Here is a 71576-nt window from a genome sequence, read left to right as displayed (position 1 = left end):
AAGTGGACAGGGGAAAAGGAACACCTCCCTGCACTGGCCTTCCATTAAAATGCCCAGTCATTGGTTTAGAGAAAAGGCACATAAGAGGCGGAACATGGAACTAAAACTTATGGACAGCCAATGAAGCTGATTGCAGGAAGCTTCAGAACAGATCAAAGAAAGGACTTCTTAACACGGCGCATCGTTAAACTATGGAGCTCCTCCAGGAGGCAGTGATGACCACCAATTTGAATGGCTTTAGAAGAGTGTCATGGTTGAAACGGCTATTGATGGGTACTAGCCATGATGGCTATGCTCTACCTCCACAGTTGGAGACAGCAATGGTTCTCAATGCCAGCTGCTGGAAACAAGGGGAGGGGAGTGCTCTTGTGCTCAGGTCCTGCTTGCCTGTTTCCCTTTGGGGCATATGGTTGTTCACCATGAGGACAGGATGCTGGATTAGATGAGCCAGAATTTTATTTTTACATTCTTATGTCCTTATGCAAGTAGTGTCAGTGTAAACCACTTGCAGGTGAACTTCAAGCTGGTGGCAACCATGCCTTTAATTTCCTTGCATCTGAATTCAAGTGGTATTGGAGTAGGGCAGGTGGGTACGATTTCGGGGCTCTTACCCTTTTCATCCCCCTCTAAACCTCCCTTAAATGAGGGACCCAGGGAAATGTTGTTGCTGGCAGAGTCCCTGATTAGTGGGCTGTGGCAGTGTTTCTAGAGACCCTGGTGCCATGACAGTCATCTTCACGCCATCTATTGATTTTCTCTACTGCGTGTATCCCCCTGAGTAGCAATGCATCCCCACACCCTTGCCAGCATCATTCAAGGCCTTTCAAAGGAGGGAAGTAGGAAGACAAGTATGTTTCTGAAAAAACGGTCCAGCAACATTTAATAGGGTACCTTTTTTGTTTTAAAAAAGGTTGATGCAGTAGTTGACTCTTGGCCAAGTCGACAGCTACAGAAGCAGTTAGACCAATGTCCCAGATCACTTCTCTGACAGTACGATACTATGCATGTTTACTCAAAAATTTGTCCCACTGTGCTGATTGGGGCTTGCTCTCCAATATGCACACTGCCTCCTAGAGCGGTTTGGCGCCATGTTTCCCTCTTGCTGGAGCTCAGTAGCAGCTCCCAGAGGGAATGCAGATCAAGAGGCCTCAGAGAGCAGTGACCACATGAAAGAGCCCCCTGTCCTGCCCTTCCTCCTCCAGAGGCTTTTGTGGGATTAGCAACTCACCAGAAGGATTAGGGAGAGCAGGGAAAATACTCCAGAAGCAACATCTTCCCTCCAGCTTTGGAGGTCTGATTCCAGACCAGGCAGGAGCTGCACTGGGGGGGGGGGGAGCGACACCAGGAAGGCTCTGTGAAGATGATCTCTACAAAGGCAGCTGAGCAAGCAGAGAGGAACCAATGAAGTCTCAGGCAAGGAGCTGAAAGCTGGAGTTTGGCTGGTGCAATGAGAGAGATGCAGCTGCAGTGAGGCCATGGGGCCTCCCCACACCCAGCCCTCTGCACAGTGCAGTGTGATAAGCATGTGAGCAGCTGGTGGCCCTTTGGGGTCCCCAGGATCCCCATATGTCTCCCTCTTTCTGTTTTTGTGAGACAGAGCTTCCGTGAGACTCTGTCTTCCATCTGGGCTCAGATCAGCTGCATCCTGCCTGCTGAGTCCCAGGGCTAGAACAGCAGCAGTTTTGCAGGTTTGGGCTGTGGGCCAGGCATGGAGTCACCTCCTCTTCTCATGCAAGCCCACCTAGTACAGCAGGTACTCTTCTCACCAGCCAAGCTTTTGAGGATCCCTCATCTAGAGAACCAGTCTTGCCCACAGCCACTCCCCATGGCAGTTTTGAAAGATTAGATAAATTGATGTGTTTGAAAGTGTTAGCAGTGATGGCTCAATGGAGCCTTCATGTTCAGAGGCAGTCTGAATGCAGGTGCTGGGGCAGGTGCTGGGGATACACAATGGCAGATAGTTCTCTATCCCCCAGCTGTCTGCATTGGTTTGCGAGCGTTCTAGAGGCATCTGGGAACTCTGTAGTTCAGTAGTAGTCCACCTCCTTTCCACACAGAAGGTTCCAGGTTCAGGAGGGCTAAGAAAGACTGCTCCCTGAGTCCCAGGAGAGTCAGTGGGGAGGTAGTTCTGAGCTATAAGGGCCAACAGTTGCACTCAGGAACATAGGAAGCTGCCTGGTGCTTCCTGTCCAGTCACTGTTGGTTGAACTAAAAGGATCCACCTTGGTCTCATCTAACATGTCGCTATGGATATTCCTATTTCCTTCCACTCCTCCCTGGCTTCCTGGTATCACTAACAGTGAGGCTCTAGACACACTGCCACCTACTCTGGCTCTGGTGCACTCCCACTGGTGGTGTTGGAAGGTGTGCACATGTGACATTAACCACAATCTGTATCCACCCTGCAGTTCCTTGAGAAATACTTCTATTCAATGTCTTTCCCCTCAAACCAGCTTCCATTCCACTTGGAAAAGTAGGCTGTGGTTAAGCTGAAGTACATACAGTTCAAATAGCCATCATGCTAGTGCAGAGAACAGCTACATGAATAGGAGTTGGTGGGCTCAGGGGCAGGGAAACTAAACAAGTCATGTGATTCAAGTGAAGACATCTCCTTCCCCACCCCTGTCTCTGGTGTGTACACCCCATGTGCAAATGTGACTTGAAACATAGTGGGAGGAGAAGAGCTCACTGTGTTTTCAGCAGCTAATGGGTCCATAGCCTCAGTGCCAGAGGGTGACCAAGATGACCAAGGGTCTGTAAACTAAGCCTTATGAGGAACGGTTGAGGGAGTTGGCTATGTTTAGCTTGGAGAGGAGGAGACTGAGAGGTTATAGGATAGCCATCTTCAAATAGCTGAATGGCTGTCCCATGTTTTCTGCTGCTCATGAGAGTAGGACCCAAACCAACAGAGTCAAATGATAAGAAAGGAGATTCCTACTAAACATTAGGAAGAACTTTCTGATGGTAAGAGCTGTTTGACAGTGGAATGGACTCCCTCGGAAGGTGGTGCATTCTATTTCATTGTAGGTATTTAAGCAGAGGTCCAATTTCCATCTGTCAGAGATTCCTTAGCTGTGATTCCTGCATTGCTGGTGGTTGGAGTAGATGACCCTTGGGACCCCTTACAGTTATACAATTTTGTGATTCAATGGAAAGAAGAGGGTGGGGAGTGAGAGGCCTGTCAAAAGCAGGAGACCCTGCCCAAGCTCTTACAGCCTTGTACCGAAACCAGGGTTGGGAGATGGCTTTGCCAATTGACCTCCTTCACTCCTGGACTCTGTCTTGGTCCCCCAGGGGCCCTGCTCCAGAGCACCCAGCTCAAGTATCTTGCAAGGACTGTGATGAAAGGTATATTTATTGTACTTCATTGAGGCAAGTTGTTTCAGATGTTTCCAATTCATTGGCTGGTTCAGACATCTGTTCTTGGTTGGATCAAAAAAAAAGAAAAGAAAAGAAAAGAAAAAGGGCTTAACTTGCAAGAAAAAATGTGTTTATCTTGGAGACTTATGACATTCTCTCTAATCCCAGTAAGTTGTCTATTATTGCTAATGGACAGGTGAGCTACAGCGAGGGCCAGGCATCTTACATCCAGGGTTAGTTCAAAGGAGCCATGGAGAGGCCAAGCAGGTCAGCACCAAGCAGCCCTCCCTTCCAGCTGAAAGGTTGGCCGGTCATATGCTTCCCTCCCATAGCACCAGAATTTCAACTGGGCTTGTACTCCCATTGTGCTCAGAGGGACCCAGAAATAGACTCTAGCACCTAGAAGCAGGGATGCTTTTGGACTTGAGTATTTGGGATATTTGCCTCAAGTATGCTTAATGGGAGCTTATGAAGAAGGGCAATGGCTTAGTGGTGGAGCATCCGCTTGGCCTGCAGAAGGCCCTGGGTTCAGTCTCAGATTGCATCTCCAGGTAGGGGTGGGGAAGACTCGTTGCCTGAAACCCTGGAGAGCTATTGCTACCAGTTTGTGTTGACAATACTGAGCTAGATGGACCAATAAGGACATGAGAAGAGGGTGCTGGATCAGACCAATGGCCCATCTGGTCCAGCACCCTCTTCTCACAGTGGCCAACCAGATGCCTGTGGGAAACCCATGAGACGAACTGAACCTTCTCCCCTCCTGTGGTTTCCCACAACTGGTATTAAGAAGCATTCCTGCCTCTAACTGTGGAGGCAGAGAATGACTAGTAGCCATCAATAGCCCTCTCCTCCACAAATTTTCTGATTCCCCCCCCCCTTTGTAAAGCAGTTTCCTACCCCCATAGGATTAGCCAGAGGGTGGGATCTGCCACTTCAGGTTGAAGGAGGGAACTTAGTCCATGGGTTTTCTCATCCAGTTGCAGAACCATCTCAAAGTAAAAATGGGGTGCAGAGAAGAGAATCCCAGGTGGGACTCATGGCAGGAACATGAGGGAGTCCAAAGGCCAACACTAGTGTTGGGCTTGCAGTGCAGAAATGGCTGGGCTCTCCTGATACACTCAGCCAGAATTCCCCCAGCTAAAGGACTTGACATCCTTTGTGGGCTCAGCCCCACCATTCTCCCCGCGTTGCACCTGCAGGTGGAGAGGGCACCGCTTGGACACCGTCATCCTCACGGCATCTTTGCGGTTGCCCTTCCTGCCCCCCTCCTGAGCCAGCCCAGCACTTGTTGCAGCTGCTGCTTTGCTTCCAATTAGCTCACATCTGTTACAGCTCCAGTGCCGCCCCCAGCACCCCTCCAGCAGAGCGCTGAGCCTCCTGCAAGTGATTTCATGTGGCAATAACGGGAATCACGAAACCTGAAAAGAATCTAAACAAGAGAAGCCACTCCAATTAACCTTAACCCTTGAGAGGCTGGGCGACTGAAGGGGGCTTCATGGTGTCCTTCAGAGATCCGATATTAGCTGTGACTTAGGGGACCTGAGGAACTTCAGGGACACAGGCGTCTCTATGTGTGTCTATGTGTTTAAGACAATGTTTGGAGTCAGGTTGCTGAAAGGGTCTGGCTCAAGGAGGCTGCTCAAACCCTCACCCCTTAAAACCAGAGAAGGCTCGGAAGAAACCAAAATGGTTGCAACACCAACATGTTTAAATGCATTGAGCACAAACGGCCTCATGCTGCTTCTCCCAACCCCACATTCCAGATGTGCCTCCGGTTGCCAGAACCAGACCAGATCCTTGAAGGATGTTGTGACACTCTGGTTTGTGTTAGGCGATGAAATAGTGACCTTTTAAGTTTCCCAAAATTCCTTGGGTGTTTTTTTTTTGGGGGGGTTTGAACTGCTAATCACATCTCTCATGAAAGTAATACCAAAAAGACCGCAAAAGTGTTGTTGCTTTTAAAAAAAATTAAAATCAATTCAGAACTTTCCTTAAAAATGTTAAGCAGAACCAGAAATTTCCGTTTAATGTTTTGAATCTGCAGAACTGCTAATTTCAGAAATAGTAAGTTTCAATTCTGCTCCAAGCCTATCCAGATGTCAAAGAGCATTTGCTGCTGCTTGCCAGGGCTCCCCCCCCCCCGAACAGTTCCCCGCTCAGCCTGGATAGCAGCTGAACCTGAGATGTGCCTCCATGTCAGGGAGCTCAGCAGGGGCCTGTGTACCTTTGCAGGCTCATGTGCCTGGATGGTGCTCTCATGAAGCACATGCCTGCTGTTAGTGCTGCCTTTGGCATTTGAGCTGAGACCCACCTGGGCTCTCCAGCAGTCAGGGAAGAGGAAGCCACCCTCTTGCATCGTCTGGATAATTGGAGGCAAAGAACCAGAATTGGGATCCACCATGATCCAACTGGGGGAAATGTTTGTGGGTTCTCATGAAGTGGCCCCATTAGCCATAGATGATGACTGATGCTTGCAGTTGCCACACCCCTCCATCTTTGTTGGGAAAGCAGGGAGGCCACGTGGAGCAGGCCATGCAAAACTGCCTCCATTGCTACCCAGTTGCTGCAGAGTACACTTTACAGAGGGCAGAACATGTGTTTGGATTAGTTATTTCTTTTATGGCATTTCTATTCCACCTTCCTTTCATCCTGAAACTTAAGGTGGCCTACACGTTCTCTGGAGGCCCTTCCCCATCCAGGTCCAGAGGCACTTACTGTATTTTTCCATGTATAAGACGATGCTTTTTGCTAAAAAGAAAATAGGCAAAAATTGGGTGTCATCTTATACACGGATAGTGAATGCTGAGGGGGGACGTGTGATTAATGGCAGCAGCAAGCAGGAGATTGGCAGCGGCAATTGGGTGGGTGATTGGTGGCTGCAACAAGGCCTGCTGGTGATTGGTTGTGGCTGCGGCAATTGGGCAGGTGATTGACGGCGATCGGCTGTTGGCAAGAGATCTGCAGTGGTGAGCTGGTGGGTGAGCGATTGGCAAAAGTGACCTCCCCCACCCCCAAAAGCTAAACAACTTAATTTCTTAATTTTGGTTTTAAAAAATAGGGGTCGTCTAATGCATGGGGGTGTCTTATACACAGACAAATACGGTAGCTTCAGCAAGGTGGTGGCCTCAGGCACCTGCATCATCCAGAGAAGGAGCTCAGGGGGCAGAACTGGGTCTTCTTGAGAACTCCCAATGCCAGCAAGGGCAGGCAGGGTTGGGCCAGGGAGTTCCACTGTCTCTTGCACCTTATTGGATTGTGTTTGGCAATGGGTGGATGTGTGACAGTAGGTCTTCCAAATTTCCAAACACTTCTTTGTTTTTAGTGTTCTAGTTATAGCTAATGCTGCATTATTCATGTGCTTTCGCCTCTTGTAGAAGCAGCACAGTAATGCCACAAGCCACTCAGTGATACTGAGGTGTCCTCTGACAGGTGGCCTTCCAGCCTAGCCACCTTCTCAGGCTGTCTTAGGGTCTGCCCTGGCTGACCATCCTCTTTGAAAACTGATACCAAAGAAACTAAATTAGCCCCTCAAGGTGCTGTGGTCAATTTTCCAGTTATTTTTCCAAGGGACACATATGCAAATATTTGGTTTTGTAGTTCCAGTTTTGTACTTCCCTTTTCCTGTCGTTAATTAAAAATAGCATTTGGGTTTGGGTTGATCCCATGATATGACAATAAAAAAGGCTAATTGAATGGTGTAGGGAGTGATGGGGGGGGGTTGTGTGCAGAGAGCCCCAGAAAGCCACATATGGTGTAATAAAAACAAATGAAGAGACTCAAATGTGTTTTGTGTCAGGCACGAGACTCATCAACATTAAATATCACTAACGTGGAGAATGCATATTAACTTGTAACATATCACAAGACCTTGTTGGCTGATGAATTCAAAGGAGAACATCTTGGCTTTGCAATGGAGTCTTCTGAATGGAACGTGACCTCATAAGTGAAGTTGATTCCTGGGGGGGGGGGAATTGTGGCCCCCGCAGATTCCCGAGGCAAGGGTGCATTCGCCCTTTGAACTTCCAGACTGTTACCGTGGAATGTTTTACAACCATTCCTCGGTCTTCCATTCACCACTTTAAAGCCTTCAAAGTGTCTGTGTCTTCTTGTTCTCTTGGAATTTGCTGCATATGGCTGAGGACTATCCAGAGTATTTGAGCAATTGCAAGAAGTCAGGCCACGGGGTTGGCTTATTTACTGGGAAAGGTCTGTGCTCAAGACAGCTAGCAGTACAGCTACCAGAACAAAGCGATTCTAAACCCCAGATATGTTGGTTTGGAGGGGCTGGACTGGCAGATCAACATCCACCTGTGGATGGAGACTGCTGCAGATTGAAGCCCAGCCGAGTGGAAGCAGCAGGGGCAGAAAGGGACAGTATGGGTGTGTCAAGGGCAGGGTGAGAGCCATGGTTCTGCAGCGTCCAAACCCTTGCCATCCTCTGCGCATGCCCCAAAAAACACAGCCCAGCTTACACGACCGAAAGGGCAAGGCTAAGAAATTGCAAGCCCCTAGGTGGAAATGGACAGGCCCCAAGAGGTCCATATTGGCATCGGATTGCTCAGGATCCAGTACAACCCACCAGCCAATCACCTGGCACCACCAGATATCTTTATCATAGAATCATAGCATTGTAGAGTTGGAAGGTGCATCCCCTGCAATGCAGGAACCATACTTGTGGAAGGCCCCTGAATTGGTATGTATTCTGGATCCAGGTCAGGTTTGCCCCTGGTTAGATCGGGGCTACTCTAAAATAAGGTAAAGGCAAAGGGACCCCTGACCGTTAAGTCCAGTCGAGGATGACTCTGGGGTTACGGCACTCACCTCGCTTTATTGGCCGAGGGAGCCGGCGTACAGCTTCTGGGTATTGTGGCCAGCATAACTAAGCCGCTTCTGGCGAACCAGAGCAGTGCACGGAAAAGCTGTTTATCTTCCCACCTACTTATCTACTTGTGCTGGTGTGCTTTTGAACTGCTAGGTTGGCAGGAGCAGGGACCGAGCAACGGGAGCTCACCACATCGCAGGGATTCGAACCGCCAACCTTCTGATCGGCAAGCCCTAGGCTCTGTGGTTTAGACCAAAATAACCTGAGCCCTAATACAAATACTTGAAGTAAATACTCCTCAATCTGTCAGGCTGTCTTTAAGGTGTATTTGGAAGCTGCAAATGCAGCAGCCGGGTTGCTCACTGGGGCATGTTCTGGTGGTAGGTGGCACCTACTTCCAATTCATAGGGTCCCCCCCCATCTAAGAATCCATTATCTCTTGCCAATCCCAAGCCAAGACTCTGTGGTTGGAATGGGATTCCTTCAAAGCCTCAAGTTGCGCCAAGGATGATGTGCTCAGAAACTCTGTTAACACAAACATTCACAAACACAAACTTGTTTTTTGAGTAACCACCGCAGGGGTTGTGACTTCTGCAGAGAGAGCCACTAAGAGGCTCATTTACACAAGTGACATAATTTCAAACATGTCAGAATATGGATTACAGAGGCTGGGTGGTGAGGAATGCTCTTGGAACAGAACTAGAGCAGAAGGAAACTATTCATGAATGGTGGATTCTTCGTGCCTCTCAGTCAGTAGTTCCCAAATCTTTTGGGGGCCACTGCCCCCTTGTTTTCCTGAACTTATCCCCAGTACCCCCAACCTTACCCTATAAAAAGCATTATTCAGAGCAGGGGTTTGCATGACCCACTAAGGATGATAATAACACAATAGAATTTGAAGCAGTAAGTTAATTGCACATTTATTCAAAATCTAATTAAAACTGTTTGGTTTAATTAAGTCAACAAAACTGGTGAACTTGGTCCAGTGATACCAGCTTTACAAAGTCTGATAACCATTTACACCTCCAGCACTCCCTGCCACTCCCATGTGTTTTGTGTGCCTCCTAGGTTATCCCACTGCCCCCAGGGGGCACCCACTGTGGGAACCCCTGCTCTAAGCCACTGGTCTATAACTGGTGGGTTAGGACCCACTACTGGGACGCAGCCTAAACAGGTGCAACAGGCAAACAGCACAATTCTACCAAACTAAGACCTTGATCACCTAACATGGCATCTGTTCCATTTACTGTATTTTTCAAATACAAGAAGGAAGAGGTGTGGGTGTGTCACTCTGTCTGGATAAGAGGAGGGCCACTTGAGCTGGGATCCTTTAGGCAGAAGAAGCCAAGCCCACCACCCCAATGCCACTTGGCATTTGCTTTACTCATGCTAGCCTTGTTGGAATTGCAGCTTAAAAGAGAGGAGGTAAATGGAGCTGGAGCTGCTAATTGTTCTCTCTGTTTAGAAGCCTCCGGCTGCCGGCCAGGCCTGCAGAATCCAGAGCTTCTCAGCTGTGGAACTTGGCACTGGTTGGGTGAGACGGGGCTTCGGTCTTTGGCCCCCTGCCCTCGGCAAAGCACCTGAAGTCAATTAAGTTGCCATTCTGTTCTTTTTAACTTTGTCAGTCGATGGGGGGACGGCACGCAGAGGGAGGGAGGCCTCAAGCGGTGTAAGCTTTGCCCCGTCACTGTCTCAGCAGGCAATGCGAATATGGAGGGGTGCTTTGCCAGATCAAGAACATCCCATCCAGGACTTGGAGGAAGGCATCAGCACTGCCCTGCTTACCTCTGGACTTTGTTCTGTCTTGAGCTGGGCTTCCAGGCTTATACTGATCCTTCCTGAGTCTCTGAAGTGCGACTTTGATCATGATGGCCAGGAGTTGTGCTGAAAGACCCACAACTTGCAATCAATGGAATGGAGATGCATTTTTTAATAAAAAATGTGGGCAATATTTTGCAGTTTAAGAGCAGCTGTGAGCTTGTACCTGCTCCATCCCACAAAGAGCCTCTTCCAAACAATCATTTTCTCTGTCTTTCTCTCTCTTTCACTGACTACCAAAGCAGACCTGGGGAGTGTTTATGGAATCTGCCTAAGAAAAATCTATCCCTTTGTTCTTAGCCCTGTTCAAAATGTAGAACCGACAATATACATTTAAGCTGCCCCAAATCTTGGGAATAATAAATAAATAAATGCAATCCAAAAATATTTCTTACCCTTGCTATATTTTTCACTTATCCCCATCCCTAGTGATGGGAATCAATACTTTTGAAACCAAACCAAAGGCAGGCCATGAAATACAATATGAAGTATGTAAGATTGCCTCTTCTATAACATCAATGACTCCCTGGCACTGAAGGAAAATCCAGCCCCCATGTTTGCAGGAAGTGCCTAGGTTAGATTCCGGTGGTAAGGCCGTAACAGGAAGGGTTGTATAGGCACCAAAGGACATTTGGGGCCAAGCCAGACCTGCAGAAGAGGGACAGGATCCCTAAGAAGTGAGCGATAGGGAATGCTTCTGATCCCCAAATGGCAGTGGGGTAGAAGAGCGAGGGGATGAAAGTGCACCAGGACCTTATGGTAGATCAAAGAGGGAAAAGGCCCTAACGGAAAAGTTGCTTTCCTAAATGGATTTTGTAAATTGTCTTTCTAGACATTGAATTGGAACAGAAAGGAGGGATGGAGGTGTTTGCCTGAACCCACCAATAGGGTCTGTACCAGCTCCAACCGCCAGGAGCCATCGGCAATGTCTGAGGGATTCCCAGAGGCATGGAGTGCCTGCCCAGTTTGTGGTGTGATCTGGCCCCTTCAGCTGGTCTCTGGGAAGCTGGATTGAGCCAGGAAGCCTGGCTCCAGGGATAAGAACGGAGCATCTCAGGGAAAATGCTTTCCATTTGCTGCCTGCCGCTCAGGATAGCAGCAAGGGACTTGGTGGGTGCAGGAGGCCACTTGACAAGGTCACACTACAGCTCTAATGCCTTTTCCCCCAAGCTTCCTCTCTGTGGCTTTGAAGGAGAAACCAAAAGGACTCACCCTGTCCAGCCCACTTTCCTTACAACTATCTGGGAAAGGCTTTTCAGAACAAGTGGCATGAATTTAGTTGCTGGACTGGCAGGCGGGACGCTTGGTGTCATGGGCTGGATGAGTCCAGCCCTCCCTTGGGTCCTCATCATCCCAACTCATCCAGTCTATGACACTTGGCCTGATTCAGCACACTTCCCACATTCTTCTTAAGCAAGGAGGCATTCTCAGGGTCATCTCACACAGATCACTGACACAGCCGCTCAAGAGATCCTAAATATGCACTCCTGCTGGTATATTTAAATTCCATTCTTGTAAGTAGACCACGCAAGACCACAACAGCCCTTTCTTTTGAACTGACATTTCCTGCAAAGCCCTGAAGTTTATAGTAGCTGATGAGATAGTATTGATTTCATAGGAAGCCTTGGACCATAAGCCTTTGTTTGAAATCACCGGGAACCATGAAATGTAATGTAATAGCAATCAAGACCTGAAAACTAAGTGTTCATATGACCTGACAACAAAAGCATAGCACCTGGCACTTTAAATCCTTGCATCCAAAGTTGAAAAAGAGGTGTTGTCGTACCTGGGCATCCTTTTTAATTATTTAAATTTGTATGCCACCCTTTATCTGAAGATCACTGGGTGGTTCACAACATAAAATTACAAAATGAGAAAACAAAATACGTAATAAAACAAGAACAAAGACAAACCAATAACCCCCATCCCACAATCACATTTAAAAGGCCATAGACTGTGAAGCAGGCAAAGTCCTGGTTATAAAGCTATGTAATAAAGGCACCAGGCGAGCCTCCCAGGGGAGAACACCCCACGAATCATTTATTAGGGATGGAGGGGGTGTTCAGTAATGCAAAAAGTTGTATTAGCTTTTCCCTCTTCTGCAGGTCCTAAATAGATGGTGCTTTGAGGCTTCAGTTGCCTATGAAGATGCTTCAGGTTTTTTCTCAGAGATCCTTTCCTGTAAAGCCCTTCCCCCTGTTGAATGCAGTGATTTTTACTGGGTTCTTCCACCCTGACTACTAAATGCATTTGCAATAATTTTTAAGCTGCTGATAATCCAGCTGTATTCAAAGTTCTTAAACACACCATAATTCTTTAAACACACCATTAGTGCAGTGTTTCCCAACCGGTGTTCCGCGGCACACTAGTGTGCCGCGAGACGTTGCCTGGTGTGCCGTGGGAGGGAGGCGGGCGAGTCGGGCGGCGAGAGGCGGGGCGGCGGCGGCGAGGAGAGGCCACCCAGCTCTCGCCGTCTGCCTGCCTGGCTGCCTGCGTGGCGCTGACGTCACGGGGCTGTAACGTGCCCCACATAGGCACACACGGGGCGGCGAGCGAGCTCCCTCCCACATCCCATCGCCGCTCGCTTCGGCCGGCCTACTGGGCTGTCGCAGGCGGAAGGCCTGCGCATGCGCGAGGTTTTCGCGCCTTCGGGATTCCCTTCACGCCTTCCTCCTCCCGGGTCCTTGAGAGCGCGGGAAGCAGCAGCGCGAGACCGGCGTTGAGCCTGGTAGGTATTGCGCTTGCCAATGCAGTCATTTGGGAAATGAAAACTTGCAAAGCCAGCAACCAGTTCAATCTGAAGTACGTGTATGCTTAATATCCTGTATCTGAAACCTGTTCTGCCCCCTCCCCCACACTTGGTGCCATTTTCATCTACACATGCAGCAGAGTAAGTTGACCCAGAATAGTACCAATTCAGATGGCAGATGGGAGAATGACAGTGCTGAATGCTTTCCCATGTAGAACAGTCCCTGCAAATAAAAACCTAGCATATTTGGAAGAGGGATGCTAGCCTAACCATTACCTTCTATGCTGTTACTATTTATTTATTTATTTTTACATAAGTAAAAAGTGACCTTTCCCCATCTGGCATGGTGGTGTGCCTCGAGATTTTTTTCATGAAACAAGTGTGCCTTTGCCCAAAAAAGGTTGGGAAACACTGCATTAGTGCACCTACCTGTCATATTTTCCCCAAGTAGCCAGAAAGCCCATGGGAGGTGGGGATGAAGGAGGTCTTCAACTGATGCTGGAATATTGACCAACTGGGCACCATCCAGACTTGGGTGGGGAACTTGCCCCACAACTTGGGTTGGTCATGGTTATTGATGACTCATAGATCTCCTGACCTAGCATTGGCCACTACCAGAATGGCCTCCCTAAAAGACCTCAAATTCCAGGTAGGACAATATGGGGAAATATACTCTTTCAGATAGTGAGCTAATGAATTTTAATGAGCTTTACCATATTGGATATAACTCTGGTAGCAATCACATCTACTGAGATAGGATTTTATTGTTTTTGAAAGCCACCTTGAACTGTAGAAGAAAAAGGCAGGCTATAAATCTTTTAAATATATAGGTAAAGGTAAAGGGACCCCTGACCATTAGGTCCAGTCATGACCGACTCTGGGGTTGCAGTGCTCATCTCGCTTTATTGGCCGAGGGAGCTGGCATACAGCTTCCGGGTCATGTGGCCAGCATGACTAAGCTGCTTCTGGCGAACCAGAGCAGCGCAAACGGTGTTTACCTTCCCGCTGGAGCGGTACCTATTTATCTACTTGCACTTTGACATGCTTTCAAACTGCTAGGTTGGCAGGAACTGGCACTGAGCAACGGGAGCTCACCCCGTCGTGGGGATTCAAACTGCCAACCTTCTGATCGGCAAGCCCTAGGCTCTGTGGTTTAACCCAGAGCGCCACCCGCGTCCCTTTTAAATATATGGGTGCAAGTAAATAAGACCTGGAAGTGAATCCCTTTTGAGTCCAGCCAGCTGCTCTATTACTGTGACCCAAGATAGGCAGCTAGGGGGGTCCATGCACAGACACCATGACCTGAACATCTCCCATCTCAGTCTCTCATCACCTGCAGTGCTCTCACACTGACTTGGCCCTTCGCTAGCCCCACCTTTAGACCATCTCCCTCACTCTATCACTGCAGGGGGTTGGACTAGATGACACTTTGGGTCCCTTCCAACTCTCCAAGTCTATGATTCTATTATTCTCTCCCTCTCCCGTGGCTGGTGCCTCTTTGGCCTTCTTGCCCATACAGGCCAGCAGCAGGAGCAGCAGCAGCAGCAGCAGCTGGAAAATGTGGCAGCCACATGTTGGCAGAGGCTGAGTCCTGGGCACATTTTTTCTCCGCGCAGCCTTTAAGCGGTGGGAAGCATTTCAAAGGAAACCATTCCCCCCATAACATGCTTGTGATCTGAAGATGACTATTTAGAAGGCAGCCCGGCATTAATTTAGCAATTCACTACAGAGTTTGGCGTGAGGTTGAAAGCACTAAAATAAATTGTGGTGAAGTCGTTTCCCTCAAACCAGATTGTGTGGTTTACATTATTTGTCAAAGTTAAGTACAACTGGCAGGTTTGTATCATTCATGCGCAGCTCAGCAGGGAGAGGAGCCTGAGGACAGGCACTCTGCGGGGCTTTGGGGTTGTCGATGTTCCCCCTAAGATGCTGTTTGATGGGATACTGCACAAAGCTGGGTCAACTGGAGGCCAGTTCCCTGTGTCTTTAGCACCATGGCGTCATCACCTCTTCTTCTTCCTTTCATGTTCCCTATAAGTTGATTGGTTTATTTCCCCATGATCTCACATGGAGGAGGGCACAAGGGACAAAGCTCTCTCTCATACCTGCTCCCTAGCCACTGGCACAGAGAGGCATGCTCAGTAGCTATGAACCCTTGTGGCTGTATCCTACCTCCACTGTCTGCAGTATTGTACGATGCTTCTGAAAATCAGTTGCTGGAATCCTCAGGAGGGCTTGGCAGCCAGGCAGACTTGGTCCAGGTGATACAGGCTTTACTCTGGCATGGTGCTCAACAATCCTGTGTTAGTTTTTTACCTGGATACTGCTGGGGAATAGGGCTGCTCCTGCTGTTACCCAGGTCTCAAGGTGTGACCATTCTGGGTTTTAACTTCCTTCTCACCAGTCTCCCCAAGGGAGTGAGTAGAAAAGTCAGGATGACTGGGCGGAATCAGAGACAGGGGAGTTGACTTTGTGTCCTATGAGGTTCCACCACAGTCCCAGGAGTGTATGAATCCTCACCTTGCTGCTGTGCATCTAAACCAGGTTTCCTCAAACTCGGCCCTCCAGATGTTTTGAGACCACAATTCCCATCATCCCTGACCCCTGGTTCTGCTAGCTAGGGATCATGGGAGTTGTAGGCCAAAAACATCTGGAGGGCTGAGTTTGAGGAAGCCTGATCTAGACCAAATCCCTCTCCAATTTGTCCTGTTTCATATGCAAAAATAGGATTTTGCCAGTCCTTCCCCTTCACAGTGAATTATATGTTTTTGAACTATTCACCAAGCTTGCATTTAGAAGTCTTCACTACACTTTCATTGCATAAGAAATCATGTATAAGCAGTGCCCACTCTAATCTTAATCAAACAAGGTTCTTATGCTGAGTAGGTAACCTGGCACATTCCCTCTCCCTGACCCTATCCAGCCTTGTGATTTCATACCCTGTTATTGTTTGAGACTTCACCATCAACTTTGTTGGAATGGTCATGTTGTTTGGATGCCTGGTTATTGTCTTCCAAAGCAACTACTATATTCCAAACTTAAAAATGGAAAGCGTAATTCTGGTGATCAACAAAAGAAGTTTAAAGATTCTCTCAAGGCAAATCTAAAAAAAAAATGTAGTATAAACACCGACAATGGGGAAACACTGGTCTGTGAGCACTCCAATTTGAGAACAGCCTTTACCAAAGGTGTCATAGACTTTGAAGATGTTTGGCCTCAGGACAAAAGGGAGAAATGAGCTAAGAGGAAGGCACATTTGGCAAACCCTCACCATGATCAACTCCTGCCCGGAAACCTATGTCCCCACTGTGGAAGGATGTGTGAATCCAGAATTGGCCTCCACAGTCACTTATGGACTCAATGTTAAGATTGTGTTCATGGAAGACAACCTTACTCGACTACGAGTGATGGCCAAAGAAGAAAAAGAATTGTTTGAGTTCTTAAAACGTCCCTATTTTGAAGTTATTGAGTCTTAATCTGAGATACGTGCCGACTTCAAGGCAAAGTGAGGAAATGAGAGCATATTACATTCTCTTCAAAGGCAAATGTGATTTTAAATTTAATTTTATGTAAGACAATATGATGGTGATGTTATAAGTGAGATGAAATGAGCCTTGTTGGGCAGCCTTGTTCCAGGCAACCATCACCCCTCCTCCCAACCATATTGCAGTTTCTTCTTTCAAACTGCTAGAAAGCATCCACCTGCTGAGCCAGAGGTTATGGCCAGCCCCCATGGTTATGCCACCTTAAAGACCCCTCAGAGAGAGGCTGTCGCTTATTGCCCATCTTAAGAGGATATTTCCTGTGAACATTTATTAAACACAATCCCACTTATCGCAAATGCTTTGGGATGAAATAGCTGAGGACTGGGTTTGTTTCCTTCTGCACAGATTACCATTTGTGCTATGGTTGCAGAGCCTGCATTGAGCTTCTAACACCACTAGGAAGGCCACACAATTGCTGTGGGATTAGCATGTCTGGGCAGCAGCCGGATCCCCTATTATATTATTCCAACGATGTGCGGAATCAGCTGACGAGCCTCCTGCAGGGGGGAAGCCAGGATCGGAAGTTCTGTCATGCAGCTTTGGAAGGGAATGTGAGCAGGGAGCATTTGCGGCAGCTGTGAGACACCCTGGGAGCAGCAGGAGAAGGTTGGAAGGACCAGGTGGGGCTGTCTGGTGACAGCAGGGTGCCAGAAGCACCAGCCAGTATCCACAGAAGCCATAGAGGGCTTCTGGCCAAAGGGGCTGGCCAAAGGGGAACACTTCCTTGTGGGCTGATGGGCACTTTTCATTCTCCCATTCTTGAGGCAAGTGCCTTGAAAATGTTGCGTTTGTCCTGCAAAAGACTGCATGACTCTTTCTGGGTAGCATTTATGGTAAGATGCTGGAACAAAGCAGTGAAGTCTCTACCTGATGGAAAGAAGCAGGACTAACTTTGCTGCAGGCAAAACCCTGCCTGTTGATGAGAGCAGGGCTGGATTAACTATTAAGGAAAATAAGCATGTGTTTAGGGCATCAAGGGAAGGAGGGCACCTAGAAACTTTCCATTCCCGGATTTACCATGGACCATATGGTGTAGCTCCTGCCATCCTAGCAGTTCGAAAGCACATCAAAGTGCAAGTAGATAAATAGGTACTGCTCCGGCGGGAAGGTAAATGGTGTTTCCGTGCGCTGCTCTGGTTCGCCAGAAGCGGCTTAGTCATGCTGGCCACATGACCCGGAAGCTGTACGCCGGCTCCCTCGGCCAATAAAGCGAGATGAGCGCCGCAACCCCAGAGTCAGTCATGACTGGACCTAATGGTCATGGGTCCCTTTACCTTTACCTTTTTATATGGTGTAGCTGAACCAGGTTCTGCAAAAAACCCACAATAAATGAAAAAACCCAAAACCACATACATGTATATATACAATAATACAAATAGTAATATTAATGATATATTGTTTTTTGTTTTTTATATTTTAAATTAGATAGATGGGGGGACAGACCAAAATCTTTTAAGTGCTTAGGGCCTCTAAAGGTCTTAATCCGGCCCCAGGTGAGGGCATCAATCTATCCATACATGTACCTTATGGAGTTTCACAGAGGCAATTCTGACAGGGCCCTGCCCACAAAGAGCTTACCATCTAAATCAAGCTGTGCAGAAGCAATTTGAGGGTCTGGGGGGCAGGGAAGTAAGTGAAAGAAAAAAGGGGAAAGGGAGGATGGTGAGCAAATACAAGAGCTACCATTGTGGAGTAATAAGGAAGCCATTTGCTAGAAGCAAGAAACCTATGAGGGAGTGCAAGAATGTAGGAAAGGGGGGGGGGACAAGGGAAATTGCTTAGACTTTTAAACTGGCATAACCAGATTGGAGGGGGGAGGGGAATGAACTAATGGTGCACTTGAGGCCAAGAAGACTGAGAGGTGATATGAGAGCCATCTTCAAAGATCTGAAGGGCTGTCCCATGGAAGATGGAGCAAGCCTGTTCCTGCTGCTCCAGAGGGGAGGACCTGAGCCAGTGAATTCAAATGACGAAAAAAGGGAGATTCTGACTAAACCTTAGGAAGAACTTTCTGACAGAGCTGTTCAACAGTAGAACGGACTCCCTCAGAAGGTGGTGGGCTCTCCTCCATTGGAGGTTTCTAAGCGGATATTGAATGGCCGTGCATCAGGGATTATTCAGCTGTGATTCCTGCCTTGCAGGGGGGTTGGACTAGATAACCCTTGGGGCACTTTCCAACTCTACAACTATATGGTTATATGAAATGTCAGAGCAGCATCAGCTAATAAGGAGCTGTGACATCATAGAATCATAGAATCATAGAGTTGGAAGAGACCACAAGGGCCTTTGACCATTTTGGTTGCCCTCCTCTGGACATGTTCCAGTTTGTCAGTGTCCTTCTTGAACTGTGGTGCCCAGAACTGGACACAGTACTCCAGGTGAGGTCTGACCAGAGCAGAATACAGTGGCACTATTACTTCCCTTGATCTAGATGCTATACTCCTATTGATGCAGCCCAGAATTGCATTGGCTTTTTTAGCTGCTGCGTCACACTGTTGGCTCATGTCAAGTTTGTGGTCAACCAAGACTCCTAGATCCTTTTCACATGTACTGCTCTCAAGCCAGGTGTCACCCATCTTGTATTTGTGCCTCTCATTTTTTTTGCCCAAGTGCAATACTTTACATTTCTCCCTGTTAAAATTCATCTTGTTTGTTTTTGCCAAGTTCAATAATCTGTCGAGGTCGTTTTGAAGTGTGATCCTGTCCTCTGGGGTGTTAGCCACCCCTCCCAGTTTGGTGTCATCTGCAAATTTGATCAGGATGCCCTTGAGTCCAACATCCAAGTCGTTGATAAAGATGTTGAATAAGACCGGGCCCAAGACAGAACCCTGTGGCACCCCACTAGTCACTCTTCTCCAGGATGAAGAGGAACCATTGATGATCACCCTTTGGGTTCGGTCAGTCAGCCAGTTACAAATCCACTGAGTGGTAGCATAGTCAAGACCGCATTTTACCAGCTTCTTTACAAGAATATCATGGGGCACCTTGTCAAATGCCTTGCTGAAATCAAGGTAGGCTACATCCACTGCGTTCCCTTCATCTACCAGGCTTGTAATTCTGTGAAAAAACGAGATCAGGTTAGTTTGACATGACTTATTTTTCGGAAATCCATGCTGACTATTGGTGATCACAGCATTCCTTTCTAGGTGCTCACAGACTGTTTGCTTAATGATCTGCTCCAGAATCTTCCCTGGTATTGATGTCAGACTGACTGGACAGTCAGTCACTTTGTATCCATAGTAAAGCATTGGAAAGGAAGATCCCTTTTGTTTGCCTATCCATCACAATTTAAGGGTTTGGCCTTTGGAAACAGTGTCTGGGCGGAAATCACTGAAGTGTCTGGGAAAATCTGAATTTCCCTAAAAATAGCTCAAAAACATTTTTGGTGGAAAAAGTTCAACAACTTTTATTGTCCCACCTAATTCAGAAGTGTGTGTGTTCAGCTAAGCCTCAGTAGCTAGGGAAACCCAGCCAGATGGGTGGGGTATAAGTAATAAATTATTATTATTATTATTATTATTATTATTATTATTATTAGCAGCAGCAGCAGCAGCAGCAGCAGCAGCAGCACTGAATAGGTGGCCTGGGTGATGCTGGGCCACCAATTCTTTCTACTGCCACAGAAGCTGGGCCGATGAATTCTGTAGCGTTTGTGAAGGTAAGAAGAATGAAGCCACCCTCGCTTTGCCACCCACAGAAAGAGAGGCCCCCTCTCTCCCTGCCCCACCAAGCACCCCTCACTTCTGGTGATGGGAGAGGAAGAGACCACACATTCCGTTCCTTGCCTTTACATTCCCTCCTTCTCCTCCTTAAGTTAACCCCAGGAACCTTCCATATCCATCTCACATTATCTCTCTTTGCAGACGGCAAATATTCGAGGTCTTGCAGACGGCAAATATTCGAGGTCTTTATCAGGGGTCTTGCCCACAAGAATGTTCTTCCCTAAACAAGATAACAAGTGGGGAGGGGGCTACCTGGTCCTGAGTCTAGCAAGGAGTTGGCTTCCAGGACCGTGCAAGGATTTGGGATCACAGGCTGCAGCTAGGCAGGTTGGGAGCTACCAGAGGGGAGCTGAGACCAGAATCTGGACCAGAAATTTCAATAGCTCTTTGCTGACACATAGGCCTAGTCAGGAAGAAGCAGATGTCCTTTTGAAAATATATCTATTAAAAAAATACATACACTTATTTTCTGCTCCAGATTCAGTTGATGCATCTGCGAATCAGGCCCAAATGAAACAAAGGTACCACCACGTAAATAGTAAAATCATAGAATTGTAGAGTTGGGAGGGACCCCAAGAGCCATCTAGTCCAACCTCCTGCAGTGCAGGAACCACAGTTCAAGAACCCCTGACAGATGGCCATCCAACCTCTGTTTAAATACTTCCACTGAAGAAGAGTCCACCACCTTCCGAGGGAGCCCGTTTCACTGCCAAGCAGCTCAGAAAGTTCTTTCTAACGTTTTGTGAGAATCTCCGTCTTTGTCATTTGAATCCATTGGTTCAAGTCCTGCCTTCTGGAGCTGCAGCAAAGAAGGAAGTAGCAGTATTTTAGGCATTTGAAGTTGGCTATCGTATCTGTCCAAAGCCAAGCACAGATAGTTCTTGTTTAGTCAGAGTTTGCAGGGCAGCAGTTAGATCCATCTTTTAGATTTAGGGGAGCTAGTCTCAAACGTTTGTTGGGGGAGATCTAGGTGTTTTTTTGTGTGGGGGAAGTTATTTGTCCTGTCTTCAAGCTTTTTATGATGGAGGACCTCTGTAGCCAACCCCAACGACACGATCTCAAGATGGAAGGGGAGGGAACAGCTGCAGTCGCCTGCGATTCCTGCGCAATGTTTGCCATCTTGCCAAAGGTTGCAGGCAGCTTTACCTGCAGCAATTGCAGTTGATTGCCCTCTTAAAAGACAAAGTCCAGCAACTGGAGGAACGTGTAGCTACGCTCCAAAGAATTAGAGAGCTGGAGCTCTTCTTGGAAGCAACAGAGCACACCGTCTCCACCAAGGAGGAGACAGGGGACTCCCCTGAGAAGGAGTCTAGTTCACCAACACAGGAGCCAGATATATGGAGAAACGTGACTCAAAGAAGTAGGAGGCCCAGGGTTCACTCTGATTGCTTAGAAATACACAATCGCTTTGAGGTCCTCTCCCCTAGCATGGAAGACGAAGAGCAGACTCCATTTGAGGATCTCTCCCTCATTACAGTTGATCAGGTATATGAAGACGAGCAGCAAAGTCAGTCCTCAGGGAATGTGCAGGCGACCTTGGAATGGACAGCTCACGGAAGAACCCCGACCAAACCCAAGAAGAGGCGTGTAGTGGTGATAGGGGATTCCCTACTGAGGGGAACAGAAGCAGTGATCTGTGGGCCTGACAAGATGTCTCGGGAAGTGTGCTGTCTCCCCGGGGCTAAGATCCAAGATGTAACTGAACGACTGCAAGGAATCATAAAACCCACTGACAAATACCCCTTCCTTTTGGTTCATGTGGGAACCAACGACACTGCAAGCAATAGCCTCCAGAAGATCAAAAGAGACTACGAGGCTCTCGGCAGGAAATTGAAGCAACTAAATGCACAAATTGTCATCTCATCTGTTCTCCCAGTTGAATGACGTGGCCCAGGGAGAGAGGGGAAAATAGTGGAAGTGAACAGCTGGCTTCGCAAATGGTGTAAACAGGAACGGTTTGGATTCTTAGATCACGGACTGCAGTTTCTTGAAGATGGACTTCTGGCAAGTGATGGGCTGCATCTCACAACGGTTGGGAGAAATGTTTTTGCAAAAAATCTCAGAAACCTCATCAGGAGGGCTTTAAACTGATTAATGTGGGGGAGGGAGACAGTGCTCCTGAAGGTAGGAGTCTATCAATTAATGAAGATGATCATCCAAATGTCATAGACCAAATGGAGCAAACAGCACGCGGACCTAGTGGTGGGAGGAAAAAATCCTTAAATAAGAGACACGGGGGAATGATTAATGGACTTCAATGTCTGTACACTAATGCGCAAAGCATGGGAAATAAACAAGATGAGCTTGAGCTCTTGGTACAGCAAACTAAATATGACATAATAGGCATCACTGAAACCTGGTGGGATAAGTCCCACGATTGGAATGTAATAATGGGGGGATACAATCTATTTCAGAGAAACAGACCAGACAAGAAAGGAGGAGGAGTGGCGTTATATGTCAGGGATGTGTATACCTGTGAAGAGATCCAAGATTTAGATCCTCAAAGCCAAAGTGAGAGCATTTGGGTCAAAATTAAGGGAGAGAAGAATAACAGAGACCTCATTGTGGGAGTTTACTATAGATCCCCAAGCCAAACGGAGGACATAGATGATGCCTTCCTGGAACAGATGGCCAAGCATGCAAAAGGAAGGGAGATAGTAGTAATGGGAGACTTCAATTACCCAGATATTTGTTGGACGTCAAACTCAGCCAAGAGCATAAGGTCAAACAGATTCCTCACTGGCCTTGCAGACAACTTCATTGTCCAGAAAGTGGGAGAAGCAACAAGAGGAACAGCCATTTTAGATCTGGTCCTAACCAATGTTGATGACCTGGTTAGTGGGGTAGAAGTGGAAGGATCATTAGGCGCGAGTGATCATGCTCTTCTGAAGTTTACTATACAGCGGAAAGGAGTAGCCAAGCATACTAGGACTCAATTTCTTGACTTTAAGAAAGCCGACTTCATAAAACTTAGGGAAGTGCTGGGTGAGATCCCATGGACAACAATACTAAAAGGAAAGGGAGTTCATGATGGCTGGGAGTTTGTTAAGAGGGAGATACTAAAAGCACAACGTCAGGCAATACCAATGAGACGGAAACATGGAAGGTGCCTAAAGAAGCCAGGGTGGCTATCTAAAGAACTTTTAACTGAATTAAGATTAAAAAAGGATGTGTACAAAAAATGGAAAAGGGGGGAAACCACCAAAGAGGAATTCAAACAAATAGCCAGCACGTGTAGACACAAAGCCAGAAAAGCTAAAGCACAGAATGAACTCAGGCTTGCTAGAGAGGTTAAAAGCAACAAAAAAGGCTTTTATGGGTATGTTCGTAGCAAAAGGAAGAACAAAGAAACAATGGGGTCACTCAGAGGAGAAGATGGTGAAATGCAAACAGGGGACACAGAAAGGGCTGAACTACTCAATGCCTTCTTTGCCTCAGTCTTCTCCGATAAAGAAAACAATGCCCGACCTGAAGAATTTGGAGCAAATGATTCAGCAAAGGAAACACAGCCCAGAATAACTAAGGAGATAGTACAAGAATATTTGGCTAGTTTAGATGTATTCAAGTCTCCAGGGCCAGATGAACTGCATCCAAGAGTATTAAAAGAACTGGCAGATGTGATCTCAGAACCACTGGCAGTCATCTTTGAGAATTCCTGGAGAACAGGCGAAGTCCCGGCAGACTGGAGGAGGGCAAATGTTGTCCCTATTTTCAAAAAGGGGAAAAGAGAGGACCCAAATAATTACCGCCCAGTCAGTCTGACATCAATACCAGGGAAGATTCTGGAACAGATCATTAAGCAAACAGTCTGTGAGCACCTAGAAAGGAATGCTGTGATCACCAATAGTCAGCATGGATTTCTGAAAAATAAGTCATGTCAGACTAACCTGATCTCGTTTTTTGACAGAATTACAAGCCTGGTAGATGAAGGGAACGCAGTGGATGTAGCCTACCTTGATTTCAGCAAGGCATTTGACAAGGTGCCCCATGATATTCTTGTAAAGAAGCTGGTAAAATGCGGTCTTGACTATGCTACCACTCAGTGGATTTGTAACTGGCTGGCTGACCGAACCCAAAGGGTGCTCATCAATGGTTCCTCTTCATCCTGGAAAAGAGTGACTAGTGGGGTGCCACAGGGTTCTGTCTTGGGCCCGGTCTTATTCAACATCTTTATCAACGACTTGGATGATGGACTCAAGGGCATCCTGATCAAATTTGCAGATGACACCAAACTGGGAGGGGTGGCTAACACCCCAGAGGACAGGATCACACTTCAAAACGACCTTGACAGATTAGAGAACTGGGCAAAAATAAACAAGATGAATTTTAACAGGGAGAAATGTAAAGTATTGCACTTGGGCAAAAAAAATGAGAGGCACAAATACAAGATGGGTGACACCTGGCTTGAGAGCAGTACATGTGAAAAGGATCTAGGAGTCTTGGTTGACCACAAACTTGACATGAGCCAACAGTGTGACGCAGCAGCTAAAAAAGCCAATGCAATTCTGGGCTGCATCAATAGGAGTATAGCATCTAGATCAAGGGAAGTAATAGTGCCACTGTATTCTGCTCTGGTCAGACCACACCTGGAGTACTGTGTCCAGTTCTGGGCACCACAATTCAAGAAGGACACTGACAAACTGGAACGTGTCCAGAGGAGGGCAACCAAAATAGTCAAAGGCCTGGAAACGATGCCTTATGAGGAACGGCTAAGGGAGCTGGGCATGTTTAGCCTGGAGAAGAGGAGGTTAAGGGGTGATATGATAGCCATGTTCAAATATATAAAAGGATGTCACATAGAGGAGGGAGAAAGGTTGTTTTCTGCTGCTCCGGAGAAGCGGACACGGAGCAATGGATCCAAACTACAAGAAAGAAGATTCCACCTAAACATTAGGAAGAACTTCCTGACAGTAAGAGCTGTTCGACAGTGGAATTTGCTGCCAAGGAGTGTGGTGGAGTCTCCTACTTTGGAGGTCTTTAAGCAGAGGCTTGACAACCATATGTCAGGAGTGCTCTGATGGTGTTTCCTGCTTGGCAGGGGGTTGGACTCGATGGCCCTTGTGGTCTCTTCCAACTCTATGATTCTATGATTCTATGATTCTATGATTCTATGATTCTAGTCGTTAATTCGTGTCCGATTCTTCATGACCCCTTGGACCAGAGCACGCCAGGCACTCCTGTCTTCCACTGCCTCCTGCAGTTTGGTCAGACTCATGCTGGTAGCTTCGAGAACACTGTCCAACCATCTTGTCCTCTGTCGTCCCCTTCTCTTTGTGCCCTCCATCTTTCCCAACATCAGGGTCTTTTCCAGGGAGTCTTCTCTTCTCATGAGGTGGCCAAAGTATTGGAGCCTCAGCTTCACGATCTGTCCTTCCAGTGACCACTCAGGGCTGATTTCCTTAAGAATGGATACATTTGATCTTCTTGCAGTCCATGGGACTCTCAAGAGTCTCCTCCAGCACCATAATTCAAAAGCATCAATTCTTCGGCGATCATCAATTCTTCGGTGATCAGCACAGATAGTAGTGAGGCCCATTGTTCAGCACCAGAGAAAGAGAAAATGTGGCTGCCCCAAGGGACGTAGGAAGGGGGGGTGCAGGGGGTGCTATCTGCCCCAGGTGTCATCCCCGAGGGGGTGGCAAAATGGCACACTGCGTGGGGTGGCACTTACTGTGGGGCGTGGCCTGCAGGGCACCCGAGCCATGCGTCTCTCCTGGGAGTGACGTCGTGGCTTGGGGTCCCACGCTGCCTGAAATGGCAGTGTGGGGCTTGCGGCCGCCAGAGCTGCCTACTCTGTGGGCAGCTCGCTGCGCCACCCCTGTGCACGGATCACCCCACCCCCATGCGTGGATTACTGCCATGCCCCCGTGGTTGGCTCACCCCGTCCCGCCGCTCTGGGTGCCAAAGCAGCTAGCTATGCCCCTGGCTGCCCCCTACCCCACCCCATGAAGGAAAAAGGAGCTTTCTACACAGGGATAACTAACTTCTGATGTCTAACCTCTAGGTTAGATTACTGCAATGTGTTATATGTGGGGCTGTCTCTGAAGATGGTTTGGAAACTTCCGCTGGTACAGACTCTGGCAACCAGGGCAGGACGGTTTGAGCATATAACACCAATCCTAGCCCAACTGCACTGACTGCCAATTAGTTTCTGCACCCAATTCAAAGTACTGGTTTTGTCCTATGAAGACTTAAATGACTCAGGACTGCAATACCTCAAGGACTGCTTCTCTGCATATGAATTGATGCAGACCCTGTGATCAACATCTGAGGCTCTTCTTTGTATGCCCTGCTCACAGCAGGTCCAGAGAGTGGCAACACAAAAACCTGCCTTTTCTGCAGTGTTTCCCCATTTGTGGAATGTTCTCCCCAGGGAGCCTCGCCTGGCACCTACATTATATATTTTTAGGTACCAGGCAAAAACATTTGTCTTCAACCAGGTCTTTGGATGATTAATCTATGACCTTTTAAATGTGTTTGGTTTTTTAAAAAAACGCTTTTGTAGTTTTTGTTACATATTTTGTGGTTTTTATTTTATGTTTTACATTGTAACCCTGCTATGATCTTTGGATGAAGAGCGGTATCTAAATTGAAGAAGAAGAAGAAGAAGAAGAAGAAGAAGAAGAAGAAGAAGAAGAAGGAGAAGAAATCTCCAGATTTTAATAGGGATGATGGCAAAATGAGTAAGGAAAATCGTGAGGAATTAAACTTGATACTTTGCATTCTTGTCAGCTTCCTTTCAAAAAGCATTTCCCTTTGGGATATTTGCATTTCCCATGACTGGGAGAAAACACCTGAGGCATAAGGGGGCCTCCTTCCCACCCACCCACCCAAGCTTTGTCTGAGGCTCACAGTGGCCAGTCAAAGCCAATGAGCTGTCACTGCCAAATTATCCCAGGTCTCCCAACTTCTCACCCTTTCTCACCCCTCTGAGTATTTTCACCGTATGGGGTAAAAGATAAACATGACTGACATTTGGAGTGAGGCAAAACCATCCTTTATCTGCAGCATCTTATTTCCCCCCTGAAATTCATTTCACAACTTGCCTCATGCATGGCTTGAGTTAAGGAACTAGCAGGTAGCTCTTACCGAGAGGGACATTGTGGGGAAAGAAGATGGAGGAGGAGAAGTGATCAGATGATGCCAGGATCTGGCCTGCTCCTCTCCCTAACAGCATGCAAAGGTTCACCTGTGGAGCAGCAGGCTGTGCTCATCATGAAAGTCTCACAACCTGAGACAAGCAAAAATCCTCAAGCAAAAGGGCAGAGAGCTGTATGTGGGTATGTGTTTTCTGTTAAGACTACGACCGCTGTGTCTCCATCTGAAGTTTGAAGGCCACAGGGAGGGCAGCAGTAGAGCCATAATTGAAAACTAGACATCCCCGATGCTGAGAGACGCCCCAAAATGCCTTCATGCCTGTGGTGGCTGTTAGTCAAGCTGATATTCTAACCCCTGGAACACTCAGCCTTTCCCTCACAAACCACCAGCTGACCCAAAGGAGTAAAATATCTAATGTGTGTTCGTCAGGAACAAAAATTGGAAGCTGTCTACAACAAATGAGGTTTGTTTGGTGTAACCTAAGCTCTTCCATGGGGAGTGGAAGACAGAAAGCAGCAATCTTGGGCCCTGGGAAATAAAACCCTTTCCTTCCCAACCTCCGTTCCGTCTTGCCACATTTCACAAATCAAACTTCTCAGGCAATGAAAGCGGGGTTGCTCCTCAAGAAACAGACACAGAAAGGTTTGAAATTTTGTAGTTAAAAATGATGGCTTTGATGTGAAAACTTGAAGCTTTCACATCAAAACCCAACATCCTTGAGGGGGAAACAATCAAGAGAGGAAAAAACCCTCACTTAAAGAACACAGCAAAGTGCTGCAATTTTTGCAGACTCTTTAGGTGGGCAGAACTGTACCTCAGAGTGCAGCAGAGTCCCCTTTCAGGGTTGGCGTGTGTCCTGCCCAACCCTTAAAAGAGATGGGGGAAGGTCTGCCCCATAATTCATTACAAGCTTTTAGGTTTAGCAGGGGGTGGTTCTTCCTCTCTGCTTCACAATCAGAGAGGCCTCAACCCAGGTGGACTTGCCTGCCCTGCAGCATGACAGAATAAGGGGGGAAGAAGTCCAGAGTAAAGGACCATCTTTCTGTCCCACCCCCAGCTCCCCAAAATCAAGTGTATGTCGAGACATCTTCTGTCTTGCTGCCAGAGTGCATACTCAAAAACTGTCTGTTCCTCATTTATCCACTCGTTGTTAGTAATTAATTTTATTCCCACACACTTGGTGATTTCTCTGCTTCCTCCTAATTTTAGATTGTTTATAAACAACTTAAAAAGCACAGGTCCCAATATCGATCCTTGGGGGAATTCCATTTTCTATTTCTCTCCACTTGGAGAACAAGCACTCTCCTCTCATTCCTTGACTGCTCAGCTTAGTGAGGTACTTGTTGAATTTTTTTTGAAAGTCCCAGTACACCATGTCAACCAGATCTCTTCTATCTGTATGTTTGTTGACACTCTTAAAGAACCCAAGCAGGTGGTTGAGATAAGAAGTTTGCCTTGCAGAAGCGATTCTTTTTGTGAACCATTTTGAGGTTTGTTTGTTTGTTTGTTTGTTTGACAATCAAGCAGTATATACATTTTAATAAATGAATAATAAAATGACATAATCAGGAAATATGGCACTGTAGCTGGACTGTAAATAAATTTCTGTAAATCCAAAATACTACTCATGACTATCATGCCAGAGGTACAGTGTAAAATGCAAAACTTTGACTCGCTGCCTTAGAATATTTAGGGGTAATGATTCCCAAGAATTTGGCCCATGCTGAAAAATTCCAGTTTACACAACTTCTTAAAGGTATTAAAAAGACCCTTTATTTATGGAATATGATCAAGCTCCCATGGATGAGAAGGATGGTGACAATAAAGATGGCAATTGTACCCAGGGCCTTCGTTTTTATTTCACATGACACCATTAGCTATTTCATCATGAAGGCTCTTTGTGAAATGGTTTCTGGTAGCTGTGCAGTCTGCTGTAGAGGCCATTTACAAGGTCATCCAAGCCAGCCAGCCCCCCACCCTACATGTCTCAAGCCCCTTTTGAATTAGGTGATGGCCCCTTCAGAACATGAGATCTACATTTGGCATCAAGTCTGATCTTTTTAAAATTCAGTTTTAGTATCCACGTCTTCTTATCTTGCCCTTTTATTTCAAACTATTCTCTACACCAACAAGTCCTGGAAAGAAAATATTTGCTTCCTTGATTCAAGCTGACTGATTTGTGATTTGAAACAGGTGTGGGCAGCCTTCAGGCTCCACTCTTTGTGTTGTGCTAGAACCCCAAGGCCTACTAACCAGAGCCAGCTGGGGAGAGGGGAGCTGGTGGGCAGTGTCATCAATTACTAACTGCACCCCATGAGCCACACTCTGGCGTGGCCTGCAGGGGCAAGGACAATTTTGCTCTGGAGCTACTACAGGCAAGGGATTCAAACAGCTCAATTTAGAAGAGAGGGAGAGAAAAAGGCTTTATTGTTCTCGTTAAAGCACTTTGGAGTCAGGAAACCTTGCCAATGCACTGCAAATCGCCTAGTGATCTATCAGTAGATCCTACCCCTGACGGAGGCAAACACCCCCCCCCCGCCGCCTTCAAAACTGTGTAAGAAACTAGACCTAAGTAGCTAGAATTCAGGTGGCAGAGCTCAAGAGACTGGCAGCTCAGCCTCACCTCTTAGTTCACTGAAGAGTGAGGCAAGAAAAGGCAGAGGAGGATTCAGTCCATGGTGTTAATGCAGGGGAGCCCTGGTTTGTTGGGTGGTCTAATCTGGAAGGGTTCAGAAGGGCTCCGAGATCTGGAACCAATGAGTGCTGCGATTCCTGCATTGCAGGGGTTGGATTAGATGACATTCTGGGTCCCTTCCAGTTCTATGATTCTATGGTCATATGACCATCTCTGGCTCTGGGATGTGGTTGTACCTAGCAGAAGAAAGGAACATACTCAATAAATATAAATATACTTTGCAATACAGAGCTGTGAACAACAAGTCTTCTATTCAACACAATTCAGGGCAGGGTGTGTGTGTGTGTGTGTGTGTGTGTGTAAAGGTGAAGGATATAGAAAGTATACCAGGTAAAACCATTGATCCCTCTAGCCATGGGCGTAGCAAAGGGGGAGCAGGGAGGGGCAGCTGCCCCCCATCAATAAAACTAAAAATGCATAGCAAACTAAGGTTCTGCACCCCCACAAAAGGCCTCCCCCCCAACAAAACCCCTGGCTATGCCCATGCCTCTAGCTCAATATTTTTCACATGGACTGGCAGACACTCTCTAGAATTTCTGACAGAGGACAATCCCACCTCTTACTGGAGATCCCGGGGATTGAATCTGGAACCTTCTACCTGAAAGATAAGTGCTCTACCACTGAATTATGACCTTTCTCCACGAAGCATGTCTCTTTCCAGATCAGTTATCAAAGCAGATTGCAGTAGGAGAGAGGTTAGGAAAGGATTTTCCCATTGTGGCAAACTCCCCACTCACTGCTGATGTCAGTGGGATCAATCTTACCCAAGCAATGTGGGTATTTTGCTCTGCAATCCTTTGTAATGCCAAAACGAAGTATCCTTGCTTGGGGCCTGATGAAGGAGACCCCAAGCCTACTCAGAGAATCAATTGTTGTTAAAAAAGAAAGAAAGGAGGGAACCTGACACCTTAGTTCTTGGAAGGCCCTCAGATGTTGGTCAGCTACTATCAGCCAACATGGCCAATGGCCAGGGATGATGGTGGGTTGTAGGTCAACCATATCAGGTATTGGGATGGGACGAGGCTACAGGTTCCTCATGCCTGCATTCGTGGATCCACATTTGGCTCATTCCAGCCTCAGCACCAAAAACCTTCCGCTGTGCTCCTGAGCCGCAGCCCTCCCCATAAGGAAGCAGCTGGAAACGAGAGAGCTTGACATTTTGACGCAAGTGTGATGACCGAACAGGCCGAGTTGTTTTCAGACAAAGGGTTTTTAAATATTTATAGTCTGGGAAGTTATTTATTTTAGCATTCTAGCCAATGCGTCTCATCACAACCCCTTCATAAATGGTAACAAAATGGTGAGAATGTTTAGCAGACGAGCAACCAACATTCCATCCCCTCTGAGCATTCCGCTCTCGGCAGGGGGGGGGTGTCTATATGACCCACTGATTGGCTGGCACCAAGAAGCAAGCCCACAAAAGCTTCAGAACACAAGAGGGGGCTGCTACATCAGGCCAACGGGCCATCTAGTCCAGCACCCCGTTCTCACAGTGGCCAGCCGGATGCCTGGGGAAAACCCACAAGCAGGATTCAAGCGCAAGAGCACTTTCCCTGCAGGTTTCAGCAACTGGTTTTTGGAAGCACTGCTGCCTCTGACTGTGCAGACAGAACATAGCCAAAAAATTGCTCCAAAGGTTCCAGAATGTTTTTATCCTGCTGCACATGGCATTCTCCTGGCTTTTTTTTTTTTAAAAAAAGATACTACTATGACTTTCATGTTTTTGATTCTGCTTGTGACTTTTCCAGCTTTAGTTTAGTAGCTAAGGCCATTCATCGACAGGGACAGCCTGACCAGTGTAGTTCATTCACTGATGAGCTTAAGGCTGGATTATCACAGGGTTCTCCACATGGGGCTGCCCTTTGGTCTGGTCCCAAGCTCCAGCTGGTGTAGAATGCAGCAGCCAGATTGCTGGTGGGGCGGGGAGGGCATGACCGACAAAATGTGATACCATTGTTAAAATACCTGCACTGGCTGCCCATCTACTGCTGAGCCACACTCAAGGTATTTGAATTAATTCACAAAGCCCTGGATAATTTGTTTCCAGGATACCTTAGGAACCACCCAAAGCCTTATATCCTGGCTCTGTCACTGAGATCCTCTGCAGGCGTGGTGTTGGTTGTCACTTGAATTGGCAAAGCTCATTTGCCATCAACATGAAATACAGCCCTTAGTGTCTTTGGTCCAATCTTGCGGAATGCTCTGCTGATAGAGATTAAGCAGGCACCTTCTGTTTAAGTCTTTAAAAGCCTGCTGAATATGTTTCTATGCTGCCAAGCTTATGCAGGCAATTAAGAATGCATTTATGCCCATTAGTTAGTTGATGTTCTCTGGGTTTTTTAAATTTTTATATATACTGTAGATATTATTGGAAACCACTTCAGTTTTTAAAAATGATACTTATACATATTTTAAGCTAATTAATTTATCAATATTAATAAGAAATAACACCACTGATTAATATACTGGGGGATCCTGCAATTCTATTTCCCTCTAAGGAATTTAGTTCTGCTATTTTCCTAGTTAGTATTCGGTATACCCTGTTGCTCCCAGCCCTTTTATGTCTTAGTTCTAAATTCTAAATTCTTAATTTTTTGTAATAAAAGCTCTTTCTGTTCTTGTCCTGTCTTCTTAATTCAACTCCATTCTTGTATAAAGGTACCTTTCAAAACTGCCCTCAGTGTATGCCATAGCAGATCAGTGGAATAAGCCTCCAGCTGATGAATTACCCAAAAAAAACCTAACCCCTGTTGGGTTTTTGTTGTTGCTGCAAGCCTGCTTTGTAGAAGTGAATAGTTTAATTGCCAGGATTGGGTTTGTTTTGTGTGAAAGGCATATGCTAATTCAGTTTTGACCAGAACATGGTTAGAAATGGTTGTTAAAGCCCATGTCTGTTTCTGGGATATTAAGAGTTTGAGGCAGGGCTTTTATCAGCCAGAGCTCACATAGGAGCTCAGCTCTGGCATCTCTCAGGTGGGCGCCATTGCCATTCTAAGAAAACAAGGGTGAGCTCCAGCCCCTATTTTTCTAGAAAAATAGCACTGGTTTGAAGTTATTATATAGTCGACTTGTATATATGGTGTATTCACTCCTGAGTAATTCTGGTCAGTTTTGCCTAGCTGTGGAGGGAACTCTCAACCATATCAAGAGCAATGACATAGGCATTGACCTTGCCCATATTACAGTATTATTTTGCTATATATTTTTAAGAAATTGCAATGAACAACCCCCCTCCATTCCACATTTAGAGGAAATGCCTGCTGAGAACTTTTCTATTCTGCCAGGCCTATGCTGGCAATTAAGAATGCATCCTTCCCAAATGGTTAATTGATGTCTGCTTTTAACTTTTTTATGGCCTTTATTGTACTGTTTTATCCTTTATTGCTGTAGATCGCTTTGATACATTTTTCATGACAGAACAGTATATTAAAAATTTTTATAAGTAAATAAAAAGGGCCTAGAGAGACACCAACTATTCATCTTTAATATTTGGGTTACCAAGACTTTCATGGCATAAAGTTATGGTATTTTTAAAATATATTTTGCATGATGTACCATGAATGTTGCGTATCTGTCGACTTGATTTGGGGGAAGGGGGAAAACCACACACCTGGTGCAGAAGCACCCTTAGCTGCTGAAGCCAAGGAGCTATTGGCTAACCAAAGCAAACAGTGGTCAAAGGTAATGAAATAAAAACACCAGAAAATCCCTGCTTCTAGTTCGGGATAAAGGGGAGCTGATCTAGTCCAACATTCTGTTCTCACAGTGGCTAACCAGAAGTCCTGCCCACAAGCAAGCACAAGAGCCTTTTCCCCACTTGTGGTTTCCAGCGACTAGTATCTAGAAGCATTTAATGCCTTCAGCTGTGGAGGCAGAGCATACAGTAGCCGTTGTGGCTAGTAGTCGAGAGAGCTATCGAAGACTACTAGCCACAACGGCTACTGTATGCTCTGCCTCCACAGCTGAAGGCAATAAACTCCTTTTTAAAAACATCCTTTTAAAAAACATCCATTGCCAGGGCTTTTTTTCAGCTGGAACTTACCAGAACTCAATTCTGGCACCTCTAAGGTGGGCGCCATTGCCATTATAAGAGCACAAGAGAGACATTCATGGTGAGTTCTGGTACCTCTTTTACTAGAAAAATAGCGCTGTCTATTATTATTATTATTATTATTATTATTATTATTATTATTATTAATCCTGCCCTGCTTCCTAAAGGAGCCCATCACTACATCTTGTGAAGGTGAATTCCATTGTTTAAATAAGTGTTGTGTGAAGAAGTAAATGTTGGCTGCAGTGAAGTGAAATTTGTCTTTGTGTAATGGATTCAGAGGAAGGATTCTGAGGCTGTGATTAAACCTTATATTCCAACATAGCTCAGTACTGCCACCTAGAGCATGTGGGAATTTTAAACTCCTGCCGTGAAGCATGAATACACATACATCCTGTGCTTTGTCTCTGAACAAATATCTAGGAGTTAAGCTCTTTTTCACAATGCTGAATCCAATTAGAACTGGCTAGCTCTTCCACTATGCAGGCACAAGGTTGTTAAGAAGGTGGAACTACCATCTGAGTACATTTCTGTTTTGCCACAAAGACAACTGACATCAGAAATGGAGTTTATCTCTCTGCTTGGCTTAATAACAAACCATCTTAGGAAGAAGGCCATCATTTACTGGTTACAGAGTCCCATAAATATGTGAGGCTTTAACCCAACTCATTGTCATTATGGAAACATCTACTCAAGAGAAAAATTATCTAAAATCCAAAACTCTGTCCTCCTTTTATATTTGAACATTTGGAAGGATATTTTCATCAGAATCTTCACTCCACCTGGTGGCAAACTATCACAATTCTTTTCGGGGGGGGGAGCAATACAAAAGGGTGGGGTCTGTCAGTAAAGAAAATTCCCCCTCCCCTGTTCTGTCACACAGGCACATTGGCAACAGAGGAAAAAACAAGGAAAAAATGTCTGTAAACTCAACACAGTGATACAGACATAATATGTGTGATAAATGTATATGTGCTGGTTTGTCACCTTCTAGGGCAGTGTTTTGGGTGCTGTTGGGGGACACTGAATAAAAATAAGGGGGAAGTAGAAGCATAAAGAAAGAAGAGAAGAGAAGAAAAAAATTAAAAATGATTCGTACATGTTTCATCTGTTGTGAAATGGCGCTTACCTCCAGGTCGGGCACTATTGTGGATAGGTGATCACGCATCCCCTGGAGGCGAGGGGTTTTCTCAGGCTTGGGTGAACCCTTTTCACCTTCACCTGGCCCAGGAAGTGGATCACAGCTTGCTTGCCTATTTGGCCAATGGCAGGTGGGCTGCAGCCCTGGCCCCAGGACATCAAAAAATAAGGTACCTCTTCATTGTGCATCACCTAATCAGTTCATTGAATTCACTGCCACCAGCAAAGCCTGACTCCAGGTTCAAGGGGGGCCTGGCAAAGTGTCCTTTGATGGTATCCCTGGTGGTCTCAGCTGGTGGCAGCATCACTTTCAGTTTCAGTTCCTAGGTCTATTTTAATTTCCCAGATTGCCCCAAATATAGTGTCACTCTGGAACATTGTGGGAAATTTAAATGGCAGGTGGACACAGCTGCCTGGCACTGTCTGGAGTGCCAGGATGGATTTTATTTCTAAAGGGACCCAGCACCCTGACAGCTATGACCCCATAGCCTCAAGCCTGAGCCCTGGTCATTAGGTGGGTTGGAGCAAGCAACTGAATGGAAATTCCCAACGTCCTCCTCACTTCATGCCGCAGTGAGTGTAATTCTCCTTTGATATGTACTCAGCTTCTCTTGTTTTCCAACCTCATTCCATCTCCCTGAGAGAGCGATTTTTGGGTGGGAGGGGGATGAGTCACCAGGCTTGGCCTAAGCAATATGTCACCAGCCCCCAATACGTCCTTCAGCGAGGCAGAAATGGACTGTGGCTCATTAAAGAAGAATTATAGCTTCTGCTTAAGTAGATCTTCCACCTAAAATAAATTCCAAAAAGCGTTCAGGCGACTTCAAATGTCAATGTGAGAAGAGTGAAGCCATCTGGAGCAGATCACGAGAACAACAGTAGTCAATGGAAGGGAAAAGAGGCTCCAGCTGGAAAATAGACTTCCTTAGGGGCCATTCTGGTTCTCCAAATGTATCCATTTGGGACCCACAAAACATGGGAAGGGTTTAGAGCATGGCATGGAGAAAGTGGATGTAGAAAAGTTCTCCTCCCTCTCTCATAACACTAGAACTCATGGACAGCCAATGAAGCTGAATGCTAGAAGATTCAGGACTGATAAAAGAAAGTCCTATAGATGCAGTGCATAGTTAAACTGTGGAACTTTCCCCCGCAGGATGCAATGATGACCACCAACGTGGATAGCTTTAAAAGAAGATTGGACAAATTCATGGAGGAGAAGGCTATCAACAACTACTATCCATGATGACTGTGTTCTGCTGCCACAGCCGGAGGCAGGAATACTTAGAATACCAGCTGCTGGGAACTGCAGGAGGGGAGAGTGCTTTCCTCTAAGTCAGCTTTCCTCAACCCGGCACTCTCCAGGTGTTGATGGAGCCAGGTAGCCCCAGCAGTCAGAAATGGCCAACTGTCAAGGATTAGGGAAGGTTGTACTCTTGTGCTCAAATCCTGCTTGTGAGTTTCCCTTTGGGGCATCTGGTTGGCTGCTGTGAGAACAGGATGCTGACTAGATGGGCCATTGGCCATGATCCAGCAGACTGTTCTTATTTTCTGGTATTCTTGTGTTCAAAGCATATGGAAGGCACCACATTGGTGAAGGCTCTCCTAAGCCACCGTAAGAAGTTCCTCCTTTTCTACAGCTGTGCGGTGGTGCTTACAGACACTGGATCCCATGCCAGCCTCCTACCAGCCCCACTGTGATTCTGTATTCCTGCCTCACTTTCCCGCTCTGTGCATTTTGTGTAGCATACCGGGAGCCTGCTCTCTCCAGCTCTAGCTTTCATGCATTGATTCCCCCCCACCCCCGGCAAGATGTTGTTGGAGCCCCCTGATCAGTCTCGACTCCTGGCCCTTCTACCATTTTGTTCTCCTGCTCTCTCTTCACAGGCAGAAAGGATAAAGCGTAGTAGGCATATGCTGAACTGCATATTTGGCACTGTCTTGGGAGGGAGCCAGGCAGAGGAGGAAGAATCAAGACATCCTGGCAATCAGCCTCCAACAAGGGTGGCATCAATTAAATACCACAGAGATAACACCGCATGACGCCTTCAGAAAGGCCTCCTGGGCTTTCCCTCATAAATAATATGATACCACAACATCCCTGCAGCAACACCTAGACAGGAACATGTCTGTTGGCCAAACACTGGCAAGGAATCCCAACACAAAAACTGCCTTGTTATTCCCAGAACAAACAACCTGCGATGCACCTCCAAATCCCTATCAGTTTAGATGGCACAAACTCAGATGTTGTGGTACGTGGTCAAATCCTCATTCCTATTCAAACTAGATGTTTGGCTTGTTTTTGACAATCTGTTTTGGAGCTAGTTGGATGCCAAGGAATGACGGATAATATATGGAGGAGTCATAGATAATAGAGGCAGAGTTTGCTTGGCGGGTGGGGTATTATTTATGTATTAGCTGCTCTTTAGCCTACCTTTTGGGGTACCTACCCTCCTTAGGTAGTTTATAACCTCAAACGTCATCATTATACGATAAATATTAAAATGACAAGAAAATAACAAAAGAGAGAGGGCAACTATAGAGATTTGCTAGTTTAGTAGTTTCATAGTACTACTCTCTAGTAGATTGGGAGCCAGTGTGGTGTGGTGGTTAGAATGGCAGATTAGGACCTGAGAGACCAGGGTTCAAATCTCTTCTCAGCAATGAAGCCCACTAGGCGACCTTGGGCCAGTCCCTGCCTCTCCACCTAACCTACCTCACAGGGTAGATGTGGGGATTAAATGGGGGGGGGGGAGAGAACCATGTATGACATTTGCTAAAACAGAACACCATAAACATGGTGAACTAACTGCAGCCTGGAATGAAGAACATATTTACAGTTCTTCTAAAGACCAACCAAGAAGGAGGCCTGTTTACCTGGGAAGAGTGTCCCAGAGAGCCACCACAGAAAAGCCTTTGTCACTAACCAAGAAAGGATTCACCCCCCCCCCCATTTTTGTTTTGTGTAAATTCTTGTTGCTTAGGGTGTGAACACAGATACACACTGGGATGAGGATCACAATGAGCTGCACATACTAGCTACATGTCAGTGAACCAAGCACTGGCCTATGCTACGTTCTGAGGCTTCCTCTCATTGGAGAACAAGGCCCACTGCAGTTGGTTGCCTGAGGTGGGCTGCTTCCACCTTGGGCACGTCTTGGGTCCAGGGAGCACTTGCTTTCCTAGAAACAGGAGGTGCTGGTGCTGCAAGTGAGGGAGCAGGTCAGAGGAAGAGGACCAGGCCTGCCAAGAAGCAAGGATGGGGGTTACTTATGTACCAGGCACTGCAGCCAGCAGGGACCCCAAACTCTGAGATTTCATTTGACAATAAGTATCTAGCCTTCCTGGAAAGAATGTTACCAAGCAAAGCTTCTAATTGATTTCTGTGAGATAAGCCAGCCTGGCCTCTCTCAGCCTTGTTTGTGGTTTTAGCCAATGAGTGATGTCAAAGCCCCAACAGATAAGTGAGTTGATTGGACACCAGGCAATAGGAATCTCTGGGGTCCTACAGAGCTGCTGTTTCCCTTTCCCTTTAGTGCAATTTTCTTTCTTGCTTCTGCCTCATTTGCTAGTCCTTGAAAACTCCATCATTTGCCCTTCCTTTTTTCCTAGCAACAAAGTTGCATCTTTCCTGTGGTGGGTTCAACTGAGATCTGGTATAAGCTATTTTCTGCAAACACTCCTACACAATCAGTGTGCGTGGATGTTAAAAAGCCCTTCTCTCACACACCCCCAACCACAAAATGTAAAATGTGAGACCTTTGCAACGAGGCTTAGGACAATGCCTGGAGCATTTTTGTATATCAGGGTTGGCAAACGCCATTTGTTTGCTGAAAAATTTCAGTGTTAACATTCACTTTGCTGACGCACTACAAAAGGGGTGGAGATCCTTTGGCCTGTGGGGCTGATTCCACCCAGCACAGGTCGTACTTGGGCCTGGGAGGCCATTCCCCCCAAACCACTTCCATCTGCATGACATCACATGTGACAGCAGGTCTGCAGCAGCAGGTAGAAACACAACAGCAAGGGAGGCTTCAGCTAACTGGGGGTGAGGGCAGGGCTATGGATCATCTGCGCTACTGAGTAGCACCGATGACCCCTCTCCCCCAAGTGGAGCAGGTTGTGAAGACACAGAGGTGTCCTGGCTCCTCCTGCAGCATTCAGACTCTCAGCCCAATGGTTGCCAAAGGCTTTATTCCAGAATTCACTGCAATGCCCCCAAATCAGACTCCAGGTGCCTCCAAGAAACCCCCAAGCAGCTGCACCTAGCAACCACAATGGCACCTGAGCTGTCCCAAACAATTGAAGAGCCTTGTGGCACTTCAAAGGCCATAGTGGTGGCATAAGCTTCCATGGGCTCAAGCCCATTTTGCCAGATGCATACAATGCCCACATTTAAACACAGTTTTTCTTTCCTACTGGCCCTAAATATGACCTGAAAGGTTGTGATTGGTGGAGGTTTTCTTAACATTTCATTTCGGTTTCTTCACCATTCATCCATCGGGCTGAAGTTTTAGTGCAATGTACTTAGTGCAGTGTAGTGAATCAATATCATTTGTGTACTCAGGGAAAAGGAGTCACAGGGGTGGTTTTTCCCAATATGGGGTTCTCTGGTGCGTGGAGTGAAGCTGGTCTGATAGCTTTTTATTCCATGAAGATGATCCTCAGAGCAGTGAATGCACACTAATGCATTATACAGGCACAAATGGACACAAGAGAGATTTAGCTGAATCAGACTTTGGACTGAGCCTCAGTTGGCTACACTAGGCTACACTCCCAGGCTTTGCGTCCAGCTCCCGGTCCAGCCTCCTGTTAGAAAAAAGTTGTGTTCCTTCCAAGTGGCTAACAAGCTGCTTCGAATATGTGACATGTTTATTAACAGATGCAGAAGTGACCATAGATGACTCCTTAGGCTGGTTACTACTGGAATGTCATCCTCACCCTCATCCTCCATGACTTTTAAATGAAGCCAGACACAGAAGGGCCTCTTTGTCCCATCTTCCACCCACCGTGGCAATTTGCTGAGCTCCTGCTGGCTCTAGACAGAACTTTGCATGCTCCAGTCCAGGTTTTGCAACAGTCGCAATATTTTGGCAGGATATTGTCTTAGGAGGTGGTACGAGTGGGGTGGGATTCCCTCCTGCCGCAGTTTGCACACTCCATGCCTTTGCAAAGCTGGATGCGTTACGTTTGTAGGCAGGAGGAGAAGAGCAGTGATACAGGGGAAGCCGTCCAGGCGAAGAGGGGCTGGAGTCTGCCGCATCAAAAACAGGAACTTATTAATGTGCAAATTGCTTAGATATGATCACATTCTTCTTTTGCTCAGCATATCCAGAGAGCCGTGTGGGATACAAACGAGCCCAGGCAATCTTCGCAAGCAGGAATTCGGCTCAGTGGAGGAGACGGAATCGCTTCCCTCTGTGAAATTTGGAAAACTATTTGGTGCCTGGCTTTGGAAGAAGAAAGGATTTGGGGTTGTTGTTGTTGTTGTTTTTAAAAATCCAAACTGAAGGTACAAAAACTGGCAGAGGGAAAAACTTGTGCGGGGAAACTTTTTTCCCTGGTGGAATGGATGATTGCGATGAGTGCTGAAATTGGAGTCTAACCAGAGTAGCGGAGAGAGTTTCTTCAGGCAGCAGCAAGCAACTGACAGCTCAGAGGTAAGGATTTCGCAACCCACGCTTGTTTGGAAGGGGCTGTTGCAAGGGCTGATTTGCTGGGCATGTCAGGTTGCTTGAACAGCACACCTAATGTAATGTGGTGGATCACACTTTTTGGCATTGCTGGGGAACTGCCAGAGAACAGAACCTGGAGGGTTTCACTCTCAAACCAGGGACAGGGTTTTCCTGGCCTGACTCTGGTTCAGTGTTAGGAAATGGTTTGGGAATATGGATCATGTTCCTAGGTGATGGATCAAGGGAACCATCTCAGGACAACTGTGTATACATCCCCACTCACCATGCCCCCCTCTACCTCTTTCCCCCTTTTCTTCCTAATGTAACACTAATGTCTCAACAAATGAAACTGATCTGTAGAAAATTTAACTATAAAAAAGAGACATTGCACATAGTTTTGTAAACCAAGAAATCTTTAATAAAAATATGTTTTCATCATCATCATCATCATCATCAAAAATAGGGGCTAGGGCTCCCTGCTGCATTTGGTTTCTTTGCTATAGTACTTCCTGATCAGTCCTTTCCTAAGAAGTCATTCAGCCTGGCAATCTTCTACATAATGCCCTATGATGCCTGGTTCCAGGAGGACAACCAGACGGGCAACTGTGGTGGCGATTACACATTGCATTGCATCTGATTAAATCCTCTTTGTTGGTCCCCAAAGCCTGTGTTTTAAATTTATCCAAATTGAAGAGCAGAAACTGGAATCCTAAACATGCTTACATGGGAGTGAACCTTATTGAGTGGGAATTAACTCTGAGCTAACATTCTATATGGTTGTGCTGAAAGGGTTGTCATCAAAGTATGGAGATCAACAGTAGTTTTTTTTAGAGTTTAAGATGGTCTGTTAGAGCCGTTGTTTCCTGTGGTGTACACCCACACCCACACACCATTCGATCCGCTGCAGTGTCTGATTAAGCTGGCCACACTGCATGATCAGCAATTCTAGCAAGGTAGGCATGTCATCTACCACCTTCAACTATCTTAGTTTGGAGGACCATCGTTTTTGAGAGATTTGCATGGCCTTCTAAGATCAGTGACATACAAGTGTTTCTTTTGTCCTTGGGATATACCGTACATCCATATTTTTTTAATTGCATTTATATCAGGCATAGGCAAATTCTAGCCCTCCAGATGTTTGTGACTACAATTCCCATCATCCCTGACCACTGGTCCTTTTAGCTAGGGATGATGGGAATTGTAGTCTCAAACATCTGGAGGGGCCGGAGTTTGCCAATGCCTGATTTATATCCTACCTTTTCCTCCAAGGAGCTCAAGGTGGCCTGTATAATTCTACCCCTCCTCATTTAATCCCCACAACAACCCTCTGAGGTAGGCTAGGCTGAGAGAGGCAGTGACTGGCCCAAAGTCACCCTGTGAGCTTCATGGCCAAGAGGTGATTTCAACCCTGCTCTCACCCAGGTCCTGGTCAGACACACCATCACGCCACACTGGCTCTCTGGTTGAAAAGATTTTAAGATAAGCACATCACTGGCCACAAAGCCTTTCAGATTCTCAAAATAACAATCCTCTGACATGGATCCTTTGGGCAGCAGTTTCCTGTGTGGCTCAATGATTTGCTGCTCTTCTGCATGATTTCCTGGGCTGTGCAGAAGGCACTCCTTTGGAACCAGAGCTGGAGGAAGAAGGCACCTGGCTTCAAGGACCAGCACAGCTTATCCCCTGAGGGAGATCCAGCAGATCCCTCCTGTTGGGTGAGGATGATGAGTGAGGACAGAATCCAACCCTGCAGCAAGTTCCTCCATGCCTGAAAGAACCGCACCTTGGAATCTGGGGGCGTCTGGCAAAGTCCCAGCAGGAAGCATGATCCCCCAGGGATTCTCCATCTGCCTGGAATGAGGCAGGGCTGGTACTGCACTTGGGGTTCAGGGCGGGGTCCATAAGAAACAGGGAATGCTGAATGCCAAAAAAGAAGAAAAACAAACAGAGAAAAAGGACTGGAGGCTGGTGATGACCGTCTTCTTGCAGGGGAGAAATGTACCCAGGAGTTTTTGTTTTGTTCTGAAAGCAATGCCTCCCTGAGAAATAACGGGAAGCTGTAAAATCTGGGCACAATGACGTTATGTTAAAGGAGGCGAGTTTGTCAACAGCCTGTTTCCTTCCTTTGCTGACCCTTTGGCAGCACCCTTCCTCAGGACTCTTCGCCCAAACAAGATCAAGCACAAGTGAGCCTCAGAAGTGGGATGAACTGAAAACCCTCAGCCAGTGAGAACATCCACACCTCCTCACCCCAACCCCAAAAGAGCTAACCTTCTGAAGTCCACACCAGCTGATCTCACCATGATGGTTCTGCCTCGGCAGTCAAGGCAGCAATGCTGCTGAATACCAATTTTTGGAAACTGCAGGAGAGGAAAGGGCTCTTGCCCTCAGGTTCTGCTTCCAGGCTTCTCCCAGGCGTCTTGTTGGCCACTGTGAGAACCAAATGTTTCACTAGACAGGCCATTGGCCTGATCCAGCAGGCTCTTCTTATATTCTTAATGCCAAGAGGCATTGTGTGAGTCGTTGGCGATGAGCTTTAGAAAAGCTTCAAGGTGTCATTGTTTACTGCCATTGGCATGAATATCATGGCTCCATTTCCTTTGGCTACTGTATAAAGCCTGATGGCTTTGCTAGTGTACGTGTTCCCATGCTTCCATGCAATGCATACTGTAGGCCAATGGACTGGTGAGGAAGCAGGGAAAGCAAGAATAAGAACATCAGAAGGGCTTGCTGGATCCAGTTTTCACAGTGGCCATCCAGGGAACAAGACCACTCTCCTCTCCTGTGGTTTCCAGCAACTAGTATTCAGAAGCACTCTGAATTCAGAAGTATTTAGGCTAGTAGTCATTGTTAGCTTTAGCCTCCTCCACCAGTTTTTTCGAAATCTCTTTTAAAGCCATTTAGGTTGGTGGCTCCCACTGCCTGCGGCGGGAGCGAGTTACGTAGTTTAAGTATGCCCTGAGTGAAGGAGGACTTCCTCCTGAATCTTCCAACATTGCTTCGTTGGATGTTCATGAGTTCTGGTGTTATGAGAGAGTGAGAAAGGCTTTCTCCATGCCATGCATAATTTTACAAACTAAAACACAACCTCTAGTTTGATGGGACCTTTTGCAAGGGAGGCACAGGCAAGAGAAGGCAATTGAGGCTTCTGAGGTTGCCAAAATGAGGCTTTATGAAGGCAGCAGGGGGAGGGAGAGGAGGAGGTTGCAGATTAGCAGAGCCCACCTGAGTGCTGAGCAGGAGCCAGGGTTGGGCAGGAGGACACAGATCTTGAGAAGGCTCCTGCAGACTTCAGTGGTCTTCTTCCATGGCTTCCTTGCCCTTCAGTTTATATTTCAGGATTAGAGAAACTCCTATCAAAACCAAATGTTGACCTTCTGGTTAGGAAACACAACAGAGCCCAGCCTGTTTTTATGGCTTGGAGGATTTAGCAAAACAAAGTGCATTTTCAGCATCATGTGGGGATAAGGCAGCGATGGCCCCCCTCTCTCCCCCTGCCAGCCACACGGTTTTTTCCTCTGCTTTCAGTGACCTTGTGCACTATGGGAGGCGAGAGATGGCAGTTCTGTCCTGTGCGGCTCTCTCCCTGCTCAGCGTGCCAAGCAGGATGTTGACCCCCAGAGCAGGCAGGAAATGATGATGGGCCAGAGGGGTGGGAAGGGGTCAGTCAGAGGGTCACTGCCAGGGAATGCCTCCATGAAGGTGGGAGAGGGCAAACGGATCTGTGTTTCCTTCTTAGATCTTAGAATAGTAGAGTTGGAAGGGAGTACGAGAGACATCTAGTCCAACTCCCTGTAATGTAGGATTTTTTTGCCCAACTTAGGGCTCAACCCCCTAACCCTGAGATTAAGAGTGTTGTACTCTACAGAATGAGCTAACCATCCATATCTTGCAAACTTCTGGGGTGGCAGCAGGGGTGGGCGGGCCAGAGAACCAGCCATTGCTCGAGTCAGCCTTCCAGCCACACCTTTTGCCTTGGATTTTTTCTTCCCCCAACCCTGGTATGGTGGCAATGGTAAAGCACTCTGCACATGCTCAGGTGAATCTTCTGCTTTGTTATTGCTTCACATGTAGCAGGATGGAAAGGGGCTCCAGGGCCACAGTCGAGCGTCCTGGGTAGTAGTTATCACAGGCTTTGTGAGGTTGCTACAGGGCTTACAAGGGCCAGCTATATTGGCATGCCCTGCCCCCCCTCCCACCACTATTGTTGTAGATTGAGAGATGCCTAAGTGTCAGGATTGCCACCAGCCACCCAACCTGCTTCCGTCTCCCCTCCACTCCTATGCATGCTGGCACCAGGAGTGGGAACTGCACTTCAGTAGATACTGGTAGTGCTGGCAAAGGAGTCCTGCTGCTATCAAGACCCCTTGCAAGCCAGCCAGCCAGCCAGCCTTTGACTGGTCTGTGTGAACCATACCAATGAAGAGACTCTCTGAGCCGTCCCTCTTAGGGGGAAGAGCACAGCAAAGTGGAGATCACAGGATGTAAACAGGGGATGAATCACCCTGCGAAGCTGGCGTAATCCTTGTTTGGCTTGCAGGAATTTATTAAAATCTCTATTTATGAAGGAGATTTATTTATTGATGCTGAGGACACGGTTGTTTTGGCTGGAGGAAGTTCACGCGTCTGCACCAAATCAACTTTCTAGGCAATGAGGCCTGCAGGAGTTAAGCACCTCAGTTGTGGAGCCAAATGGAAACTTAACGGGTTGGGAGGACTCATCGGCCCACAATTGTAACTGCTAAGGAATCTGACAGGACAGGCCCCCATCACTTTTGATGTACAATGTGACATTATGCATTGCAGCAGCCCCCGGGTTGCTTTGGAATGGGCTTTTGGGCCAGGGCTCCTAAAACCACTTGTCACCTAAGTAAACTATGAGATGTCAACCCATTGCAAGAGTGACCCCAGGGAGCATCTTTTATGGATGGGAACAGCAGAAACTCAAGCGGTTTGGAAGCCCAGCCTGACAGATAGAAGTCAGTATCTGGGCTTGTATGGAGGCAATGGAGCCTCCCTCCCCAACTCTCTCTTAAGCTATGGAACTCATTCCCACAGGAGGCAGTGATGGCCACTGACTTGGATGGCTTTGAAAGAAGATTAAACAAATTCATTGAAGTGAGGACTATTGATGGCTACTACCCATGATGACTGTGCTCTGTCGCCAAAGTTGGAGAAAGTAATGCTTCTGAATACCAGTTGTTAGAAAACACAGGAGGGAGAGAGTACTCTTGTGCTCAGATCCTGCTTGCTGGTTTCTGACAGGCATCTGGTTGGCCACTGTAGGAACAGGATGCTGGACTAGATGTCCACCCCCACCTTTGTCTGATCCAGCAGGCTCCTATGTTCTTATGCGTTCTCTGGCCCTCCCTTGCATTCTTAGTTACAGGCAATGGGAGCCTCTCCTTCCTTGTTCCTCTACTGCTGTTTTCTCTCATCTGCAGGCCCATTGAGTCAGGCCAGCTGTTATTGGGGGAACTTGTTGCTAGTTCCCAGGACTTTAGTAGGTTAAGCTCTGTGTGCTGCTGTTGTGCCATGTGTGTCCATCTGGGCTGTCAGGTGGGCTTTGGATTCTCTATCACAAAGTGGAAAGTGGTGCAACTTTCTCCAGGTTCAAAGGCAGTATGAACATAAGAAGAGTACTGATTAATCAGAACAAAGGTGCATCTAGACCATCTATTTTCTTATACCAGAACAGATAATTAAAGTCAGTCTGTGAGCGCTTAGAAAAAGATGCTGTGATTACTAAAATTCAGCATAGGTTTATCAAAAACAAGTCATGCCAGATGAACCTCATTTCTTTTTTTGATAGAGTTACAAGTTTTGTGGATCAGGGGAATGCTGTAGACATAGTGTATCTTGATTTCAGTAAGACTTTTGACAAAATTCACCATGATATTCTTGTGGAGAAGCTGGTAAAATATGGGCTGGACAAGGTAACCTTTAGGTGGATTTGTATCTGGTTGACTGACTGAGCCCCAAAAGGGCTCATTAATGGTTCTTCATCATCTTGTGAAAAAGTGACAAATGGGGTCCTGCAGCATTGTGTCCTGGGCCCGTTGTTGTTCAATGCCTTTATAAGCGACTTGGATGAAGGAATTGAGGGGATGCTCATCAAACTGGCAGACGACACCAAACTGGGAGGGGTAGCTGCTAATGATGCAGGAGACAGAATTGGGGTTCAAGATGACCTTAACAGATTGGAGAACTGGGCCAAAGCTCACAAAATGAATTTCAATAGAGGTAAATGTAAGGTTCTGCACTTAGACAGGAATAAAAAGCTTCACAAACATAAGATGTAGGAAACGTGGCTTGTTAGTAGAACATATGAAAAGGATCTAGAGGTCTTAGTAGACCACAAGTTTAACATGAATCAACTGTGTGATACAGCAGTGAAAGAGGCTAATGCTATTCTAGGCTGTATCAACAGAAGTATAGTATTGAGATCAAGGCAGGAGTACCTGGAGGCTTTTCTCCTGCTGGGTGAGCTCTGCTCCTACCTCCAGTCCCCATTTGGACAGGCAGTTTTTGCACCCAACATCTCATTGCAAAGCTCACTTTGGAGTTTTGCTTTTTTTCAAGCACCTTAAACATTTTTCTGTTCAAAGATCTGATCTGCATTTTGCCCCCATACCAAAACAGTTTTGTACTTTTGGCTTCATGGAGATGGGGGAGTTGGCTGTGTGATGTGACACAAGAGCACAATCTGCTGGAAAAACAACAACAGAACAGTAGCCTCTACCTTGAACTCGAACAAAGCTGAAGATTCAGGACTGGAAGGACTTCTTCATGCAGCACAGTGTTAAAATATGAGGTTTGGGGAAAGACCAAGAATTAAATTTAAAATATTGACAGATAAGAAGGAAAGAGGAGGGTTTGCAGTACCTGATCTAAAACTTTATTATGAAGCGGCATGTTTATGTTGGACAAAGGATTGGATAATTCAGGAGAACCTAGACTTGTTAGATTTGGAGGGGTTCAACAATAGATTTGGCTGTCACTCTTATCTTTGGTGTGGTAAGGCAAAAGTGCATAAGGGGTTTACAAATCATGTGATAAGAGGTGCCTTATTTGAAGTCTGGGAAAGAAACAAGAATTTGTTGGAAAGGAAAACACCGTGGTGGCTGTCATCAGTTGATATATTAACAGTTAAAAAACTGAACATACTAGGGAGAGGGGCCACATATGAGGAAATTTTGATGAAGGCTGAAAAAGGTTGGAAATTAAAGCCCTATGAGTGTATTGCTGGAAAACTGACAGGATGGTTGCAATACCATCAAGTCAATGATGTCTTTAAAGAGGATAAAAAATAGGATTTGAGGACAAAAAAAATCAAAATTACAAATAGATATTTTAGAGAGTAAATCCAAGCTATTATCAAAAATGTACAATCTCTTACTAGAATGGAACACAAAAGATGAATTTATAAAAGAGGCTATGATAAAATGGGCTATTGATTTAGGACATAACATAGAATATGATGTATGGGCCAAACTCTGGAATGAGAGCATAAAATTCACTGCTTGTTCGGACTTAAAAGAAAATGTTATGAAGATGGTTTATCGTTGGTATCTCACTCCCACCAAATTGGCAAAAATGTATAGAACAAGTAGTAAAACCTGCTGGAAGTGCAAGGAAAAAGACGGTGATTTCTATCACATGTGGTGGTCTTGCAATAAAATAAAATAGTTTTGGGATGCGGTTTACAACGAGTTAAAAAAGATGTTTAAGTACAGTTTTCCCCAAAAGCCGGAAGAATTTTTGCTAGGTTTGGTGGGAGAAGGGATTAAAAAGATAGATCAAAGATTATATTTATATGCAACAACTGCAGCCAGAGTTCTAATAGCTCTAAAGTGGAAGCAACAGGAGATGCCGACGATAAGAGAATGGCAGATAAAGTTGGTTGAGTATGCTGAGATGGCTAAATTGACACACAGAATCCGCAATCAGGAGGAGACAAAGTACCAAAAAGAATGGAGTAAATTTATGGTTTATATAAGTGAGAATTGTACAAATATGAAAACATTGGCAGGATTGAAATAATTCTCATGTCATGGCATACTTTATCATTAAAGAATCTGTAAACTATAGAATGGAATAGGAAAACTGGTGGAAGGGAAGGTCGGAAGCTAATGGATCTATGAAACACAAAGTAGGATACATGTAACAAGATGTGATGTTTTGGTGCTGGGTGGTGGGGATTGGCTGGTGATTGTAAATTTCAATAAAAATCATATTAAAAAAAAGGGGGTTTGCTCCTACATGATGCAGTGATGGTGACCACCACCATCTAACAGGGAATTAGACAAATTCACAGAAGGTAAGGCTATCAGTAGCTACTAGTCATTGCAACAGGTGTATGGTTTGAAATATAGAACTAAAAATGACAATTGCTGCAGTGGGTCAGTGATGGAATGGCCACCTACCCTGCTTGGTGGCTTCTCAGAGGCACCCTCTTCTCTGTTGACGGGATCGTGAAGCAGGAAGGCCTTGCCATTGCACCCTGATCTCGTTCTTCAGCTGCAGCCAAAGGAAACACCCACCTGCTGGCAGAGATAAGCCCATTTCGTCTGCTCTTGGTTTTTGGCTGCTGCATTGCATCCTGATGGATGGCAGCACAACTCCCCCGAGGCAGAGGTAGGCGGTCCTGAACGTGTGCCAGGGAAGCCCTCCAAACTTGCAGAATTAATGGGAAGCAAGATCTCTGGCAGGTGAAGGAAAACCAGGGTGCTCAAGGCGCAAGATGGAAAAGAAAGGTGGCAGCCTGCTGGCATGCACTGCCATGTTACTCACCAGCAAAACCTGGCAGAGAATGGGGGGAGCAGAGGGGGGGCTAGTTTTATAGACCGTGAAACAAATAAAGACCCATGTGATGGTGTGATATATCCTCTGCAAAGGGTGCTAAATTGAGGTCGGGGCTGACTCTAGAAGGGTGGCAACGCTAGTGCCCCAAGACCAGGAAATGTCCCCCAACTCACCTCAACAGCTGCACCATCCTCACTCTGCAAGTGGCAGCCAAGAAGGTTGGCGGCAGCATGAGCACATTCTCACTTTGCAGACCACACCCCTCTTCCTGGTGAAGGCAGTGGGAGATCCCTGGGACACACACAGAACACTGAAGAGACATTGGTTTACTAGATAGATAGATAGATCATCTACCTATACACATAAAAAGGTATAATGTCATCATACTGGTGTGGCCAGTTAGTATGTTGGACTAGGACCTGGGAGTCCAGGGTTCAAATCACCATTGAGCCATGGAGCTCACTGGGTCACTGTCTCTTAGCCTAACCTACATCACAGGTTTGTTGTGAGGGAGAACTAGGTTTGCCACCTTGGGCTCCTTTGTGGAAAGGTGGGATATAAACACAAGAAATAAATGCAATAAATAATAAACTGCAGCATGAGAATGGTGAGCCCATTTAATGTGCCTGCAGTGAGGTTCGGTGGAGAGTGAAGAGGCCATTCACTCAATGATATAGTGAGCTTCTGGCTGATGCACCTGCCCTTGCTATTCTCAAGGAACCTGTAGTGAGGTTTAATGGAGGGGGGGGGCTTCACCCACATAGCTAGCTGCTCTGTGAAATGCCCCTCCCCTGGCTCACTTAAAAAGGAGTGACGGGTGAGCTGGGAGGGATAGGGTCTAAGGAGTGGGGAGGTGTAAAGGGAGAGGTGTTTGGTGGGGGAAAGGGGGTTGCCAAAGGAGTAGGTGAGGTTGGTGAATGGAGCAAGTAGGGTCAGAGCTCCTAGTATTTGCTATACAGAATCATAGAAATGTAGAGTTGGATGAGTCCCCCAAGGGTCATCAAGTCCATCCCCCTTCAACCCAAGAATCGCAGACAGATGGCTACCAACCTGATTTAAAACTTCAAAGGAAGAAGAGTCTACCACCTTCCAATGTGGTCTGTACCACGATTGCATAGCTTACTATCAAAAAGTTCTTCTGATTATATATTACACACACACACACACACACACACACACACACACACACACAAAAATCTAAGACCGCTTTCATAAAAGTTTATTGTTTTAACTCTAAAAAGCTCAACTAACCCCCCCCCCCCAATAATCCACTATGCAAATCCCAAAATTGCACTTTGCAGAAGACCTAAAAAAGACTGGCCATAATTTGAGGCCTTAGTAATTGAAATAGTTTTCCCCTGATGCCGAAAGGATATTATTAAAGTTGCTTGGAAACATCCCTGTGGAGCCTAGCCCAGGAAGAGAAAAAGTCACATCCCTTATATTGTGCACAGAAACAAACTGGAAGCCAGAAAAGATGTTTCAGCACTGGCAGAATCTGGCCAGCTGGCCAGCATCTGTTAATAACCTAGACCAGTTGCAGTTTCCAAAACTTTTATTCATAGGCTTCCCTACAAATACTGCATAATCTAATCTGGGTTTAGTAAAGTGTGGATAACTGTAGGGATCCTGCTTTTTTCCATGGGTCAAATGAAATCAGTAAGAAGCACTTTAAGCCACAATTGTCACTTGAGCCTCCACAGATGGAGGCAGCAATGCTTCCGAAGACCAGCTGCTGGAAACCACAGGAGGGGACAGGGCTCTTGGCCTCGAATCCTGTTTGCAGGTTTCCCACAAGCGTATGGTTGGCCACTGTAAGAAGAGAAGGCAGCACTAGATGGGCCATTAGCCTCATCCAGCAGCCTCTTCTCATGTTCTTATGGACAAAGACTGACTAGGTTTTGATAGGTGAGCCAGCAAGGTCAACAGGAAATTCTCCAAGGGCTTTCAGAACACCGTCAACCTCTGAAGGTTACTCTGTGAGTCCAAACCCCTTGAGGTAGTGATGAAGGCCCTGTTGACACCTCCACCCAACATGGACCACCAGCTCCCCACCCAAACCAGACTGTCAGGCTGTATGGGTCACCAGTTGCCACATGTGTCATTCTGTGAGAGCCCCCAGTTTGCCAAGGCGGTCATGAGATCCTGAATTGCCCCAACAAGAGGACCTCAGGCAGTGCTGAAGTTCTAAAGAATGAAAGAAATGGAGACCCATGACACCAGGTCTAAAATCATCTCTAGGAAGGTGGGTGGGACATGGACAAAACTCCTAATTTGTGCTGTGATGTCAAATGTCTGGTGCAAACCTGAAGGAGCGTCTCCACCCCCATCGTTCTGAGGTCCAGTGCCGAGGGCCTTCTGGCGGGTCCCTCGCTGTGAGAAGCAAAGCTACAGGGAACCAGGCAGAGGGCCTTCTCGGTAGTGGCACCCGCTCTGTGGAATGCCCTCCCACCCGATGTCAAAGAGAAAAACAACTACCAGACTTTTAGAAGACATCTGAAGGCAGCCCTGTTTAGGGACGTTTTTAATGTTTAATAGACTATTGTATTTTAATATTGTGTTGGAAGCCGCCCAGAGTGGCTGGGGAAACCCAGCCAGATAGGTGGGTTATAAATAAATTATTATTATTATTATTATTATTATTATTATTATTATTATTATTATTATTTACTCACTTTCAATTTTGTATTCTGTATGCTTTTATAATAGTCACTTTGATATATTTTATCTAGTAAGTGGTGGAATACTACTCCTGCTACTACCAAATGAGTTTTACCTAGAATCATAGAACTGTAGAGTTGAAAGGGATCCCAAGGGTCATCTAGTCCAACTCCCTTGCGATGCAGGAATCACAGCTTTCCCTTTCACTTCCGTGGCCTAAATTTCTGTTCTTGATCACATGGTCTATACATTCTGAATGCGCTGCTCACACATTAGACAACACCCACACCATACACACAGAGCACACTTATGCCACACTTTGGCATTCCCAGTGTAGACAAAGCAGCATTTTCCATATGCACACTTAACAAAATTGCCTTGTAGGGTGAGGAACGGGCAAAATTTTCGATTTCTGTTTCTCTCAGTTTCTATCCTCCCCCCCCCCATCTTAAGTTCTCAAAATTTCCACATCATTTTGTAATTTCTTAAACAAAGACATCTTTGTGAAAATCCACGTGCAAATTTCTCCTAATACGACACAGTTTGGTTTGCAACTTTGCAAGTCATTTGCATAAGTATATGCATTTGTATGCACACTTTACACCAGTATATACGTTTTTGAACACCTTAGTGGGCTGGAGGATGGCATTGCAAAATTTGGAGAAGGGCAAATTTGGCTGTGTTTCAGTCTGGGAATTGTTTTGAAAAATGCAAATCAGGAAGGTTAAATGCATGCTGAATCAGGTTTCTCCTCCATCGCTAGCTGGGGTGTCCAGATTCAAGACAGCCAATGAAGGTGAATGCCAGAAGATTTCAGAACAGACAAAAGAAAGTACTTCTTCACATGGTGCACAGTTAAACTATGGAATTTGATCCCGCTGGATACAGTGATGGCCACACAGATTCCTGGAGGATAAGGCTGTTGATGCCTATATTCTGTCTCCGCCGTTAGAGGAAGTATGTCTCTGACTTCCAGTTGCTGAGCAGCAGAAATAGGGATTCCCATAGACTTCTGGTTGGCCACTAGCTGGGCCCCCTTTGGCTGAATCCAGGAGGGCTCTTAGGACCTCATGCTGTGTTCTTGCGACAGAGACTCCCTGCACATTCAACAGTGGTTTGGGATTTAACAGAGGATCCTTTCAGCAGAATGGATTTCTCAAAGGCTGTTTCTCATTCTCAACTACTTGGGAAACAGTTTTGGGTGCTCCTAGTCCCCCTCTCCCCCACCCTCACTAGAGATGAAACCATGCTTGGTCAGAGAAGCTTAAAAGGCGATGCCAAGTGCATCAAACAGACTTCCAAGCCAAGAGGCAGGCAGGATTTACACAAGCAGCTAATTGTTTATTTGAAATCTACGTGCACGTGTGCAGGCATACACACACGATCGACGCAGACAAGTTTAATGATACAGTGTCCCTCGTAAGTGCAAACAGATGCTTGACACCAAGATAATCTGGCAGCCTTGGCAACGACCTGAAGAGTGACGGCAGAAGCGTGGAGAGAAGGTTCGGCTCCATCTGTTTGGCTCAAGGGCTTGAACTGCAGTTGCTCCATCTCTCAGCCAAGGCCAACAATGACCTGGCTCCTTAGGCCCGCAATTAGCTATGCCACTACCAAACTCGACTTGGAGCATAAGGACATCAGAAGAGCCTGCTGGGTCAGGGCAACAGCTCATCTAGTCCAGCATCCTTTTCTCACAGGGGCCGACCAGATGCCTGTGGGAAACCCCAAAGCAAGATTCAAGCACCAGAGCCCTTTCCCCTCCTGTGAAATACTTGCAGCTGGTATTCAGAAGCATTCCTGCCTTTGACCAGGGAGGCAGAGCACAGCCATATTGACTAGTAGCCACTGGTAGTCCTGTTCTCCAGGAATTTGTCCAATTCTCTTTTAAAGCCATTCAGGTTGGAGGCCATCATTACTTCCTGTGGAAGCGAGTTCCACAGTTTAATTCTGTGCTGCGTGAAGAAGTATTTCCTTGAATGTGTCCTGAATCGTCCAACATTCAGCTTCATTGGATGTCCAGGAGTTCTAGACAGGGAGAAAACCTTTTCTCTATTCACGCTTGTCAGGGAACTGACATCGGAGCTAGAGGCGGAGGGAAGGCTCTCAAATGATGCTGGAGAAGGGCCCAGCAGGGAGAGAGGCAGCTCCGCAGATGGGGAAGCAAATCAGCGCAACACCAGGGATATAGAGGGGCTGATGGGGGAATCGGCGAGAGGGCTCCAGGACTCTTCACCAGACACCAGCGGGGAGAGCACGGGTCCTCCGCTACCCACGCCCACCCTGCGCAGAAGACTTCCGCGCAGAGAGAGTAGGAGGAGACTGGGTGTCAAACGACTTTTATGTTGGAAAAGATTTAAGAAACGCCCACTGACGGATTCTGCTAGCGACTGAGGCAGCCACGAAGTGAAGGGCTGCCCAGACTGAAAGGTTTAGCAAGGCAACAAAGCCTGGAGAGGCGGCAACTTACGAACGAGCAACCCATACACATTACAACGCTCTCCATTTATTAACTTCTATCATGTCACTTCTTCCTTGCCTTTTCTCTAAACTGAAAAGTCCTAAATGCTGCAACCATTCCTCACAGGGAGTCGCTCCATCCCATCGGTTCCCCTTTCCTGGACCTTTCCCAGCTGTGCAATATCCTTTTTGAGACGAGGCATCCATAACTGTACACAGTATTCCAACTACGGCCACACCCTAGAATTGTGTAACAGCATTATGATACTGGCAGTTTTATTTTCAATTCCATTCCTAGTGATCCCTAGCGTGGAATTTGCCCTTTCCGTGGCATGTGTGGTGCTGTTCAAGCCTGTGGTCTGTGTAATGCTGAGAAGAGTCTTTCAGCTCCTTTCTCCTCCTCTTCGCTGGAGTCCTGCCACAGTGGTCTTACAAGCAGGAGAGGCGCCCACAGATGTGTTCTGAATTATGGGCCTTTCCAGCTTTAGCAGAGTGGGAGGTTCCACAGAATGATAAAGGAATTGGTCCATCCTGTATATAAATACTACGTCCCCTTTGTTACTTGACCTCTGCTCCTTGTTTTGTCTGCTGCATGCAGCACCTGACTGTCACAACCTTAAGTGGTAGCAGATTTGGAAACTGACACAGTCTTGACTGTTTTCAGAAAGGCAAAATGTCAGAAGATGCCTGCCAGGAGCCTTCTAGGGATCTAGAGCAGTTGAGAAGGAAGGCTGTGAAATGAAGGCTTGGAGAGCCAGTGGGGAGTAGTGGTTAGAGTGCCAGAGAGGGATACCAGGGTTCCAGTTCCCACTCAGCCATGAAGCTCACTGGGTGTGACCTAGCCTACTTCACAGGGTTGTTGTGGGCATTAAATGAGGAGGGGGAGGACCATGTTTGCCACCTTGAGCTCCTTGGATGAAAGGGAGGGATGTAAATGCAATAAACTAGCTAACTAACCATTCTTCCTTTCTCCCTTCCTTCCAGTGTCTTGGTGCAAGCAGACGACTCACGTCGCTCCAAGCTCATCCTCGCTGTCTGTGCCCAATGGGACTGCCGCCTCTCGCCTCTAAGGCTCCTTATGGGGTTGGAAACAGAATCATGTTATCTGCAACCTAATGCTTTCGGGGTCAAGACCTTGGTTCGTGAAGATGGTCTTTTACTGGGCGTTGTGTACAGACTCGTGGTTCTGATCAAGTCCCGAACACATTAGGAAAAAGCTTCACACACCGCGACCCAATTGTGGGCCGGAGTCCTTCCAGTCACTCTGCCTTCGAGGGTCTGAGCTGCTGGGAAGTTACTATGCAGCTTGGACTGTGCACAGTGGTGGTTTTTCTGAGCTTGGCGGATCTTGCAGACAGCAGCAGCAGCAGCAGCAGCAAAGCACTGAAGGGCAAGAGGCAAAGACGAAGTATGTATGAAAGCCCTTTGAAATGGCAAGTTGCAGACCTGCATCATTGACCTCTTCTTCTTGCATTGCGTTTTCAGGCAACGCAGGGCTTGGGGCTGACAGGAATCCTCTAGGAGGGTGATCCAGCCTTGATTTGATGAAGATGGCTCTGCTCTGCCTCCACAGTTGGAGGCAGCAATGCTTTTAAATGCCAGTTGCTGGGAAACACAGGAGAGGAGAGGGCTCTTGTGCTTAAATCCTGCTTGCAGTTTTCCCATTGGTTGGCCACTGTGAGAAGAGGATGCTAAACTAAACTAAACTAAACTAAACTAAACTAAACTAAAGTAAAGTAAAGTAAACTAAACTAAACTAAACTAAACTAAAAACAAAACAAAACAAAACAAAACTAAACAAAACTAAACTAAACTAAACTAAACTAAACTAAACGGGCCATTGGCCTGATCTAGCAGGCTCTTCTTAGCTTCTTTATAAAAAAATAGCAGCCCCTCCTCCACCTGCCAGACTCAAGCCAAGCTCCCCTCTCCTAGATCCTTTTTGGGTGGGAGGGTGGCCTTAATATTGATGTGAGAAATGCCGTGTTTCCTAGATTCAGGAAACTGCATGCTGTGTGGTTGAAAGGTGTCTTAGTTGGAGAGTGTTTCTTATGGAACAAAGGAAACTGAGCTTCTAGACACCTTCCTGTCCATTTGCGTAGAGTGTGGGGTGTCATAGAATCCTAGGATTGTAAAGTTGGAAGGGACCCCAAGGCTCATCTAGTCCAGCATCTGTAGCATCCCCATAAGCTTCTATGGCCTTCCATTCTGGACTCCATATTTCCACATTCTGGCTATCTGACATATCTGCTACCAAGAGTTGTTGGAAAACCCTTACTCTCCTCCCTGAGTGACAGCTCTCAGAGTTCCCAAGGCAGAGGGATTGACTGTTAAATCATTCTGTGAGAGGGACGGGGGTATCTCAACAACTCTCAGCACCCTTAACTACAGTTCCCTGGATTCCTTAGGGAAGCTGTGACTGTTTAAAGTAGCACCATAGTGTTTTAAATGTATGGTGTGAATGTGGTTTTAAAGAATGTCTCACTTTTATGCTGCCAGAAGTGTCATTTCAATAACCATATTGCAATATACCTTCTGCCAGAATAGATATGGGAGATGTGTGTGTGTATTTATTTGCAGATCCAACTACATGTGACATTAACTGCATGATTTGCCCTGAAGGGGGTGGGTTTTTTTTTTTTTTTTGTCAAGGGGCTAGCATGGAGAAGGGATGTACACCAGTCAGGACTGGCAGACAGCAGCGGGTGGGGGTGGAGTGGGGGGGCTTAACTTCTTGGGGTCTGCTGCAGTCCAGATCCACACTGGGTCCCTATGTGTGCCATTCACAAAGAGCAGGGGAGCAAATGGGAGCCCACCTGCCCTGCCCCTGTAAACAGTAGAGAAGTCACTGTGCCAAAACAACAGCAGTCATCTCTGTGGACCCTGGAGGATGTGAGAGGGAAACAGAGGTGCAATTCCTGCATTGCAGGAGCTTGGACTAGATGACTTCCAGGGCCCTTTCCAACTCTACAATTGGAAGAGGACTTTAAGGTCCATGAATAACCATAGTCTAGAGGTCCCAGACCCTAAGGAAGTCAGACTATCCTCCACTAGGGCCAGGGCCTTTTCAGTGACGGCTCCGACCTGGTGGAATGCTCTGTCCCATGAGACTAGGGCACTTCAGGATTTAACCTCCTTCCGTCAGGCCTGTAAGACAGAGCTATTCCACCTGGCCTTTAATTTGAATTCAGCCTGATCTTTTATTTCCCTTCTCTTCCCTCCCCCTTCCCTTTTATAAAGATTACCCGCTCTGAGACCCCACAGCTAATTCTCCCCTGGCCTCCTCCCTGGCCCAAGTAGGACTAATTCAGTCAGCTAGCCCTCATTACTATCTAATGCTTATTAGATGGATTTCCCCCAAATTGATTTCTGAACTTTGAATTTTAGTTATTCATGTTTTTATACTGTATTTTATGCTGCTTCTACAGTTAAGTGTTTTAAATTTGTTGTTAGCCGCCATGAGCCTGGTTTTCTGAACCAGGAAGGGTGGGGTATAAATAAAAAAATATTATTATTACTATTACAATTTGAAGCTGGAGGTCATGAAACTGTGCCTGAGACACAAGTGTAATAAGTGGGACTTAAATTCAAGATAGGAAAAAACCTGATGTCCCAGTGGTCCATGGTGGTTGAAGTGGACTCACTTCGGAGAAGGAATCGGCTCCCAATTTCTCAAGACAGGCTCCGCTTCTAATAGCTTCCCCCTGCAAATCCAGTCGTGGCTGAGTTGACAAATTGGTCCTGCTGCTTCTCTCCCAATCTCCCAGCCTCACGGGAGGCCTTTGCAGCCTCTGCCTATCTCCCCACCACTGAGAAGCCAGGCCTTTGACTCTCAGGAATGTCAGAGCACTTGCTTTGGAGGAAGAATAAATAATGTGTTTAAAATAAAGTCAAAAAAGATGTAGACTTGCTATAAACAAAAGCCAATGCTTGCATAATTAACCAGTATAAATATAAATAACCTGTGACGATTTGTTTAAAAACCTGGCTGAGTTGTCCATGATAATTGATACCAGAAAGCAGCACAGACATAAAAGGGGATGTTTTTGTTGGCCTGAGCCAAGGAGGGCCCAGGAGGAGTGGGTCTCTGTCCTCTCCGGATCTGGACTTCTGCTTCCATCCAAGCGAGTTCAGAGAGGGAAGCCTCCCTGCAGGAGAGCAGAGCAGAGACAAGGCTGTGGGAGCCTCTACTTTTCCTTGTAGGTTCTGCTGGGGCAAACCTTTACTCTTCTCAAAACCTTGTGTGAATTTAAGTGAGGGAAGGAAGCAATTCCAAAGCATTCTTGGGAGCTGAGTCTGTTTAGCCTGGAGAAGGGAAGGCTGAGAGCTAATAGGATAGCCATCTTCAAAGGTCTGGTGGGCTGTCACATGGAAGATGGAGCAAGCTTGCTTTCTGCTGCTCCAGAGGGAAAGACCTGAACCAATGGATTCAAATGACAAGGAGATTCTGCCTAAACATTAGGAAGAACTTTCTTATGGTAAGAGCGGTGGAACGGACCACCTCAGAGGTGGTGGACTCTCCTTCCTTGGAGGTTTTTAAGCAGAGGTTGGATGGTCATCTGTCAGGGATTTATTTGTTTATTTTGTGATTCCTGCATTGCAGAGGGTTGGGCTAGCTGACACTTGAGGTACCTTCCAGCTCTTCAATTCTATTATTCTATGATTCGGCAAAGCTTCTTCTGGGTCAGGCCATAGTCTGCCTGGCACATGCAGTTTAAATCTTGAATGGTCCAGACCCACAGCCATACATGTGTCATTTCCCTTGCCCCTCTAAGGCTGGCTTCTGTTCTGCCTGGGAGATTGGCCTCTGCACCCAACCACAAACTACCGTATTTTTTGCACCATAACACTCACTTTTTCCCTCCTAAAAAGTAAGGGGAAATGTCTGTGCGTGTTATGGAGGGAATGCCTACGGGTGGCATGCCTACGGATTTTCCTCCTCTAAAAACTACGTGCGTGTTATGGTCGGGTGCGTGTTATAGAGCGAAAAATACGGTACTTTAATGGGAAGGTACAAGAAGCTGGTCTTCCATCTCTAGCTGTTGTTGACAATGGTGGAAATAGCGACTTCAGAAGCCACTCCCAAGAAACTTAAGCAAACCAGTCCCAGGGTCCTGTGGTGATGGCCCATATCCCTGAGATGCCAGGGGATTCTGACAGCAAGAAATCATAGAACTGTAGACTTGGAAGAGATCCCAAGGGTCATCTAGTGCAACCCCATGCAATGCAGAAATCACAGCTCAAGAATCCCTGACAGATGGCCACCCAATCTCTGTTTAAAGACCTCCAAGGAAGGAGCGCTCACCACCTTCTGAGGATGTCCGTTTCACTGTCAAACAGCTCTTACCCTCAGAAAGTTCTTCCTAAGGTTTAGGCAGAATCTATTATTGTTGTTTTAGTTGCTTTATTGCTTCAACTGCCCATTGTGCATTCTGTGAACATCTCCAGCTTCTCAAGGGCCTAGCTAGCAGTGATGGGCAACCAGATGCCAAAGGGTGTTTGGGAGATGCTTTGGGTCTCTGCTCCCAACTCCTGGGACCTCCTGCTTACACTGAGCTATGACCCTTCATAGAAGCAGGCAGGTGATCTTGCTCTATGATGCTCACTTCTCTCTCCCTCCTTCCAGTCAGTACTGAGATGACTCAAGGCTGTGCGAAGGGATGTGACCTGTGCTCTGAGTTCAACGGGTGCCTCAAATGCTCCCCCAAACTCTTCATCCTTCTGGAGAGGAACGACATTCGCCAAATTGGCATCTGCCTGCCCTCTTGCCCACCGGGCTACTTTGATGTGCGGAACCCAGACATGAACAAGTGCATGAGTGAGTCTTTGGGATGGGGGTTGGGGGGGAAATAGGGTGGGGGGAGGGAGCAGCCCAGCATTTTTTTCTTGTGAAAGTCAGCCATGTTTGAATGTCATTTCTCACCATATAATGGTGTCTTGGTAATATTCTGTGTGATTTCTGATTTTTGTACAACTGATACGTAATCTGAGGTGTGAGCCAGCCATCTAAACTCCTATAAGGAAGGTTCTTAACTTAGGAAATGCAGTTTCACCTAAGGCAAATGTTTTTGGCACTCCATTGGAATGAAAAATATCATGGGTTTCCAGGAGCTCATTTCAGTGCATACATCAGCAGAATGGATGAAGAAAGACCCCTGCCCCCATAGCCAGTGGTTGGCATGTTGGACTAGGACCTGGGAGACCAGGCATTGAATCCCTATTCAGCCACGAAGCTCACTTAAACCAGTCATTGCCTCTCAGCCTAACCTACCTCACCAGGTTAAGAGGGAGAACTATGTAGGCCACCTTGAGCTCCATGGAGCAAAGGATGGGCCATAAATGCAATCAATCAATAAAGTGTAGATGGGATCCCAGAGCACCCCTTGGTTCCTCAAGAACAGCTCTGTAAGCTACAAGCTTGGTTGCATTCCTGTGGAACGGGACAGCGCGGCAGAAGGGAGCATGCCTCCTTTGGTGCCAGGGCTGGATGAGTGTGCACAGAAAGATCCCTTAGAAAGTATGGACAAAGAGGAGGAAGCATGCAGAACATCACGCCTGCAGGGAGGTGAAGTCAGGGCTGACCCAATACCTTTGGCTGCCTGATGTGGGCGAGCAAATGGGACCCCACTCACCAAGTCAAAAGGCACAGCGCCTAAGGCTCGTCTGGTTACCTTGGCACCTGAGGCAGGTAACCCCACAAGCAGGACCACTCCCTGGGAGCAAAAATATAGCAGCAACACCACTTTGCTGCCCTTTCATGCCACTGTATGCCTGTGGGAAACCTGCAACCAGGATTCGAGCAGAGCAACTCTCCCCTCCTGTGGTTTCAAAAGCATTGCTGCCTCCGACAGTGCCATTGATAACCCTTTCCTCGATCATTTGCCTAATCCTCTTTTAAGCCATCTAGCTGGAAGGTCCTCACAGTGTCTTGTAGGAGCAAGTTATGTAGTTGAACTATGTGCTCTGTGGAGGACTTCCTTTTAGCCATCCCAAATTTTAGACAGATAAATGGGGACTGACCAGGGCCATGTTCAGTTCTCAAGGCAGAGAATGGACACTTCTCTTTCCCCTTAGCAAGCCCCTGATCGATGAAGGCCCAGCACATTAGCAGGGCACAAACTGTTTCCTGTGTGTTGTTTTCTTTTAGTGGCAGGTTCCAATTCCATCTTACTTCAGTGCCAGCTCTGTTGCCATCCCCCCCTCCACCAACCACGTGGGACTCTCTTGGCCACCTAATTTGGGATCCACTCGCAGGAGGACTGTTGGGTAGGAGGGAGATTTCCATTTGAGGCAGTAATTCTAACTGGTCATTTTTATTTCTCTCCCACGGGACACAGAATGCAAAATCGACAACTGTGAGGACTGTTTCAGCCGAAACTTTTGCACAAAGTGCAAGGAAGGCCTGTACTTGCACAAAGGAAGATGTTACGCCACCTGCCCTGAGGGTTATTCTGCTGCCAACGGCACCATGGAATGCAGCAGTCCTGGTGAGCATGATAATCAAGAGGGGTGGTGGTGTTGGAGGAGGTCTCCTTGCCTGCCCTGCCCAGGGCAGCCAGTAGCTCAGGCCCAGGGGGTCCTGGAGGTTCCAGAGCAAGAGGGGACTTTGGTTAGAGGCCACCATGTTCCCCAGGATTATTCAGCCTTTGCTGTATTCACTGAAGCACCTTGATGTATATTTTGGTTTCCACGGAAACAGGGGCCAAAAAAAATCACCCAAGGTCTATGACTCTGTGACAAACAGACCTCTCTCTCTCTCCCCACCCCCTGCTTTTTTTATAGCACAATGTGAAATGAGCGAGTGGGGTCCATGGGGCCCTTGCTCCAAGAAAAAGAAGCTCTGCGGCTTCCGGAGAGGCAATGAGGAGCGCTCTCGGAAGGTCCTTCAGGCGCCCTCCTTGGGGGACGTGTCTGTGTGCCCAGCCACCACCGAGCTCCGGAGATGCACAGTGGTGAAGAACCCGTGCCCAGAAGGTGAATGGATTATGAGTTCCACTTACCCCCTTTGCTTGGTTGGCATAAGCACAGGGCAAAGAATGAGAAAGACGGTTGCTTTATGTCCCGAAATGTAAGCGTTCTCTTCATTGGGCTAGCTGGTAAATCCAATGGAGGCTTTGCTGGACTTTCATTGCTGCATTTTGGACCGGCTGAATTTTCCAGGCCCTTTTCAGAGTCAGCAGTTCTCCAATTCCGATGCAGTTCAGGTTTGCATAAGCAACACACAGCTAGGGATGTATCTCGCAGGGGCAGGTGGTGCTCAAGCTGAAAACCGGCCAGCTAAGTCAAAGGGAGCAACTGTGCTCTTGTTGCCTCATTTTTCAACATTGTTGTCTTGGGTGTGCAGGGAGGAAGAATGTGGGCTGTGACCCTTTAGCCCCATTTTTAAAATGTATCAGGCTATCTTTTGATTTGTGGTGCTGTTTGCCTTGGATAAGATTACATTTCCTGTGAAAAGACAGGTTTGCATTGTTTGCAACTCCATCCCATGAGGCACTCTTGCTTCACACCTAAAATAAAAATACCTTGACGTGCACCAAGGCATATTATTATTATTATTGTTATTATTATTAAAATTATATACTGCCCTATACCTGCAGCCCTCAGGGTGGTCCACAAGATAAAATTACAATATAGAAACACAAAATGCATAATCGAAACAGAAACAGCCAATCAACCTCCCCAAAACACATAAAAAAAATCAAAAACCATTTTAATTAAATTAAAATAAAAAGCAGTTTAAAAGAATGTAAACAGTACTCTCTGCTGGGCAGCAGCAGCAGTCCTTTTGTAGTCTATCAGGCCAAGCCCTGGGCCTGGTGGAGAGAGGCAGAAGCAGGACCCTCAGACTCTCAGCATCTTCAGCAGAACCTTCTCAGTGCCATAATAATAATAATAATAGTAATAATAATAATTTATTATTTATACCCCACCCATCTGGCTGAGTTTCCCCAGGCACTCTGGGCAGCTTCCAATCAAGTGTTAAAAACAATACAGCATTAAATATTAAAAATTTCCCTAAACAGGGCTGCCTTCAGATGTCTTTTAAAGAGAAGATAGCTGCTTATTTCCTTCACATCTGAAGGGAGGGCGTTCCACAGGGCGGGCGCCACTACCGAGAAGGCCCTCTGTCTGGTTCCCTGTAACCTAACTTCTCGCAATGAGGGAACCACCAGAAGGCCCTCAGCGCTGGATCTCAGTGTCTGGGCTGAACGATGGGAGTAGAGACGCTCCTTCAGGTATACAGGACCGAGGCCATTTAGGGCTTTAAAGGTCAGCACCAACACTTTGAATTGTGCTCAGAAACGTACTGGGATCCAATGCAGATCTCTCAGGACTGGTGTTATGTGGTCTTGGTGGCCACTCCCAGTCACCAGTCTAGCTGCCGCATTCTGGATTAATTGCAGTTTCCGGGTCACCTTCAAAGGTAGCCCCACGTAGAGCGCATTGCAGTAGTCCAAGCGGGAGATAACTAGAGCATGCACCACTCTGGCAAGACAGTCTGCAGGCAGGGAGGGTCTCAGCCTGTGTACCAGGTGGAGCTGATAGACAGCCGCCCTGGACACAGAATTGACCTGCGCTTCCATGGACAGCTGTGAGTCCAAAATGACTCCCAGGCTGCGCACCTGGTCCTTCAGGGGCACAGTTACCCCATTCAGGACCAGGGAGTCCCCCACACCCGCCCGCCCCCCGTCCCCCAAAAACTGTACTTCTGTCTTGTCAGGATTCAACCTCAATCTGTTAGTCGCCATCCATCCTCCATCCGCCTCCTTCCTGCCTGTCCTCCAGGCTGACTTTCCCTCACCGACAACTTCTGAGTGTCAGCAACATCACTTCAACTCAGCCAAGGCCATTGCAGGAGCCTGTCCTCCCTGTGTCTATCTCAAAGGCTAGGTGGAAAGCCATACCCTGCCTTTGCATCCAGGGGAAGGGCCAGAGCTCAGGAGCAGAGCATCTGGTTTGGATGCAGAAGGTCCCAGGTTCATTCCCCGACAGCATCTCCAGGTGCAGAGGGCAGAGAACACAGCCTGAAATTCTGGAGAAGCCAATGCCAGTCAGTGTAGACAATAGTGAGATGGACAAGTGGTCTGACTTGGTATAAGGCAGCTTCCTGCGTTAATTGATCTGGGGGGAATGAGCTTTTTTTGCCCCTTAGAGACAACATTATAGCCTGGAGAAGGAGGGCAATCTCTCTTTGTTGAGAAGACCCAGGGGTAGGAAACCTGCTCTGTGCGCAGATGGCCCCAGGTCTAACCTGCAGCATTTCTACATAGGGCTGTGAAAAGCTTCTGCCTTAGATCCTGGAGAGTCGTTGCTGTGACTCAAGAGTAGATAAGATTGAGCTAGGTGTACCCATGGCCAGTCTCCATAGAAGACAGCTTCCTATGCACAGGTAGCACGTGGTGTTGACTGTTCATGTGTTATTTCAGAGTGTCTAATGTCCTCTTGCTGAACAGCAGATGCAGGTTAGGGGACAACCTCCTCTCAACTAGCAGGCAATCTGTTCCTCCGTCTCACTCTTGGCCTTTTGCTTGTTTGCAGGATGGAAAAAGAAAAAGGAAGAGCAAGGAAAGAGAGACAACGCGAATGAGGACAGAAGCCGGAAAGATGCCAAGGACGGCCGTGTCAGGAGAAGGAAAGGCCAGCCCAGGGGAACAGTTGTGCCTGTGACCTCTGCTCCGTAGCTGTCCCTCCACAGCTGTGCGATGACAAACCTCCATTGCTGCTATGTATATGAAAGCTTTATTGAACCAAAACACTGCACCACAATGATGTAAGACATGGCTGGACAGACGGAAGGATCCTTCTATGGGCAGAACGTACAAAAATGCAGACCCACCTATATCCGGCGTAGTGTATCAGAAACATGGAAATTCCTCGTGGTTCCTTAGCAAGGGGACTGTCTCAACAAGGTGCTCTTGACCAGAGTGCCCAGGACTTGATGTTGGGAAGATGAGAGGGAAGAAGGGACATGATTTAAGGAGGGCCACTGAGCAAACATCTCCAGCTGGAGTCACTATGGACAGACGGCATGCGAGGAGACAGTTCCCAATGCCAAGGACAAGACTGGAATGAGTTTGCTCAAAATCTGGAAATGCACAAAGGCTGCTTTCAAGTCCTCTCCATTGTGTTTCAACCTGTATCACTGAGAATATGTGTTGCATATCTGTGATGAACGTCCAGGGGTGTTTGCCCTGATACTGCTTCAAAATTTCAGATTAAAAACCCCCAAAATAGTCCCATTCTTATGTCTGCAGATCATCTTCAAAGTAGTAACTCCGAAAAGAGTATTCTCATCCTTCAGGGTACATAAAAGGTTTGCTTCAACATTCTTTCTATTGTGCCTTCATGATGTTTGGTGCTTGTGATGCTACCATGGCATTTTTATGTGATTGTGCTTTCAATGATGTTTGCACATGCGAAACATCACTCAGACTGGAGGCCCCCAATCCTGAGGTCTCCTCTGTCACACTACTGTCAGAAAGTTCTTCCTAGGTGGAATCTCCTTTCCTGTAATTTGAGGTTATCCAGGCTTACCTTTTGCCCTGCTCTTTTCAGGCAGAAGTCCAAGCTTAAAAGCTCTGTGTTGTTTTGTTTGTTTTGCCCCACAGCAACCCCCATGAAAACTCACTCTTTAGCACTCAATCAGAGAAAACTTTAATTTGGTTTTTTAGCAGATTGCTGCTTGTGCCAATTTAGTTGTAAAGAGCAGGTTTTCACAGAAAAAGCTCTGGAAATGAAGCTTTAATGCGCAGACTGTGCCTAGAAATAGTGGAGAAAAGTTAAGTGTGGATAAGCCCTGAATCCAGTGGTTTGGGTCCTACCCTCTGGAGCAGCAGAAAACAATGAAGAGCTTCCTGAGAGTAAGAGCTATTTGACAAGGGAACAGACTTCCTTGGAAGGTGGCTGAAAAATCAGAGATTTTTCAACAGAGGGATTTGGCTGTGATTCCTGCATTCCAGGGGGTTGGTTGAGATGACCCTTGGGGTCCCTTCAAACTCTAAAATTCCATGATTTTATGATTTATGCACTGGACACGGCTGTTGAGCAATGAGCTCTGGAGGGACGAGCGTCAGGCCGGCAGCATGGGAACACAAGGCTTCTCCTGTGGGTGTACACCAGCCAAGTCCGGTTCCCTCTTGCAGTTCCATTGTCCTGCTAGGAATTTCCACCCTGGTTTCTGTTTGCAGCCAAGGGGATTGGGCAGTTACGTTTCTAGGGAAGGCTCACCGGATTGCCTTCCTGGCTCCAGCAGGGGTGTGGGAGCGGAATAGTTGTGTCAATTCCAGAGCTGTACCGAGCTCTCCCGGACTGCTTGTTCACAGCAGGGCTGCCAGGCCCATCATCCACTTTGCACTTAAGTAAACACTGCGCCGTTATATCTTTCAGAGGGGATTCCATTTCAGCACGATGATAAACGAGCAGCATACCAGGCCACAAGTGGGCAAGAGCTCCTCCAGGCTCAGCCTTTGAACCGCACAGAGATTATGTTGAGGCAAAAGCCGAAGGAGGTCTTCTCGGCTCCTTCTAAAATTTCTCCCCCTGGCCAGTGAGAGATAAGCAGCTTGTTTCTGCTGCGGCATTTCAGCAGTGGGCCGCGTGACCCTCCAGAACTCCGAAAGCTTCCTGGCAAAAGAAGGGCCTTTGTCTGAGTGGGGCCTCAAGTTGCTAAGATGCTCTGTTATGAGACTGACTCTGTCGGAACAATTACCTTAGGAGAGCACTCCCTTGCCCTGTGCCTTTGCAGCAGATAAGAGTGGACAGAGAAAAGCTTTTCTCCCTCTTCCATGGACTAGAATTCATGGGTATCCAATGAAGCTAAATGTTGGATGATTCAGGACAGATAAAAGCACGTCCTCCTCCTCCTCCTTTTAAAAAACAACAACCCTCAAAACTGTTTACAAAAAAAGACAAAATAAAATTATCACTAAGAAAAAATTAACAATAATTTGAGACTTTCAAGAAGTTAAATAATGACGGCCAAAAAACAGATGACAACTCATACCGCCTTTCTAAACGTCTGGGTGGGTTTGTTTAAATAAATGTTTTTAGCAGGTGCCGAAAAGAGTACAGTGAAAGCTCCTGCCCGGTATCAACAGCCAGGGAGTTCCAAAGTCTAGCAGTCGCCACGCTAAATGTGGAAGAGATATTATGTGGCACCTCTAACACTGCCAGTTCCATTGACTGAAGTGGTCAAGTGGGCACATACGGGGTAAGGTGATCTCATAGGTGAAATATTGTTCTATATGCTGTGACGGGGAGTTGTTAGTGGTACTGCTTGCAGCCCTTCCTCGCTGGTACCTTGGCATCATCATCATCATCAAATGGAAAGCCCCCGTAACCTGCAGCTGAGATGAGCCCCAGCAGAACCAGAGAGTTTTGCTTCAACCAAGATCAGGAATCAACCTCACCCCATGTTCTCTCTTTTTGGGGACCCAGAGGCCAGCCCCTTGTTGTGGGAAGTTTGTGCCACCCAGAGCCATGATCTCAAGGCACAAAGGGCCCTGCAGAGTAGTTAAGTAGTAAGAACATGGCAAATAAGTAGGAAAGGCCGAGGAGCAGTCATACCCAGGTATATTTAGCAAGGCTAGTGATAAGAAATTGAGTGGTGGAGAATCAGCAGTTGCCAGAAAAATATTGTATCACATACAACGCCAGGCTCTCTGTCTCTCTGCCCACTCTTATCTTCCCAAAGAAACCCACCCAGAGTTCAGCTGAAAGTCCAGCATACCCCCCACCACAGTGACAAATTGTACGGATTATCTTCTCCCTCCCATGTTTAATATAAATCCCAACTTTCGCCAGCTTCCCTGGCAAGCCAAGTTTAACATGCTCATGTGCAGCCCCCCAATAATAATTTACTAGCCTTCTGCCTCCATAGCAACCTAGAGAATGTATATACCTTGCTTGTTAATGTTTACATTAAAATGACTCTTTGCTCTGAAGAAATCCCAGTTTATACATTCAGAAGTGTGAGGCATCCTTCGCCCTTCATTCTTTCGTAGTCTTTCTCTAGAAAGCTGCAGAAGTGGCTGTTTTTGTGAAATTTGTGGGTTTGGGGTTTTTTTTTATTAAGGGTCTCCTTTGAGGTATCAGAAACTCCAGATTTATATAAGCAGCTACTCCAGATTAATCACTCTTGATGGTATTTATACACAGTATAATATATTGCAGCTTGGGATCTCTACACTCAGTTGGAGAAGCAGGGTAGGTGGGTGGGAAGGAAGGTGAGGGGAAAGAGAACAGGGTTCAAAAGAACCCAAAGGGTTGTTGTGATATAGGTTTTACTTCCCATGGTGTGCGTAGGTGCATATTCCCTCTTGTGTTGCATGGAAATGATGCAAATGCATGTCCATCTGGTTGCCAGAGGCGATTCTGGGAGGAGTGCACATACATGACATCAAGAGCAACAGAGAACCCAAATGCAAAAACGTGGTGGTTGCCAGAGAACACTGGAAATCATAAAAACATAAGAAGACGCTACTGGATTAAGCCAATGGCCCATCTAGTCCTGGTCCTGGATCCTGTTCTCACAGTGGCCAACCAAATGCCTGTGGGAAACCTGCATCAGGACCCAAGCACAATAGCAATACTCTCACCTCCTGTGGTATTCAGAAGCTCCCTGCTTCCAGAGCATAGCCATTGTGGTTGGTGGCCACCAATAGCCCTCTCCTCCATGAATTTGTCTAGTCCTCTTTTAAAGTCGTTCAAGTTAGCGGCTGTCATGGCAGGTATGCCTTCCCAGTATCTGCCAGGCAGGCACAGCCAAGGTGAGTGGGGAGAGGAAGAGGAGGGGAGAAGGGGAAAAGGTCAAAGCTTTCCATTTCACCTTGGCAGCCTCTACTTTGTCAAAAAGCAGCAGGGGCAAAACTCCGAACGGAAATCCATTCAAGAGCTTCCATTTGGCTGAGAAATGCTCATTTCTTCTATGGAAATGATTTCACAACTCTTGTGAGGGCTGTAAAAGGAAAGCACAGATTAAGACATGTGGCATGATGAGGCCATGGCACTCTGCCCCGGTGGTGTGCAACACACAGGAGAGAAAGAGGAGGACTCTGCCCAGAGAGACTGGGAGGGTGCAGCACCCACATGACAGGGTAAGATGGAAATTAGTAGAAGCAGATAGAGAGCACAGATGGAATAGGACACAAAGCATCAAAGGAGAACACCACTCAGAAAGCAAGGGGGACTTCTTGGTTCTTCGGATCTCTTTCAATACCTGCTCCTCATCATTAGTTTTGCTTCCATCCCACTGCGTGTGCTTCTGCCCTGGAACAAGTTATCCTGTTATTTCTTATGCGTTAAAGAGCACAGGAGCAGACTGCTGCAGTCATCTTACATGTCCTGCTCTGTGTAGTCTCTTTGCCAGTTTGGCCACAGCTTGAGCTGCATTCCTGAAGCTAACTTTTTCTGCTCTTGCAGAGCCTGGACATCAGATTCCTGGGAAGATCCCAAGTTTCTCCCCCCCCCTTCCCTTAAACAACACACAAAGTGTGTTTTTCTACGGAAAAGGAGAGAGAGCGCAGGGTGAAGAGAGCAAGTATTACTCAACTATTTAGTCTGAGAGTTCAGAAATCAAAAGAGCCCTTTGACAGATGGATATCGCCTTTAATAGAAACCACACCGAGGCTGGGAGAGGCCTTCTGTCTAAGCCTCTAGTCTAAGAGCTTAAATAATTAGCTGCAATTTGAATCTTTAAAAAATCCCACTGGGGGAGTGAGCGCTTTGCACACAGATAAATCTATCACGATAAAAGGAAGGGGTGGGGAGACAGACTCCAAAAAAAGAATGAAAATTGCAGCTCTTACATTTTGCTACTGAGCTCCCACTAATTGAAACCAACTTCAGACCAGAGAGGGTGTTCACTGCTGAGATTCCGCGGAGGCTGTTGCTTGTAGTGGTAGAACACAGAATAGGCATGCAGAAGATCCTGGGTTCAATTCCTAGCATTGCCAGGAAGGGTTTGGAGAGGCAACAGTCCTGAGACCCTGGAGAGTGGCTGCTAGTCACTGTGTGGACTGAGAGGCAAAGGGTGGTCACACCAGACCCCCAGGACTCTCCCCACGCCACACCCATTTTTGCTTGGCTGAAATGTGTCCCTGAACCAGCAAGTTTGTTTATTTACCGTATTTGTTAATTTTTCTTTCTTTCTTTTAAAAATTACTTTATTGAAACAATACTTTACAAACAAACAAACAAACAAACAAACAACAAAACAAAACAATGCAGTAACCGCATCAAAGAACAAACAAACAAGAAAAAACACCACATATTCTTTTGACTTCCATTCATCCCACTATGTTTTCTAGGCTTCATTTTTAATTTCACACTTTGTATTATCACTTCTTAATTTTAATTATCACTTATTTTACTCGTGTTCCCTATTGTCCTGCAAGGTTCAGTCTAGACTTGTCAAAGCGTTTAAGTTTTTACAATGTGTCTGTAAATATTCTTTAAAGACATTCCATTCTTTATTTAATCTCTGTTTTGAATCATCTCTTAAACTTCCAGTCACTTTGGCTAGTTCTATATATTCTATCATCTCCACCTGCCAGTCTAGTTTGATGGATATCACTTCTCCTTTCCAATTATTTGCTATCAAAATTCTAGCTGCCGTTGTTGCATACATGAAAATTCTTCTAGAGTTTTTCAGGATTTCATTGTACATGATTCCCAACAGGAAGGTTTCTGGTTTTTCGGAATGAAAATTTAAAGATTTTTAAAAGTTCATTATATATAATGTCCCAGAATTCTCTAACTTTCACACAGTTCCACCACATGTGTAGCATTGTACCTTCTGACTTCTTACACCACCAGCAAACGCTCGATTATTATTTTTTTAATAATACATTTTGGCTAATTTGGCTGGGGTCAGCTACCATCTGTAAAACATTTTCATCAGATTTTTGTTCAGATTATAACATGCAGTGAATTTTATGTCTACCTTCCAGAGTCTTTCCTACACATCCATTTGGATATT

The 71576-nt window shown here is 46.6% G+C and overlaps 1 protein-coding gene across 2 annotated transcripts; it reads left to right on the top strand.

The window, feature by feature from the left end:
* Positions 1-39923: 39923 nt before the first annotated feature.
* Positions 39924-65830, top strand: RSPO1 (R-spondin 1). 2 transcript variants are annotated; one of them, XM_082233252.1, is made up of 6 exons: positions 39924-40657; positions 55583-56006; positions 60225-60416; positions 61936-62085; positions 62381-62572; positions 65138-65830. In XM_082233252.1, exons 2-6 carry the CDS (start codon positions 55898-55900, stop codon positions 65278-65280), a joined length of 786 nt encoding a protein of 261 aa, XP_082089378.1. In that variant the 5' UTR covers positions 39924-40657; positions 55583-55897; the 3' UTR covers positions 65281-65830. The 2 variants fall into 2 exon arrangements, with proteins under 2 accessions (XP_082089378.1, XP_082089379.1); XM_082233253.1 differs by lacking the exon at positions 39924-40657 and having other exon boundaries at positions 55890-56031.
* Positions 65831-71576: the final 5746 nt, after the last annotated feature.

Source organism: Podarcis vaucheri (genome assembly GCF_965113315.1).
Source record: "Podarcis vaucheri genome assembly, chromosome: 7".
NCBI lineage: Eukaryota > Metazoa > Chordata > Lepidosauria > Squamata > Lacertidae > Podarcis > Podarcis vaucheri.
This window is presented reverse-complemented; position numbering and strand designations above follow the sequence as displayed.

What these genes read in the sequence shown, in the direction of transcription:
- RSPO1 (XM_082233252.1), top strand. Translation starts at nt 55,898, where the DNA reads ATGCAGCTTGGACTGTGCACAGTGGTGGTTTTTCTGAGCTTGGCGGAT. An exon ending in CATGGAATGCAGCAGTCCTG is followed by an intron (nt 62,086 to 62,380) that starts GTGAGCATGATA and finishes CTTTTTTTATAG; the next exon opens with CACAATGTGAAATGAGCGAG. An exon ending in GAAGAACCCGTGCCCAGAAG is followed by an intron (nt 62,573 to 65,137) that starts GTGAATGGATTA and finishes GCTTGTTTGCAG; the next exon opens with GATGGAAAAAGAAAAAGGAA.